This window comes from Salvelinus alpinus, chromosome 10, assembly GCF_045679555.1.
Source record: "Salvelinus alpinus chromosome 10, SLU_Salpinus.1, whole genome shotgun sequence".
NCBI lineage: Eukaryota > Metazoa > Chordata > Actinopteri > Salmoniformes > Salmonidae > Salvelinus > Salvelinus alpinus.
Window position 1 is genome coordinate 67,615,913 of NC_092095.1, and position 57,193 is coordinate 67,673,105.

General features: G+C 43.2%; 3 protein-coding genes across 8 annotated transcripts in view; 2 read left to right on the forward strand and 1 right to left on the reverse strand.

The window, feature by feature from the left end:
- Positions 1-1,328: 1,328 nt before the first annotated feature.
- Positions 1,329-26,924, forward strand: LOC139532717 (OX-2 membrane glycoprotein-like). 5 transcript variants are annotated; one of them, XM_071330654.1, is made up of 8 exons: positions 1,329-1,554; positions 6,084-6,160; positions 6,270-6,378; positions 6,587-6,910; positions 11,233-11,562; positions 14,512-14,787; positions 17,641-17,742; positions 25,467-26,924. In XM_071330654.1, the coding sequence occupies exons 3-8, from the start codon at positions 6,303-6,305 to the stop codon at positions 25,469-25,471; spliced, it is 1,113 nt and encodes a 370-aa protein (XP_071186755.1). In that variant the 5' UTR covers positions 1,329-1,554; positions 6,084-6,160; positions 6,270-6,302; the 3' UTR covers positions 25,472-26,924. The 5 variants fall into 5 exon arrangements, with proteins under 5 accessions (XP_071186755.1, XP_071186757.1, XP_071186758.1 ...); XM_071330656.1 differs by having other exon boundaries at positions 6,297-6,378; XM_071330657.1 differs by lacking the exon at positions 1,329-1,554 and adding an exon at positions 1,845-2,009.
- A 5,154-nt stretch (positions 26,925-32,078) lies between these two features.
- On the reverse strand, positions 32,079-46,570 carry LOC139532718 (B- and T-lymphocyte attenuator-like). Its single transcript, XM_071330660.1, has 6 exons — positions 46,276-46,570; positions 42,661-42,978; positions 42,486-42,533; positions 41,896-42,024; positions 38,954-39,003; positions 32,079-38,737 (listed from the first exon to the last, which is right to left on the reverse strand). Exons 1-6 carry the CDS (start codon positions 46,355-46,357, stop codon positions 38,342-38,344), a joined length of 1,023 nt encoding a protein of 340 aa, XP_071186761.1. The 5' UTR covers positions 46,358-46,570; the 3' UTR covers positions 32,079-38,341.
- Positions 46,571-49,294: 2,724 nt separating this feature from the next.
- The window catches only part of LOC139532719 (splicing factor U2AF 35 kDa subunit-like), a 10,355-nt gene continuing 2,456 nt past the window's right edge, over positions 49,295-57,193 (forward strand). Inside the window, exons 1-4 of one of the 2 annotated variants that reach the window (XM_071330661.1) lie at positions 49,295-49,443; positions 50,053-50,140; positions 54,277-54,343; positions 55,631-55,680. In XM_071330661.1, coding sequence (XP_071186762.1) covers positions 49,400-49,443; positions 50,053-50,140; positions 54,277-54,343; positions 55,631-55,680 — 249 coding nt within the window. In that variant the 5' untranslated portion in view covers positions 49,295-49,399. Of the gene's footprint in view, positions 49,444-50,052; positions 50,141-53,134; positions 53,197-54,276; positions 54,344-55,630; positions 55,681-57,193 lie in introns of those variants that run through there. The other variant, XM_071330662.1, reaches the window with a different exon arrangement.

The following is a 57,193-nucleotide window of genomic DNA, read 5'->3' on the forward strand; positions in this document are numbered from 1 at the left end:
ATATCTGGTGAGAACACAGCAGGTTGTCACAGCAACCCTGGGAGAAAATGCAGTCTTAAACTGTGAACGCATGAAACCCAAAGACGTGCTGCAAGTCACCTGGGGAAAAAATGACACAGGGGCAAAATGTGAACATTGGCTCCTATAGCAAACGATTTGGACCAGTAGTCAACCCACCTTTTGAGGGGAAAGTGGAGTTTGAAGATGAGGGTCTGCAGAACTGCACTATCGTCATCAGAGGAGTGTCAAGAGGAGATGAGTCCTGCTACAAGTGTCTGTTTAACACCTTTCCAGATGGACCTATCAGTGGAACGACCTGCCTCAAAGTAAATGGTAAAAATCATGGATGGACCTTACTTTAACATTGTTTTTGTAAGTTTGACAATCAGTCTTTAGCCCAAACCCCACAGCCAATGAGAGAGAACAGGAAGATCCAACAACACTCAACCCTGAACATGATGACCCTGAAATCCAGAGGTCTAATCTAACACACATTCAAATGAGTTGCATTCCTGCATTGTTGTTCTGATGTTACTCATGTCACTTATATACTTCATAAAACAAATATGTGAATTACCCTTATTTATACAGAACAATATGTTAATTACCATACATACGGAACAAGATGTCAATTACCCTCTTTACACACAACAATATGTTAATTACCCTCTTTATACACAACAACATGTTAATTACCCTCTTTATACACAACAATATGTTAATGACCCTCTTTATACAGAACAATATGTTAATTACCCTCTTTATACAGAACAATATGAAAACGTTTCTAAAGGATTACCGAGCGACTATCATACTGTCACACACACATCTGTGTAGCTCGGAGACAGTTAAGTTGTCTATGACAGATACTGATTAGCTGACTGAATGGTTAATGACACACATATAGTCCTGCGGGTTATTGTGTAAATATGTTCATATGTAGCCTATGTAAATATATTAGCATTTTTGTCATGAAGAAACGCTAGATGTGTATGTTTCATTCTTAATTTTTTTAAATAAATCTAAGTGTTGTAATATTATAGCCTACACAATGTCATCATAATGTGCTCTGTGGTGTGTTTTGTGTGCGTTCTAGTTTTATTATTTCTTCACTTTATAAATCAAATGCTGCAACAATGTTGTAATGTATGGAATTGTCATAAATCTGCTGCTGGCAAAGCTTAAACGAATTGTCTGATTCTTCTGCCACTCGAGACCAGCCAATGTTGCAAACAATTGCCACTAGGGGTCGCCTGAATATAATTTAGGGAGAGAGGTGGTAGAGAAACGGTTTTGTATAGTTTTGCAGCGCCCATGCAACATCGCCAACAGCGTACCCAAGACAGGCCATAGACAGTCCGCTATATAGGTCCGCTTGACTTGACAGTCTGTTCTCTGACGCCACTCATGTAGAGGCGGAACGCGTCACACCCGATCTGTTCAGATATGACTTTTGAAGCATGGTTTGATAGTCAAAGTGTAGACTATTGTGTTATTGCAGAGGACGGAATTAAATATATCTCATTACCACTAACTCCATGCACTGCTCAACGGGTAAGTCGTATTAATTTGTTATAGGGCTCAGTTAAAATAAAACATTGTGTTCTGTTTAATATGCATATAAATACGTTCATAATAACGTTGTCTTTAGAAAATAATGCAATATAGGTGGGAGAAGTCTGTAGGGTTAGCCTATACATTACGTCAGTGGTGTAAAGTAGCCTACTTAAGTAAAAACACTTTAAAGTATTACTTAAGCCGTTTATTGTAGTTATATGTACTTAATATTTTTTTTACTTTTACTGCTCAGGCAGGACAGAATTATGATCCAGTTCACGCACCTATCAATATAACGCGTTGTCTTCCCTACTGCCTCGGATCTGGCGGACTCACTAAACACAAATACTGCGTTTGTCGATGTCTGAGTGTTGATGTGCCCATGACTGTCCGTAAAAAAACAATAACAAGAAAATCGTGCCTTCTGGATTGCTTAATATAAGGATTTTGATGTAAGCATTTACTTTTACTCAAGTATGACACTACTATACACTCAAGTAGTATTTTACATGGCGACTTATTTTTACTTGAGTCATTTTCTATTAAAACATCTTTACGTTTACTCAAGTATGATCATTTAGTACTTTCCCACCACAGCATTACGTTAATAATATTGTTATAACAATTGTTTATATCATGTTTATATATTTTTGTATCCCAGTGCAGTTTTTAATCAAGGATTATCACAAATATAGCATCATATTGAAGTTGGATAAAATTGTAATTTTATTTTGTGCAATTGACTTTTTTTGACTAGGACCTCATTCAACTCATGTGGATCAACTTTTAGCCTACATATTGCTAGTAGGCTTATCTCAACCTTTTATTGAATTAATATCGTCAATGAATCACCTTATATGCTCAATAGACCCCCCCCCCCTTTCCCCTCCAAAATAATGTCCTATTATAATCAAATTGCCTAATCATGGTATTGCATGGTAGTGAATCCGTCAACAGAACAATTACAGAAACCCCATAGGTTGGTACATCAACAAGCCTGAACAGGCTCTGTACTCCTCAAATGCCTACATTGAATCAAGTCTGGTGATCTAATCACATAGAATGTCTGGACTCCCCAGTCTTTGATTTGGACATTAGGGAGTCCACACACCTTGTTACTGACAACTAAACAAACAGCTGATGATGTTAACGCTCTGCGCACACTGTTTGGCCCTTGAGGACCAGTGTACTCTAACATGTTCCATTCTTGTATAGGCCTACTGCCTGTGAAAGGCCAGGTTTTCCTTTACTCCGTGGCAATGAGGTTGACTTTTAAGTTTGTTGGCTGTGCCGTGCACCCTTTGATATGGATTCAGTCAAACATGGCCCAGTAATAATCTATGCTGTGATATTCAGTGAAATCTAAGTCAGTTTGATACAGGAATGGAGTTTCTGTGTCATGTTTTTCAAAGAGATGCACGAGGGGCATGGATTCGAGGGTCTGTTATGGGACTGTTTCATCTTGAAATACTGGTTGCTATGTTGACATTCACTCCATATACTATGTTTTATTAACGATAAGATGTCAGAACTACTTTTTTAATGTGTATAGTGGAAAAAGAGAGGAGCCGTTTTAAACTTTGCCCAACGGGCAGACGGCATGTTTGAACCCAGGCGGTTTACGTCGTAAAAGACCCAATGAACTGCCTATAAAAGACTGGTGGGTTAGCTCTGATCTAGCCGTGTGGCTTATATCAGTTTCTTTTTCATTGTCTAAGTGGAGGTTGCCTCTGTAGCTGATCTGAGGTCAGTTTGGCTATGTATCTCCACAAGAGAAGGGATAATCATTGTGGTTGTGTAAACGGATCCCAAATCAGCTCTTAGGGACACCCTCTGCCTGGAGGGCTGTTTCTCCTTGCTTTGTCACAACCTCCCACTGGCTCTATTAAACAAGTGGATTTCCCGGCAACGCAGACACAGGAGCTTAACCACAAGTGTTTTTTATAGCCGCTGAACCACGCTGGGCTTGGCTGGCAGACCTCTAAGCCCATGCTCAGACAGACAGTGCTTTACAGTAGGCCTGAATCCTATAGGCTGCTGTACGTGTACATCCACCGTGCTCTATCATGGCTACTACTGGCTGTTATGGTGGTTCCTCTGTTTCTTTTGTCACGGACTCATCTTGCGTCGTTCACTGATTTTTGCTTCTGGTTTGATTGCACAAATGTGTTTTTTTGAGACCAGGGACTGGTGCATTGCAGACATCAAAGCAGCACAGCTGGCCTTCTGTTTGCCAGGTGATTATAGTCCCAGTGGGTAGGAGTGCAGCACAGCTGGCCTTCTGTTTGCCAGGTGATTATAGTCCCAGTGGGTAGGAGTGCAGCACAGCTGGCCTTCTGTTTGCCAGGTGATTATAGTCTCAGTGGGTAGGAGTGCAGCACAGCTGGCCTTCTGTTTGCCAGGTGATTATAGTCCCAGTGGGTAGGAGTGCAGCACAGCTGGCCTTCTGTTTGCCAGGTGATTATAGTCCCAGTGGGTAGGAGTGCAGCACAGCTGGCCTTCTGTTTGCCAGGTGATTACAGTCTCAGTGGGTAGGAGTGCAGCACAGCTGGCCTTCTGTTTGCCAGGTGATTATAGTCTCAGTGAGTAAGAGTGCAGCACAGGGGTTAAGACCTATAATCTGACAGAACTGATGAATATGCTGCTGCTGTTGTTGTTGATCTGTTGAGTCAATCCCCATGGCGATAGCCCCTCAGACTAACAACACTGTTTGTGTCACTTAGCGTAACCAACCTGGTGCGGTGCAATGCTACTGAAAATAAGCTCCAATTGATTAGAGCTACCGTGCCATTATCCAGTTTAGTTTTCATCCACTAAGTCGAGTGTTATAATGCTACAGTACATCAAAGGTTAGAATGCAACGTTATACAGTGGCAAGAAAAAGTATGTGAACCCTTTGGAATTACCTGGATAAGATCCGATCTTCATCTAAGTCACAACAACAGACAAACACAGTGTGCTAAAACTAATAACACTAAAATTATTGCATTTTTCTTGTCTATATTGAATACATAATTTAAATATTCACAGTGTAGGTTGGAAAAAGTATGTGAACCCCTAGGCTAATGACTTCTCCAAAAGATAATTGGAGTCCGGAGTCAGTTTACCTGAAGTCCAATCAATGAGACAAGATTGGAGATGTTGGTTAGAGCTGCCTTGCCCTTTAAAAACACTCACAAAATGTGAGTTTGCTATTCACAAGAAGCAATGCCTGATGGGAACCATGTCTCGAACAAGAGAGATCTCAGAAGACCTAATTGTTGACTTGCATAAAGATGGAAAGTGTTACAAAAGTATCTCTAAAGCCTTGATGTTCATCAGACAAATTGTCTGTAAATGGAGAAAGTTCAGCACTGTTGCTACTCTCCCCAGGAGTGGCCGTCCTGCAAAGATGACTGCAACAGTACAGCGCAGAATGCTCAATGAGGTTAAGAAGAATCCTAGAGTGTCAGCTAAAGACTGACAGAAATGTCTGGAACATGCTAACATCTCTGTTGACGAGTCTTCGATATGTAAAACACTAAACAAGAATGGTGTTCATGGGAGGACACCACGGAAGAAGCCACTGCTGTCCAAAAAAAAACATTGCTGCACACCTGAAGTTTGCAAAGTGCACCTGGATGTTCCACAGCGCTTCTGACAAGATATTATGTGGGCAGATTAAAATAAAGCTGAGTTGTTTGGAAGGAACACACAACACTATGTGTGGAAAAAAAGGCACAGCACATCAACATCAAAACCTCATCCCAACTGTAAAGTATGGTGGAGGGAGCATCGTGGTTTGGGGCTGCTTTGCTGCCTCAGGGCCTGGACAGCTTACTATCATCGAGGGAAAAATGAATTCCCAAGTTTATCAAGACATTTTGCAGGAGAATGTAAGTCTATCCGCCAATTGAAGCTCAACAGAAGTTGGGTGATGCAACGGGACAACGACCCAAAACACAGAAGTAAATCAACAACAGAATGGCTTCAACAGAAGAAAATACACCTTCTGGAGTGGCCCAGTCAGAGTCCTGACCTCAACCCGATTTGAGATTCTGTGGCATGACCTCAAAAGAGCGGTTCACACCAGACATCCCAAGAATATTGCTTAACTGAAACAGTTTTGTAAAGAGGAATGGTCCAAAATTCCTCCTGATCGTTGTGCAGGTCTGATCCACAACTACAGAAAACGTTTGGTTCAAGTTATTCCTGCCAAAGGAGGGCCAACCAGTTATTAAATCCAAGGGTTTACATACATTTCCTACCCTGCACTGTGAATGTTTACACGGTGTGTTCAATAAAGACATGAAAACGTATAATTGTGTGTGTGTGTTATTAGTTTAAGCAGAACGTGTTTGTCTATTGTTGTGACCCAGATGAAGATCAGATCACATTTAATGATCAGTACAGGTAATTCCAAAGGGTTCACAAACTTTTTTTTCTTGCCACTGTAGGTTATAATGCTCTGTTATAATTGGTTATAATGCTGAATAGAGGGTTACAATGTTGAGAGAGTTGTGTCCTCCTCTGGTTCCTGGATCCAGCTACAGGAGTCCGTCTGCCAGTAAGATGAGGTTGCTACAACACTGACCGACAACACGTCTCACACACTGGATCACAGGTAGGGGAAGTCAAAATCAGATTCCACTTTATATGCTGAAGTTCATTGTGACTGTTGGCTGTGGATGTTCCATGGTGCTATTTTTAACAGTAGTCATGTTCTCTATCAGTAACCTGTATGCAACACACTCCTGCAGACCAAGATGCGTGGATCTGCCCTGTCTCGGTGGCTGATGCTGTGTCTGCAGCTATTGGTGATGGTGGTTTTCAGGACACAAGGTAGCCAACACTCAACATATTTCACTACGTTACAGTAGGTTTAGGTGCCATGTTGAATCCAAAGTAGTGGATATTTCCAATAGAAAATGCTACTCTTCCCTTGCAGTGAGAAAGCATGTTTGACTTGGTATGTGGTCGACCACCTTAAAATAGTGAATTGTATTGAGTTTCAGTGCTTCTCGTTGATTGACTTCCTGTCATGTGTCAGGTGAGGTCATCGCCCCCTCCAGCATGACCGCTGTGGCGGGCCTCCCCTTCACGCTGGGCTGTAACGTCACCATAGCAACTGGCGACACGGTCAAGCAGGTCCGCTGGCTGAACAAACACAAGCAGGTTCTCTTGGCGTACGAGCCGGGCGAGTCGGTTAGAACCACCTCCCGCCAAGACAACGTGGAGCTAACTTCATCGCACAACAACGTCAGCGCCATCACCATCAAGAGTGCGGGGCCTAACGACGAGGGCTGCTACCACTGCATCTTTGACATCTACCCCAGCGGAGCACAGGAGGGAAAGACCTGCCTCAGTATCGAAGGTGAGTTTGGCCTCAGTCTAAACAAGGTGGTTTGGTAAACCACGCTCATGTGATGAGTAGCCTTGACTGAGACCTAAAGACTTGCATTAGTGCCCAGAGGTAATGCATAGGCTTTAGCTCAGCATGCTAACACTGTCTTGGGGGAGCACGATTTGAACCCGGGTCAGTCACACTAGCAAGGACTTCCAGATATACTGTAGATTCCAGGACTATGGCATGCAATAGCTTCCTTAATTTCTCCTCCTCAAATACTCTCTCTCCAGCACCAGGTGGCCTTCCTCATAGGGTTGGCACATTCCCAATTGTTGAATTTTTCTAAATTGTAAAACAAAGCCTCCTGTGAATTTGTTTATTTTTACAAGGCTTGTAGTTCCCATGTTTTTCAGCACAGTTGATTTGTCTGCTGATTGTGTAAGGTCATGAAAAGTCAGCAAGCTCACTTGGCCCTCCCGTCCCGGAATAAATCAGTTGTGGATAATCAGAAACAGGAAGTGGGTTGAGGTCAGCCATACTCAACAGACCAGGGCCCCGATACTTTCTCTAACTATAACGACCACAACAAGAGGACACCTCTAACCCTCTGTCGTATTACTGCCCCAAAAGATACACTATATATACAGCAGTATGTGGACACCCCTTCAAATTGGTTGATTCAACGATTTCAGCCACACCCATTGCTGACAGGTGTATAAAATCGAGTACACAGCCATAAAATCTCCATAGACAAACATTGGCAGTAGAATGGCCTTCCTGAAGAGCTCAGTGACTTTCAACGTGGCACCGTTATAGGATGCCACCTTTCCAACAAGCCATTTGGTCAAATTTCTGCCTTGCTAGAGCTGCCCCAGTCAACTGTAAGTGCTGTTATTGTGAAGTGGAAATGTCTAGGAGCCACAACGGCTCAGCCACGAAGTGGTAGGCCACACAAGCTCACAGAACGGGAGTGCTGAACGCATAGCGCATAATAATCATCTTTCCCCGCTTGTAACACCCACTACCAAGTTCTAAACTGCTCTGGAAGCATCATCAGCACAATAACTGTTTGTCGGGAGCTTCATGAAATGGGTTTCCATGGCCGAGTAGCCGCACACAAGCCTAAGATCACCCTGCTCAATGCCAAGCGTCGGCTGGAGTGGTGTAAAGCTCGCGCCATGGGACTATGGAGTAGTGGAAACGCGTTCTCTGGATTTATGAATCATGCTTCACCATCTGGCAGTCCGACGGACAAATCTGGGCTTGGCGGATGCCAGGAGAACGCTACCTGCCCGAATGCATAGTGCCAACTCAAAAATTTGGGTCTGGGGCTGTTTTTCAGGGTTCGGGCTAGGCCCCTTAGTTCCTGTGAAGGGAAATATTTTTGTATATATATATCAATATCTTTAAAAAGATATATTTCCCTTTATTATTTTCCCCTGACCCTACTACCTCTTCCCTAATTGGAATAAACTAATGGACAACAACACTTAGGCCTCTTCTTCCAGCGTATACATACCACAGTATATACATTTTACAGACACAATGTATTTTACAGTAATAATCTTTTGTTTGTTTTTAATCCCATCCTTCAACTTCCCCCAACCCCTCTCATATACATTGGCAAGAAAAAATATGTGAACACTTTGGAATCACCTGGAATCTGAATGAATTGGTCATATAATATAAAATTTGATCTGATCTTCATGTAAGTCACAACAATAGACACAGTCTGCTTAAACTAATAACACACAAACAATTATACGTTTTCATGTCTTAATTGATCACACCGTGTAAACATTCACAGTGTAGGGTGGGGAAAGTATGTGAACCCTTGGAGTTGATAACTGGTTGACCCTCCTTTGGCAGAAATAACCTCAACCAAACGTTTTCTGTAGTTGCGGATCAGACCTGCACAATGGTCTGAAGGAATTGTGGACCATTCCTCTTTACAAAACTGTTTCAGTTCAGCAATATTCTTGGGATGTCTGGTGTGAACCGCTCTTTTGAGGTCATGCCACAGCATTTCAATTGGTTTGAAGTCAGGACTGGGCCTGGGTTGAAGTCAGGACTGGGCCTGGGTTGAAGTCAGGACTGGGCCTGGGTTGAGGTCAGGACTGGGCCTGGGTTGAAGTCAGGACTGGGCCTGGGTTGAAGTCAGGACTGGGCCTGGTTTGAAGTCAGGACTGGGCCTGGGTTGAGGTCAGGACTGGGTCTGGGTTGAAGTCAGGACTGGGCCTGGGTTGAAGTCAGGACTGGGCCTGGGTTGAAGTCAGGACTGGGCCTGGGTTGAGGTCAGGACTGGGCCTGGGTTGAAGTCAGGACTGGGCCTGGGTTGAAGTCAGGACTGGGCCTGGGTTGAGGTCAGGACTGGGCCTGGGTTGAGGTCAGGACTGGGCCTGGGTTGAAGTCAGGACTGGGCCTGGGTTGAAGTCAGGACTGGGCCTGGTTTGAGGTCAGGACTGGGCCTGGTTTGAGGTCAGGACTGGGCCTGGGTTGAAGTCAGGACTGGGCCTGGGTTGAAGTCAGGACTGGGCCTGGGTTGAGGTCAGGACTGGGCCTGGGTTGAGGTCAGGACTGGGCCTGGGTTGAAGTCAGGACTGGGCCTGGGTTGAAGTCAGGACTGGGCCTGGGTTGAAGTCAGGACTGGGCCACTCCAGAAGGCGTTTTTCTTTTTTTTCTGTTGAAACAATTCTATTGATTTATTTCTGTGTTTTGGGTCGTTGTCCTGTTGCATCACCCAACTTCTGTTGAGCTTCAATTAGCGGACAGATAGCCTTACATTCTCCAGCAAAATGGCTTGATAAATTTGGGAATTCATTTTCCCAGACAGCCCCAAACCATGATGCTCCCTTCACTATACATTACAGTTGGGATGAGGTTTTGATTTTGGTGTGCTGTGCCTTTTTTTTCTCCACACATAGTCTTGTGTGTTCCTTCCAAACAACTCAACTTTAGTTTAATCTTTCCACCGAATATTTAGCCAGTAGGCTGTGGAACATCCAGGTGCACTTTTGCAAACTTCAGATGTGCTGCAATGTTTTTTTTGGACAGCAGTGGCTTCTTCCGTGGTGTCCTCCCATGAACACCATTCTTGTTTAGTGTTTTACATATCGAAGACTCGTCAACAGAGATGTTAGCATGTTCCAGACATTTCTGTCAGTCTTTAGCTGACACTCTAGGATTCTACTTAACCTCATTGAGCATTCTGCTCTGTGCTCTTGCAGTCATCTTTGCAGGACGGCCACTCCTAGGGAGAGTAGCAACAAAGATACTTTAGAGATACTTTTGTAACCCTTTCCAGCTTTATTCAAGTCAACAATTCTTAATCTTAGGTCTTCTGAGATCTCCTTTGTTCGAGGCATGGTTCACATCAGGCAATGCTTCTTGTACATTTTTGTGAGTGTTTTTATAGGGCAAGGCAGCTCTAACCAACATCTCCAATCTTGTCTCATTGATTGGACTCCAGGTTAGCTGACTCCTGACTAGCCTAGGGGTTCACATACTTTCCCCCAATGTTTAAATTATGTATTCAACATAGACAAGAAAAATGCAATAATTTGTGTGTTATTAGTTTAAGCAGACTGTGTCTGTCTATTGTTGTCTTAGATGAAGATCAGATCAAGTTTTATGACCAATTTATTCAGAAATCCAGGTAATTTCCAAACGGTTTACATGCTTTCTCTTGCCACTGTATCTCTGAAGACCATCCAGTGAAGGGAAATCTTAACGCTACAACATACGACATTCTAGACAATTTTGTGCTTCCGACTTTGTGGCAAAAGTTTGGGGAAGGCCCTTTCCTGTTTCAGTATGACAATGCCCCCGTGCACAAAGCGAGGTCCATACAGAAATGGTTTATTGAGATTGGTATGGAAGAACTTGAGTTGCCTGTACAGAGCCCTGACCTCAACCCCATTGAACACCTTTGGGATGAATTGGAACGCCTACTGCGAACCAGGCCTAATCGCCCAACATCAGTGCCCAACCTCACTAATGCTCTTGTGGCTGAATGGAAGCAAGTTCCCACAGCAATGTTCCAACATCTAGTAGAAAGTCTTCCCAGAAGAGTGGAGGCTGTTATAACAGCAGAGGGGGGACCAACTTCATATTAATGCCCATGATTTTTGAATGAGATGTTCGACGAGCAAGGGTCAACATACTTTTGGTCATGTAGTGTGCATAAGGTTTTAAATGGAGCCAAATGATTTCTATATTTAAATGCCTTGCTGAAATGTAAGCCTCCAAACACTTTGTCTTATCTCTCTAACCCACCACTATGAATGTGCTCCTCCCATTCCAATGCTCACCTATTGATACCTTCCTCTGTCTCGCTGTGTCTGACCCAGTCAAAGTGGGCAACGAGGGTAATAAAACAGCCATCAGCGGGAAGCTGGCCACCATGTCCTGCTGGTACGGCCTCCCAGACAGAGTACGCCAGGTCCTGTGGAGAAAGACTGCAGAGCAGGGCGACACGACCACGTTGGCCTCCTTTGCCAAGCGAGGCCAACCCAGCATTGAGGAACCTTATCGGGGACGCATGACCCTGAACCCCTCCCTGGGAGACACCCAGCTATCCATCAGGCCGGTGAAGACGGAGGACGAGGGCTGCTACACCTGCGAGTTCCACACCTACCCAGAAGGCACCAGGAGCGCCACGGCCTGCCTCTTTGTATATGGTGTGTATGGATGGGGGTTATTAGGGGTCATTTGGAAGGTTGTATTGTTGAAATGAACTTATATCTCAGGGAGTATATCCACTGAGGCTATTGCTGTAAGGAAAGTTTGAATTGATAAGGGTTTATTGCTGGAATTTCCTGCTCCCAATCTTCACTGATAAAGATGTGGCTCAAAACCAGTAGCAGCCATCTACTGCCCAGCTATTCTAGTATACTTTATATTTAGTTTGTTGGAAAACATAGCCATGTGCCCCAAGGTAGTCAGTTGTTGTGCTCATTGAAGGCCAAACAGGCCCATTGAGACTGGATGAGAGGATGTGTGTTTATGTCTATACACTCCAGGTCATTAAAGTGCCATGTGTAATCACACTGTAATCACACTGTAATCACACTGTAAAAATGTGATGATTTCCCGGATGATGTTGTCATAATAGACATTCTAATAGTAGATAGGAAGGAAGTCGTATTATAAGATGATACACACAGACAGGGAGAAGTGTGTGTGTGTGTGTTTCCTAGATATAGCACAGGAAAGGGAAGAGCTTTATGTAGCCGGTGGGAGGAGCCAGAGTGGGTCACAATGCTACTGTTTAGACCTGCTGTGGAGACACTTTATTGTACAATTATTAAACCCAGGGCCCTTTAGGAGTGGAAGGCTACGTTTTAGTGCAGGGCTGCCCAACCCTGTTCCTGGAGAGAAACCTACAGGAGGGTAAATACTCCAACCCTGGAGGATGGTATCTCTCCAGGAACAGGGTTGGAGTATAAACCTACAGGAGGGTATCTCTCCAGGAACAGGGTTGGAGTATGAACCTACAGGAGGGTATCTCTCCAGGAACAGGGTTGGAGTATGAACCTACAGGAGGGTATCTCTCCAGGAACAGGGTTGGAGTATAAACCTTCAGGAGGGTTTCTCTCCAGGAACAGGGTTGGAGTATAAACCTACAGGAGGGTTTCTCTCCAGGAACATGGTTGGAGTATAAACCTACAGGAGGGTTTCTCTCCAGGAACAGGGTTGGAGTATAAACCTACAGGAGGGTATCTCTCCAGGAACAGGGTTAGAGTATGAACCTACAGGAGGGTTTCTTTCCAGGAACAAGGTTGGAGTATAAACCTACAGGAGGGTATCTCTCCAGGAACAGGGTTGGGCTGTTTTAGTGCATTCTGCCCACTGAAATATAAGAACCACAAATGTTATGCCCTTGGTTGCATACTGAGATAGATACGAGTATTTCACACTGGAGACTCAACATTGCCTATTGTAATTTCACAGTTATGGAATGGAAGTTATAGAATTTGACTTTGATAGAATGCCTCTTAGATGCTGTGTGGCTGGCTATGGACTGATTACAGAAGTCCTCTTAGATGCGGTGTGGCTGGCTATGGACTGATTACAGAAGTCCTCTTAGATGCTGTGTGGCTGGCAATGGACTGATTACAGAACTCCTCTTAGATGCGGTGTGGCTGGCTATGGACTGATTACAGAACTCCTCTTAGATGCGGTGTGGCTGCGTATGGACTGATTACAGAAGTCCTCTTAGATGCGGTGTGGCTGGCTATGGACTGATTACAGAAGTCCTCTTAGATGCTGTGTGGCAGGCTATGGACTGATTACAGAATGTGAGTGTTGGGACTTGGGAGTGATAAAGTTGTTAGAGGGAGGGGTGACGATTCTGGAGACAGGAAAGAGGTGATTTAAATGGGCTGAGACCCAAGGGATGACTGGGTCACTGTTTTCCCTAGACACAGGCCCTCTGTGTGTGTGTGTGTGTGTGTGTGTGTGTGTGTGTGTGTGTGTGTGTGTGTGTGTGTGTGTGTGTGTGTGTGTGTGTGTGTGTGTGTGTGTGTGTGTGTGTGTGTGTGTGTGTGTGTGTGTGTGTGTGTGTGTGTGTGTGTGTGTGTGTGTGTGTGTGTGTGTGTGTGTGTGTGTGTGTGTGTGTGTGTGTGTGTGTGTGTGTGTGTGTGTGTGTGTGCGCGCGCCTGTGTGTGTGTGGTGCTCTGATCAGTATGTCTCTGTGTGAGTCCCTCTGCTCCAATCTCATCCAAACAGCCCTGCTTTTGTCCACTGTAAAAACAGCAGTAAACCCAGGCACCGATGCCCATCTGTCGTTCCGTCCTGTTTCCATGTTGTGCAGTCTGATATAGTGAGGTCTCATTGTGTCAGATGGAGACTGGAGGGTTGGAGGCCATGTCCTGTTTCCATGTTGCCCAGTCTGATATAGTTAAGTCTCATTGTGTCAGATGGAGACTGGAGGGTTGGAGACCATGTCCTGTTTCCATGTTGCCCAGTCTGATAGAGTGAGGTCTCATTGTGTCAGATGGAGACTGGAGGGTTGGAGGCCATGTCCTGTTTCTGAGTCTGTTATGCCATGATGAAGACAGAGGAACTAACACAATGCCAACACCAGACAGCACAATAAAACAACAAATATCAGACATGATAACATCAGTCTGACTGCACCAGTCAGTCTGCACCAGACAAGATAACACCAGACAAGATAACACCAGACAAGATAACACCAGACAAGATAACACCAGACAAGATAACACCAGACAGGATAACACCAGACAGACCACACCAGACAGACCACACCAGACAATATAACATCAGTCAGACTACACCAGACAAGATAACACCAGATAGACCACACCAGACGAGATTACACCAGACAAGATAACACCAGACAGGATAACACCAGACAGACCACACCAGACAGACCACACCAGACAATATAACATCAGTCAGACTACACCAGACAAGATAACACCAGATAGACCACACCAGACGAGATTACACCAGACAAGATAACACCAGCCAGACCACACCACTGGAGAACCACTGTTGGGGGTCCTGGAGGACTGGAGTTGTGAACCACTGCCTTACACTGTATATACTGTCATTCACCATAAACATGATCTCTCATCCATTGTGTGTGATGTCTCCCTCAGTGCTGCCCAACCCAGAGATCACCCACGTGACCTCCAGCGGGGTCATCGAGGCCAACTGCACGGCCGCAGCCCGTCCTGCAGCCCAGATGGTATGGAATGTGGAGGGGGACAACCGGACACTAGGGCCGTCCGTGTCCTCGTCTTACGACCAGGGGGACGGCACCACCCTGGTCACCAGCACCCTCCTCCTCCAGGAGGGCCTGCCCCACGACCTGTCCGTCAAATGCATGGTGCACCACCGAGGCCTGGACTCGCCCATGTCCGTCAACCTCAATGGTGAGCAGCTCAGAGAATCACATTGGCTTAATATAGATGTATATATTAGCAGTAAATCATTAATATATGTCTTATAGATCTAATAATGGTATATTAATGATCTTTTTTTAATAAAATGTCACCCAGATTTTTTCTGCTTATGAAGACAAGTCTGCTTAACAGCCCTCGCAATCTGACAGTGCTGGGTTCAAATAGTATTTTTCTTTCTTCTTTCAAATGCCATACATGGAGTGCGATGGGCAGGGTTTTCACTTTTAGGACTATTGTTTTGGGTCCATTCCGCCAGGCGAGGTCAATCAAGCCCAGGACTTGGGACCGCTATTTGAACCCAGGTCTGCATTGTGGTTCAACATGTGTAGAGTTGTGTGTTGAAATCCTGTATTGTAACACTGTCCTGATCTAGTTTTGTGATTGTATCCATTTGGGGGAGTGATTCCTAGGAAAGCTTCAGTTGCTATTCTAGTTATGTACAATTATGGCTCGTTTGATAGACCATTAAGTGCTACAGTTTCCAGGAAGTGGAAAACCAAAATAAGCATCACGCCTTTTCCACAGTATGTCTATCTCTCTTGTTGTGAAGCTCATATCATGAGTTATGGTCAAAATGAGGCATAGTTTAATGTCCTTGAAGTCAATATTGTGGTCCTGTCTGGCTCAGTTGGTCATGACGCTAGCAACGCTAGCAACACCTTACAGTGAAATGCTTACTTACAAGCCCTTAACCAACAATGCAGTTTTAAGAAAATACCAAAAAAATAAAAAGAGAAGAACAACAAATAATTCAAGAGCATAAGTAAATAACAATAGCGGGGTTATATACAGGGGGTACCGGTACAGAGTCAATGTGCGGGGGCACGCACCCCTGAGGGGCCCCCGTGTTGAGGATCAGCGTGGCGGATGTGTTGTTACCTGCCCTTACCACCTGCGGTTGGCCCGTCAGGAAGTCCAGGATCCAGTTGCAGAGGGAAGTTTTTAGTCAACGAGTCCTTAGCTTAGTGATGAGCTTTGAGGGCACTATGGTGTTGAACGCTGAGCTGTAGTCAATGAATAGCATTCTCACATAGGTGTTCCTTTTGTCCAGGTATGAAAGGGCAGTGTGGAGTGTAATAGAGATTGCATCATCTGTGGATCTGTTGGTGCAGTATGCAAATTGGAGTGGGTATAGGGGTTCTGGGATAATGGTGTTGATGTGAGCCGTGACCAGCCTTTCAAAGCATTTCATGGCTACAGACGTGAGTGCTACGGGTTGGTAGTCGTTTAGGCAGGTTACCTTAGTGTTCTTGGGCAATGGGACTATGGTGGTCTGCTTGAAACATGTTGGTATTACAGACTCGGACAGGGAGAGGTTGAAAATGTCAGTGAAGACACCTGCCAGTTGGTCAGCACATGCTCGCAGTACATGTCCTGGTAGTCCATCTGGGCCTGTGGCCTTGTGAATGTTGACCTGTTTAAAGGTTTTACTCACATCGGCTGCGGAGAGCGTGATCACACAGTCGTCCGGAACAGCTGATGCTCTCATGCATATTTCAGTGTTACTTGCCTCGAAGTGAGCATAGAAGTTATTTAGCTCGTCTGGTAGGCTCGTGCCACTGGGAAGCTCTGTGCTTTCCTTTGTAGTCTGTAATAGTTAGCTAGCCCTGCCACATCTGACGAGCGTCGGAGCCGGTGTAGTACGATTCGATCTATGTCATGTATTGACGCTTTGCCTGTTTGATGGTTCGTCGGAGGGCATAGCTTCTGGGCTTCTGGGTTAGAGTCCCGCTCCTTGAAAGCGTCAGCTCTACCCTTTAGCCCAGTGCGAATGTTGCCTGTAATCCATGGCTTCTGGTTGGGCTATGTACGTACAGTCACTGTGGGGACAACGTCCTCGATGCACTTATTGATAAAGCCAGTGACTGATGTGGTGTACTCCTCAATGCCATTGGAAGAATCGCAGAACATATTTCAGTCTGTGCTAGCAAAACAGTCCTGTAGTTTAGCTTCATCTGACCACTTTTTTTATAGACAGAGTCACTGGTGCTTTCTGCTTTAATTTTTGATTGTAAGCAGGAATCAGGAGGATAGAAATATGGTCAGATTTGCCAAATTAAGGGCAAGGGGGAGCTTTGTACGCATCTCTGTGTGTGGAGTAAAGGTGGTCTAGAATCTCTAGGTAGATAGTGTGGGCTACAGCTTATCATGAGATACCTCAGGTGAGCAAAACCTCGGGACTTCCTTAGATATTGTGCACCAGCTGTTGTTTGCAAATAAGCATAGGCCCCCGCCAAGTGTCTTACCAGAGGCTGCTGTTCTGTCCTGCCGATAGTGTATAACCCGCCAGCTGTATGTTCTTAATCTCGTCGTTCAGCCACGACTCTGTGAAAGATAATATATTACAGTTTTTAATGTCCCGTTGGTAGGATATACGTGCTTTCAGTTCGTCCCACTTATTTTCCAGAGATTGAACGTTAGCTAGCAGGACAGAAGGCAAAGGCAGATTAGCCACTCGTCTCCTGATCCTCACAAGACACCCTGATCCTTTTCCGCAAAATCTCAGTTTCCTTCTCCAGCCAATGATGGGGATCTGGGCCTGGTTGGGTGTCTGTAGTATATCCCTCCCGTCCGACTCAAGAAAAACTCTTTGTTTAATCTGAGGTGAGTAATCGCAGTTCTGATGTCCAGAAGCTCTTTTAGGTCATAAGAGACGGTAGCAGCAACATTATGTACTAAACAAGTTACGAACAACGCGAAAAAACTAACAAAATCGCATGGTTGGTTCAGCCGATAAGACGGCAGCCATCCCCTCCGGCGCCATCCACATCTCATGGGTTGTCATATGTCTGTTGGTAAACATGCTGTGTGTGTGTGTTGCAGTTGGTCCGGCCCTCACTACTATCATCTCAGTGTCCTGTGTGGCAGCCCTGCTCCTGTGCTGTCTGTGTGTGTGCCTCTGCAAGTGCTTCCTGTGCCGAGACGGTGAGTAGCCAATCAGCTTCTGATCCTCCTTGAGTCCATTTCCTGGTCGAAGAGGTGACACTCCATGGGCTTATTTAGTGGGACGCAGCATTCTCATGTAACCTGAACATATAGAGTGGACACGATTCTCTCATTCAGAATAGAGGACCCTGTCCATTCAATATACATTGTAATTATATCTGCAATGTTTCAAATGTTGTGTCCTACTCAATACACTCCCTAGGTGTTTTGTAAACAGTCACAAAAAGGACTTTACTGCTATTTGTGTGTAGTCTCCAACACCATGGATGTGTTGTTGCCATGGTGAGGCTAATGATAGCAGTGTCCTTCAGAATCCTGGGAACAAGCCTCTTCAGAGCTGACACAGTGTGACCGGGTTATGTTTGCCAAGTTATGAGTGCTTCTCATAACCCTGGTCATCTGTCTCCTGCTGTGGTTGTTTCATGTGTTCTTGATGAAGAGGAGACTTTTTGTTGGCATCGGAATGTGACGTCCCTGAGATCTACGATCTCTAAAAGCCAACTGTCAATCTCAGAGTGAAAAGTGAACATCTTGCTCCGTGAGTTTGCACGGTTGGACCATGTCATATAAACACAATGTAGAAGGCAGCTCAAATGTTTCATTGATTGCGACTCCCTCTTGATTGCGACTTCCACTGGTTAGCAGGGGAGGGGCGGTTTTGGGTTAATCACTTTAACTGTATGGCGAACAAACTGAACCTTAATTTAACAAATTTCCCCTCTGGGATGAATAAAGTATTTATGATATGGGGTCAAGGCCTCGTCATCATATCTCTGTGACTTCAGTGGACTCTCAGGATCTCCACTAGGGCTTAGTAGAGAGTAGTAATAACAGTTGATAAAACGAATTGTTTTATCTCTTTGGTAATAAGTATCTCAAACTTCTGCGAATATCAGTGTTGTTAAAGAACACTCAGTAACAGCTGGCACAAAGCTTGATACAAAAACACAACAGTATGACCTTCAAAAAGTACACTGATGGAAAGTTACCATCCCCCTAAATCACAAAACCAACGTCACAAAGGTAAGGAAACATGACTCAAAAAGATAACTCTTTGAGAGTGATGGCATCTTTTAACATGGAGGTGGGAGGTCCACAGGAAAGTGAAAGGGGGCACGCCAGTCCTCTGTCATCATCGCTCCCTTGACCCTTGACCTCTAACACCTTTTCCCATGACCTCTTCAGGGTGGGGTGAAATGGCAATAATAATAGGACTTCCCAGTTCCCAGGTAGATGCAGGAAACAGAACAGATCACTCTACCGACAACAGTTGCCGTCAAAGTTAGCTTTTTGGTCGGCCAAAGGAGAGAGATTTCAGGAAAGGTCCATTTTTTTGTTGTTCTATTTCCGACTGTGAAATCCTGTGGGGACAGTTTCTGACAGCACTAGTTTCCATTGGTAGTTACCTGGCATTAAAAAGGAAATTGTATGAGTACTTTCAGGTAGTTCCTTCAAGGAATTCAACACAACAGTATTACTCAGTTTCCTACTGAGAAATCCCCCTGCCGTTTCAACATGTTTACGTCTCAACATGTTGAAACTGAAGAGGCTCATTACGCTCACTAATGATAAGATTTAGCCAATGAGAGGGAAGTGGTTCTGGGGTTACTGTGGTCTATGATAAGCAGTGGTTCTGGGGTTACTGTGGTCTATGATAAGCAGTGGTGGGAGGGGTTACTGTGGTCTATGATAAGCAGTGGTTCTGGGGTTACTGTGGTCTATGATAAGCAGTGGTTCTGGGGTTACTGTGGTCTATGATAAGCAGTGGTGGGAGGGGTTACTGTGGTCTATGATAAGCAGTGGTGGGAGGGGTTACTGTGGTCTATGATAAGCAGTGGTGGGAGGGGTTACTGTGGTCTATGATAAGCAGTGGTGGGAGGGGTTACTGTGGTCTATGATAAGCAGTGGTGGGAGGGGTTACTGTGGTCTATGATAAACAGTGGTGGGAGGGGTTACTGTGGTCTATGATAAGCAGTGGTGGGAGGGGTTACTGTGGTCTATGATAAGCAGTGGTGGGAGGGGTTACTGTGGTCTATGATAAGCAGTGGTGGGAGGGGTGAGCGGTATGTTAACTTATTCTGAAAGAGGTGTAGTCTGCAAAACACTGCTGCTGAGTCTGGCACTGAGGTGTCAAGATAATCCAGGTAGGGTTGTGGAGGAATTATAATGACAGTCCATGAGTGTTGGCTCTGTTGGCTCATGGCTATATCTTAGAAGTGGTGTAGAATTTTGCAATAGGGACAATTTGATTTCTCAATTCTTACAGATAGGCCAAGACATTTTAGAAGGTGATCGGATTCGTCGGATCTCTTTGGCACTCTTATAAAGTTTAAGGGTCATTGAACGAACCGTCCATGGTTTGCGTACTGTGTAGGTTTAGTAATTATTTTCGTTTCCATAGCTGATGAAAGTGTCCAAATTGACTCATAAGTTCTGACCCACTGGTCGGTCAGAGCTTTCATCACGATGTTGCTCTTCCTCATTGCTGTGTTGTTACGTGATAAGAAAGGCTGGAACTGATGAGGAAGACCTTTGCCATGTGGGTAGATGTGTTGAGGAGACAGATTCACTGGTACTCATCTACTCCAAACTAGTCAACACTCTTTCCTGTTGAGTTACTTTTCTCAGACTGCCAGCAAAGGCTCCAAAATCAACATCCTGGAGGGCAGACATAGACATGTCCTTGTTGGTTCACCCCCTGAATCATGATGTGGATTCAAGACCACAGATGTGTCCCAAATGGCACCCTATTCCCTATGGGTCCTGGTCTAAAGTAGTACCCTATGGGTCCTGGTCTACAGTAGTGCCCTATGGGCCCTGGTCTAAAGTAGTACCCTATGGGTCCTGGTCTACAGTAGTGCCCTATGGGTCCTGGTCTACAGTAGTGCCCTATGGGTCCTGGTCTAAATTAGTACCCTATGGGTCCTGGTCTACAGTAGTGCCCTATGGGTCCTGGTCTACAGTAGTGCCCTATGGGTCCTGGTCTACAGTAGTGCCCTATGGGCCCTGGTCTAAAGTAGTGCACTATGTCCTATGGGTCCTGGTCTAAAGTAGTGCACTATGGGTCCTGGTCTAAAGTAGTACCCTATGGGTCCTGGTCTACAGTAGTGCCCTATGGGTCCTGGTCTACAGTAGTGCCCTATGGGTCCCGGTCTAAAGTAGTGCCCTATGGGCCCTGGTCTAAAGTAGTGCACTATGTCCTATGGGTCCTGGTCTAAAGTAGTGCACTATGAGTCCTGGTCTAAAGTAGTGCACTATGGGTCCTGGTCTAAATTAGTGCCCTATGGGTCCTGGTCTAAAGTAGTAACCTATGGGTCCTGGTCTAAAGTAGTGCACTATGCCCTATGGGTCCTGGTCTAAAGTAGTGCCCTATGGGTCCTGGTCTAAAGTAGTGCACTATGGGTCCTGGTCTAAAGTAGTGCATTATGTCCTATGGGTCCTGGTCTAAAGTAGTGCACTATGGGTCCTGGTCTAAAGTAGTGCACTATGGGTCCTGGTCTAAAGTAGTGCACTATGTCCTATGAGTCCTGGTCTAAAGTAGTGCACTATGTCCTATGGGTCCTGGTCTAAAGTAGTGCACTATGTCCTATGGGTCCTGGTCTAAAGTAGTGTACTATGTCCTATGGGTCCTGGTCTAAAGTAGTGCCCTATGGGTCCTGGTCTAAAGTAGTGCACTATGTCCTATGGGTCCTGGTCTAAAGTAGTGCACTATGTCCTATGGGTCCTGGTCTAAAGTAGTGCCCTATGGGTCCTGGTCTAAAGTAGTGCACTATGTCCTATGGGTCCTGGTCTAAAGTAGTGCCCTATGGGTCCTGGTCTAAAGTAGTGCACTATGTCCTATGGGTCCTGGTCTAAAGTAGTGCCCTATGGGTCCTGGTCTAAAGTAGTGCACTATGTCCTATGGGTCCTGGTCTAAAGTAGTGTACTATGTCCTATGGGTCCTGGTCTAAAGTAGTGCACTACCTGCAATTACCTGTGGAGGTAATAATTTACTTTGCATAGCTGTTTCTCATAAAGTCATTATGAGAAATATTCCGATTGGTAAATAGAATATGTGTGAGTAAATGTAACTTGCTATGATATAATGTGTGTACAGAACTTAGAGGTGACACACTGTCACCCCTGCCAAAAAACACCACAGAGGTCATTTATTTGTACTAATTTAGTTTGTTTTAAGTGTTGTCTATGGTTCGTGCTCCTCTCCTCTCCCCCCAGAATAACAAGTGATTGTGCTGGCTGTCCAGTGCTAGTTTCTCAGTAGAAAGGACTTTCTCTAATCCGCTACTTGGAGCCAGATTCACACAAGGGGCCAGGAGGAGGGAAGAGGGGGCAGAAAGAACCCAAAATCTGACAAACTGCCCAGTGGATAACAACGCCTCTCTTTTTCTCAGACTGTTCCTGCCGCATGCTAGCCCGGCCCTCACTCATGGCTGTGCCCTCAATGACATTGTGCAGAGTGCCGTGATTAATCACCTGATGGGGTCAGAAGACAGTTCTGATTATGACGTTGCTGTGAGGTTGTTGTATCAGGAGAGGCACCTGCATCTCTGATTTCAGATGTATCTCCCACTGTGTTGTATTATAGGTCAAACAACTGTATGTCAGCGGCTGAAATTACACCAACACTTGCGATGGAATGAGAGATGGCTTCTCTAATTGATCTAATATAATCTCATAATTGACAATTACCTTTGTCCATTTTGAAAATAGGTTATTTGTGTGTCTAACTTTCTCACTCATCATTATTCCCGATTCGTTCAGGATTACCTTTAATCATGGTAGCATCCACATTATTGTAGAAGTGTTAAGAAACATTCTATTCTTATTTACAATAAAAGTGACTCAATCCATTATTTACCATTAATTTCTATTGGGCACCAAATCATCTGAAACAACCAAAACAAACAGCAAGTGCATCCACACAAGTTTGTAGAGTCACAGAGTTTGATGTCATCATTGTGTGCTGGGAATATGGGACCAAATACTAAACTTTTGACTACTTTAATACACATACAAGTGAATTTGTCCCAATACTTTTGGTCCCCTAAAATGGGTGGACTATGTACAAAAAGTGCTGTAATTTCTAAACGGTTCAAAAGAAATATATTTAAAAAATACCCTCAAATGAAAGCGGACAGTCTGCACTTTAACCTCATAGTCATTGTATCATTTCAAATCCCAAACAACAAAACATTTGTCACTGTCCCAATACTTTTGGAGCTCAGAGATGTGGCTAGTCTGGATGGTGGAGCAGATTATTGCCATGTGTGGGGGGAGACTGGGAGCAGCATGGAACCACAAGTGGGTTTCTGTGGTTCTACTATGGTTCTACTAAATCAATGGGCCATAGTGGTGTCTGTCTGCTTCAATTACAGCTGGGAAATAGAACCCAACCCTGAACTGAAGGTATTTCAGTCAAATTCTCCAGTTCTATTTATGTCTACACAGAGTTAGCGTTTGTATGATAACATAGTCGTGGCACGCAGGAGACCCGGTCGTCAGACATACTGTTAAAAAGCTTCATGTGTATCTTGTGGGATATGAGCCTCAGCCAGTCATGCAGAAAGTAAAGTCCAGATAACAACTTCTGTTATTCGATGAAAGGGGAGGTTTGCATGGGGCACTTTTAATCTGCAACACCGGGGAGTAACCATATCCTGTCCGGCACACAAACATGCTCAACCGACCTTACCTCGCCATGAGTGCAGCACTGTCAGCAAAACTCTGATTGGTTGTGGGGAAGACAGTTTCAGAAACAGTCTAAGAGAAGAAGGGAAATAACCGTTTTAGTTTTATCACCTTCATGTTATCTTGACATGGTCATCTATCACCAATCTGGCAACCTGGTTAGAGATCATCTGATTGGATGGTTAGGAGACACCTGCTGGTGGTTGCCAGTACATGTTCATTTACTTTTCAAGGCAAAGAAAGTTTAAAAAAAGTTGATGCCTATTTTACTGGTAAACCACCACTGACTATCCCACACTCACAAACGTACACTACTGTGGAATTTCAGCCATGCTTTACTTCTAAGTGTGCATGTGGTCTTTCAGGGCTGGCTGTGTGTTTGGGGGTTTCCTCTGTTCCTGGAAACGGGTGGAATGCGTGTACTGTAGACACCCTCTATAACACAGTAGGTTGGTGGCACCTTAATTGGGGAGGACGGGCTCGTGGTAATGACTGGAGTGGAATGGTATCAAATACATCAAACACGTGGTTGCCAGGTGTTTGATGCAATCCCAGCCTCCACTGTTTGATGCCATTCCATTCTCCACTGCTCTATAATGTGTCTGGACGAGTGTCACGCTTGGCCAGGATGTTATGATATTTTTGGCAGGGAACATTTAAACATTTAATCACTTTCAGGAAGAATAATAAGACAAGTTTTGGTCCTGCTCCTTAAGCAAACCAGCGGAAGTCTCTACTCCGATGTAGGCCTTTATTCTTTCAAAGACAAAAGTGTTGATATCTCGCCCTGCGCCAACTTCTCGCCCTACGGCAGACTGTGATCTGTCTCCACATGATGCTGCCTGCCTGTTTCTGTGAGGAGGACATTAGAGGGTCAGGAAGAGGGAGTGACTGACGGGACTGTTTTTTGGAGTTGAAACTGTGGAGTAGATGATGGTAGAACTAGCACAATAACACCTCGTTTTTGGATATGATGATGAATTAAATATCTCTCTCTCTACCCCCCCTCTTACACACTCTCTCTCTCTCTCTCTCTCTCTCTCCGTGTCTCTCTGTGCCTCTCTTTGCCTCTCTTTGCCTCTGTGTCTCTCTGTGTCTCTGTGTGTGTGTGTCTCTCCCGCCTCTCTCTGCCCACCCTCTCTCTCTCAATTCAATTCAAGGGGCTTTATTGGCATGGGAAACATATGTTAACATTGCCAATGCAAGTGAGATAAATAATATACAAAAGTGAAATAAACAATAAAGATGAACAGAAAGAAGTTCCAAAAGAATAAAGACATTACAAATGTCATATTATGTCTATATACAGTGTTGTAACGATGTGCAAATGGTTAGTACAAAAGGGAAGTGCAAAAGGTGAAATAAATAAACATAAATATGGGTTGTATTTACAATGGTGTTTGTTCTTCACTGGTTGACTTTTCTTGTGGCAACAGGTCACAAATCTTGCTGCTGTGATGTCACACTGTGGTATTTCACCCAGTAGATATGGGACTTTATCAAAATCGTGTTTGTTTTCGAATTCTTTGTGGATCTGTGTAATCTGAGGGAAATATGTGTCTCTAATATGGTCATACATTGGGCAGGAGGTTAGGAAGTGCAGCTCAGTTTCCACCTCATTTTGTGGACAGTGTGCACATAGCCTGTCTTCTCTTGAGAGCCAGGTCTGCCTATGGCGGCCTTTCTCAATAGCAAGGCTATGCTCACTGAGTCTGTACATAGTCAAAGCTTTCCTTAAGTTTGAGTCAGTCACAGTGGTCAGGTATTCTGCCACTGTGTACTCTCTGTTTAGGGCCAAATGGCATTCTAGTTTGCTCAGTTTTTTTGTTAATTCTTTCCAATGTGTCAAGTAATTATCTTTTTGTTTTCTCATGATTTGGTTTGGTCTAATTGTCTCTCTCTCTCTCTCTCTCTCTCGCTGTGTCTCTGCCCCCTCCTCTCTCTCTCTCTCTCTGTGTCTCTCCCCCCTCTCTCTGGCCCCCCTCCTCCCACCCTCTCTCTGTCCCACCATCCAGATTGAGATTTGACCTGGAATGGTGGAAGAAGGACTGTTTTGATGAAAAGCCAGAGTTCTGGTCATCCAGCTAGGCCTATCAGCTCCTCAGCACCATACGCTCCATGTCTGTTAGAAGGAACAACTCACTACAGTACTACACATCACCATACGCTCCATGTCTGTTAGAAGGAACAACTCACTACAGTACTACACATCACCAACAGCTGTTTCTCCAGGCCCCACTGGGTGAACTGGACATAAACCTTCATCCCACCAGTGACAACAACATCAACAACACTAAAGCCATGTTTCTATTAACAGTAGATATAAAGACACTTATCAAAATGTGGCTTTGATGTTTAGTCTGTCGAGAATGGTCCCAGATCAGTTTGTAATGACTTGCCAACTCCTATAGTCATTGTTACGCCAATGGCTCAACAGATCTGGGATCAGGCTATAATCGGTCCATTCGATGAAGAAAAAAAAGTCTAGGACAAAGGCCGTTATTACAAAGTGCTTTAAAAGTAGGAGGTTTTTAAATGATACGTTCGCTAAAACGTTCTAATTACACACTGTAATGTATTTTAACAGTTACAGTGTGTTTAAGGACCAGGCTGCTTTTTTGTGTAGGAGTTCTCCTGTTATTTGTTTGTGTGATTTTGCTGCTGTATTGGGGGGGGGGGGGGTTGTTGTATGTGTGTGTGTGTGTGACATATATCTTTATTTTATGACTCAAAAACACACAAGTTGACTTCATGGGAGTCCCAGTATTAAAATGCAATTGCAATTTGCCATGTATATTACAGTTAGCTATATGACATAATTTAGAATATAAATAATATATATATTTCTCATGCTCAATATTTAACTGACATATTTACAACAGGGTATGACAACATGTCTGTGTGCCTTTCCTATTGAAGCATATTCCTACCATCTGCCCATTTGAGTTGAAGGTGTAATTAAAGCAGGAAAATGGCTTCCATACTTTTCAGCCTGTTTAAACCTCACAACAGATGTATGAATACAAATGAATTACTACTCTTTATTAGCAATAAACTCTTCAGCATCTTCCTAAAGTCAGTATTACAAACCCTATAGTTTAACGTCACACCAAATCAGCCTACCCAAAATAGTCGAGACAACGATGGAAGTTGACGTAATTGTGTCAATGAAATATGCTTATGACATTGGATGTCAGGTTGGGTATATCAGAATAGCTTTTTAGGCGACTGTCCCTTACGACACTGTGAATATTCCTGTTGGAATGTCAAACAGCACTAATAGTGAGCTTAGCTGTGTGTTTCTAAATGATGCCTGAGGATTACTGGTGAATAGATCTACAGCGGCTTCAGAAAGTATTCCCCCTTTGTCGTTCTCCACATGTTGTTGTGTTACAGTCTGAATTTAAAATGGATTACATTGAGATTTTGTGTCACTGGCTTATTACAAAGTAATTAAAAATGAAAAGCTGAAATGTCTCGAGTCAATTTAGTATTCAACCTCTTTGTTATGGCAAGTCAAAATAAGTTCAAGAGTAAAAATGTGCTTAACAAGTCACATAATAAGTTGCATGGACTCATGATTTTTGAATGACTACCTCATCTCTGTTCCCCACACATACAATTATCTGTAAGGTCCCTCAGTTGAGCAGTGAATTTCAAACACAGATTCAACAACAAAGACCAGGGAGAATTTCCAATGCCTCACGAATAAGAGCACCAATTAGACGATGGGTATAAAAAAAAAAGAGCTGAGGATCAATTTTTCAACCTACTGTATGTTGTGATAATTGCATTGTTTGCTCTGTAACCTGTTAGTTCATATGCCTTGACACTGTGATATATAGACCTAAAGCCTAGACAATAAGAAGACGCGGTGGCAGAATAAATTCTACCACACCTTTTGTTTAATTACAAAACCGGAGAGAAACATCTGTCTGGTGATGTCCAGAAAGCATATAACAAACAGTTACATGACCTACAGCATGGTAGAACAAGTACATTTCCCAGATATTTTCAGACATTACTAAACTATTGATTTAGAACCACAGAGAGTTACCGCAAGTCGCAAAAGAAAACAAGCGCTGCCTCCACTAATCCAGCACTATTTCAACATCTAATCACCTATGCTGTGATCCTGCGACTACCGTTTCTCAGTAAAGTATTCTGTTTATCCTTAACCACTGATTCCTGGTCTGGTCTCTTCTCTGCACCTGGGTCCAACCTCAACACGTCACAAAGACTATGTTCACTTTGTCATTATGGGGTATTATGTGTAGATGGATGAGAAAGTGTTTCGCGGAGCAGGTGAACCCAAGTGCAGACTCCGACAAGGAGACTGGGATAAGGTATTTAAGGTATTTATTGAAAAGCGGGGGGGGGGGGGGGGGTGCAGGCCAGGGGAAGCTCGGGCAGGTAGCAGGGATCCAGGAACTGAGGCTGAGGCAAGGGGAGTAGGGGCAGGGTAAGCAGGTCCAGAGCAGAATCCAAGGAAGCAGTAGTGCAGGGGTCCAGGGCAGAGAAGCAGGACTGACGAGACGAGGGACTGGAGACAGTGACCAGAGTCAGAGCGGACAGAACTGTAGCAGAGATAAAAGCAGAGCCAGGCTAGGGAAAACCAGGCACAGGAGGATAACAAGATCTATGCAGGAACAAACCGCTTAAACCGCAGACTGACTGAGCAGAGACTACGAACTAGCAGCGTGGAAGTGGCAGGGCTGAGTATTTGTAAAGGCCTTGATTATGGAACATGTTGCAGCTGGTGGGGATCTGCTCCGCCTCCAGCACATCTGTCTCCACCCACACAATCACACACACACACACACACACACACACACACACACACACACACACACACACACACACACACACACACACACACACACACACACACACACACACACACACACACACACACACACACACACACACACACACACAGAGGGAGAGAGAGAGCACTGGGGAAGTGGCGGCAGGTTGGGGAGACACAGGATGAGAAGTAGATGGCATGGCAGAAGCAGATGTAACAGAGAGAAAAAATCTATTTAATACCTTTTTGAATTCAGGCTGTAACACAACAAAATGTGGAGTAAGTCAAGGGGTGTGAATCCTTCCTGAAGGCGCTGTATGTACAGTATGTAATGCACTATTACAGGACCTACATGGACAAGTAAACCATCCAGAGATGCTCTTTATTTCACTCTGTTCATCTTCATTATCAAATGAATTGTTGCAGAATTACTCTGTTGCCTTTTGAAACTATGCTTTTTAAAGTATGTATTATGTGTTTATGATAATTAGTGGACCTCACCATTGGAACCGCTCCTCCTTGTACCAGGATCTGAAAGTCTTGCTTGACTTCAGAGATGTTTGTGTGTCCCTTGCATCCTCCAAACGATACAAGCGTGGCACCAGCCAGGCTTATTTCATTAGGTGCCAGATTTATCAGACCTATGCTTTCTGAAGATGTTTCTACTTTGAAGGGCTTTGTGAGCCACAACATACTTGTTGAGTGTGGGTGTGTTTACGGGTGTGTGTATCTGTATGAATTAGTGTGTGTTGTTCTTGAAGATTATTCACCAGGGTTTCACCACAAGAGTCCCTTTGGAAACAGATGGTCAGAATAGATTGTGGGAGGTAAGCTAACAACAAGCCCATTCAGTCTGCCCCTCTTGTGCCCAGTTTGGACTCAATGCTGTTTCTCTTGGACCGTCTGAATGGCGCTGCTTTTTAAACAGATCTACTCTTAAATGTTCTGTGACTAACTTCCTTTCCAGACTATTGTGGCACTGAAAGTTCTGAAATAGCCTCAAAACAAACACACACCCAGTCTCACATGAGAAACAAGATTCTCTGGTCTGATGAAACCAACTTTAAACTCTTTGGCCTGAATGCCAAGTGTCACGTCTGGAGGAATCCCTAAGGTGAAACATGGTGTTGGCAGCACCATGCTGCGGGAATGTTTTTCAACGGCAGGGACTGGGAGACTAGTCAGGATCGAGGCAAAGATGAATGGAGCAATGTACAGAGAGATCCTTGATGACACCTGCTCCAGAGCGCTCAGGACCTCAAACTGGGGTGAAGGTTCATCTTCCAACAGGACAACGACCCTAAGTACACAGCCAAGAAAACGCAGGAGTGGCTTCGGAACAAGTCTCTGAATGTCCTTGAGTGGCCCAGCCAGAGCCCGGATTTGAACCTGATAGAACATCTCTGGAGAGACCTGAAAATAGCTGTGCAGCAACGCTCCACATCCATCCTGACATAGCTTGAGAGGATCTGTAGAGAAGAATGGGAGAAACTCCCCAAATACAGGTGTGCCAAGCTTGTAGCGTCATACCCAAGAAGACTTGATGCTCTAATCGCTGCCAAAAGTGCTTCAACAAAGTACTGAGTAAAGGGTCTGAATACTTATGTTAATGTGATATTTCAGTTTTTTATTTGTAATACATTTGCAAAAAATTCTAAATATCTATTTTTGCTTTGTCATTATGGGTTATTGTGTGTAGATGGATGAGAAAAAACAAATATTTAATCAATTTTAGGACTAAGCTGTAACGTAACAAAAAGTGGAAAAAGTAAAGGGGTCTGAATACTTTCCGAAGGAACTGTAACCCCCCCCAGAGTCCACACATGGTAATACTAGATATGTATGTTAGTTCTGTTGACTGCATGGTGAAACTGGAGCACTTCACAATGACAGGAAAGGGAACACAATCCATTCCATACAAACAAACGTTTGTTATTGAGAATGTTCTGAATATTATTCAAGATCTAAAAGCAAATAATTAATCTAGGAGTGTAAATCAAAGGCTTATCTGGAGGAAACCCTCTGTTACCTATGAATGAACCTCTTGACTCTGGATCTTGGCATCACTGATTGTTCTTTGTCCCCCTGACTCCACAACTCTGTCAGACCAAAGACATTTATCATTTTGTCCAACTCTGTCAGACCAAAGACATTTATCATTATGTCCAACTCTGTCAGACCAAAGACATTTATCATTATATTGAATGTGTTTTTTCTTCATTTGAGTTGACGTAACATGACATAAATTCGTAAAGTCTTCATAAGCACTACAAAGGGTCATGTGACAGGTCTGACTGTACATCTGGTTCTTTATCAAATGTGGCATAACCTTTTTTCTACCCGTTTATATAGCATCACATTGGCTTATGGATGACTTATGAAGCATCTATAAGTCTTCATTATGCCTTAAAGGTTAAGCCTGGTTTTATGTGGGACCTACATATTTTAGTGGTCATACCCTGCCTCTTAACCTGAGACCGAGCAGCAGGTCATGGTCTCATGTTGTAACTAGATGAATACATTTGGATTGAACCCGTTCATAACAATATTATCAGTCCGAAACAAGATAACAGCAGTGGGAGGTTTAGCTAATTGTGTGCTATATGCTATGCATCCACTTGAGGGCACTCTAGATCATCTTCTGTAAATTAACCCTTTAGTTACCCCCTACAGCCGTTAACTCTGTAGTGGTGGTTCTAATATAAGCAACTTTAAGGTGGTCCACCTGTTTTGTATTTATATAGTTTTCGGATCTCTAATCTTGGTCCTCTGATGTCAGTTAAGCACATTTTTCAGACACATACTCGTTTACCTGTAGAAGTATGTGAAATATCCAACTTCCTCCCGAGAGCAGAACAGGGAATTGAGACATGAGAATAACAGGGGGAAGTTGTCCCCCCTGACACCCCTACCCCTGTTATGGTGCTTGTATAGTACGAACACACACACACACAAACACGCACACACACCCCAGCTAGACTTTATTGATTTCCTTATGATGAGGGTGATTAAAAATAAATGTTAATGGCAAGTTTTCTGCTCAAAATCTTTTCAGGTGTTGTTTTTCTCACTTCTACACATCCTCCCCTCCTCAGTGTCAGGGGTCAGGGGTCAGCCACACAGTCTACTGTCGGTGTAGGTCTACACATCCTCCCCTCCTCAGTGTCAGGCGTCAGGGGTCAGCCACACAGTCTACTGTCGGTGTAGGTCTACATATCCTCCCCTCCTCAGTGTCAGGGCTCAGGGGTCAGCCACACAGTCTGGGTGTTGCTGTAGGTGTAGCACTTGATATGTGTAACACATATCAATCACATGTATTTATAAAGCCCTTTTTACATCAGCAGATGTCACAAAGTGCTTCTACAGAAACCCAGCCTAAAACCCCATCCACGTGTCTGTCTGTGTGTGGGGGAGGGAGGGTGCTATCACAGAGTCAGGCTTCAACAGTTCGTTCCACTCACAGACCACAGAGAGGTGGCGGGAACAACCTACGTCCACCTCACACCACGGGACTGAAGTGGCTGAGACCAGAGAATCACCACGTGGTCTACGTTTTGGATCACTGTTTTGAACTGAAATGGCTCATTTCCTGGATTCAGTGGGACGTTGAGACGTTGAGCATGGGGGAGCATGGTCTTGTAGGGGAACAGGTGCTTCCCTATCTGAGTGTCTTAAATGTCACTGATGTTTGTGTTGGGAAAAAACATATAGGCTTAATAAGCAGGTTAACTGTATATGCAGTTCAGACGCAGGTAAACAAAACATAATACATAGCTTCATCCTAAGTCATGTACAGTTTATCATTTAGGACAGTTCAACGTTCAGAAAATATCATACATTTATTGAATAATACATTAAAAAAAGCAACAACACATATTTTATAAAAAGTCTCCTTTTAAATAGCCAGTCAATGGCAATCATCATTGCAGTTCTGTTCCAGTACATTCAGTGAGAGAACAGCAAAGCAGTGTCTTATACAAGCAGCACCATGGAAGGATAGACACTTATTTCAAATGTATTTAACCTTTATTTAACCAGGTTACTCTCGTTGATATGAAACACATCTATTTTTCAAGAGAGACCTGGAGACAATGCAGATTCTCAGGTTAGAATAGCTATAAAAGAAAAAAGAACAGAAATGAAACAAGTCTTGTCAGAGTACGATGCCTTGTGGGGTTAACTGTGTTCACAATACAGACTTTATGGTGCACGAGATCACACACAACATTATCATGTATGTGTTCCATGCAGCTCAGTTGGTAGAACATGGCACAAAAAAAGTTTTTAAAATGTATGCACTCACTACTGTAAGTCGCTCTGGATAAGAGTGTCTACGAAAATGTGCATGAGGGTATTGAGAGGTAAAGTCCCATTACTGGCCTAAACATGCCAGTCAGCTAAGTGGTTCCTGTTTTTTAAATCATGGTGTCAGATGACCAGTGCACCTAGGGTACACCTCATCTACAATACTGTGCTGCAGGAGTGTCAAACTCATTCCATTGAGGGCCTAGTGTCTGTAGGTTTTTGGGTTTTCCTTTCAATTAAGCCATAGACAAGCAGGTGAGGGGAGTTCCTTACAAATTAGTGCCCTTAATTTATCAATCAACACTGTTAAAATGAAGTACTTTGTAATGCCAAAACTTGTGGCAACTGAGCTGCCACCAAATTGAAGGAGACAAAACCTTAACTTTGCTGGAGTATTACAACACATCATCCTGAGATATTTTGAAACACGACACGGTGTATTGTAACACCACTTAATCAAGTGCTGTGCAACACCTTGCCAGAGACTGAGAGCACTCACAGAAAAGGTTGTAAACACTATTTTGGTGTTTCGAGTCCTGTTTAGTGCAGAATTAGATCCCTTCTGTTTTGGCGCCGTTTCCTCTATTTAAAGCTTCTAAACTCCATTCGGATGTTTTGAATCCTGTCTAGTGCAGAATTAGATCCCTTTTTCTGAAGTGCCTTAATGTTTAACGTTGTTATGTATTTGATAATTTGACATTATATACCGTTTTGGGCAGGCATTGTCAAGCACAGTGTTCAACAAATCATTGATATGATTGCATTAAAAAAATGTTAAGATATTTTTGAGGTATTTAGACTTTTTATTGAGACAGTTATGAAATGACAGAGAGGATACAGATAGGTGGGAGAAACAGATTGAAGGGTTGGAGTGGAGAATTGAACCCCGTTCTTCGTGCTCGGCACAACTTGCATTCATTTTTATTAAGTATATGTATTTTGGGGGGGGGTCCAATTTCAATTCCCTCCCGAATAATTTCTTACAGTGTGGCTGTGTGGGTGAGTGGGTAAAATTCCAACAAAATGTACCCTCTGACTGCACCTCCTGATTCTATTCTGTCTAAATAAAGCATTGAAAAAAATAAAGGTCGAACTATTATCAATATTATAAAAAAATATTATCCATAGGTCCTTATCATCAATCAATATTTAGGATTATAAACCATTTGCATTTCTAAACTATTAATTGCATGAGAAAAACAGTTTTTGTGTTTTAATGCTGACTTTTACATGCACTGAAACCACAGAAAGGGTTTTCACAACACTCTCTTAAAAACACCAAGTCATGTTGATGAACCACTTTGGGTCTTTCAAAGTACTTAATTTCTGTTTTAAAACACATTCTCTGTATTTAAAACACTTTCATTAGGTTTACATTCAAACACCTTCCAAACACCAAATCTCAGCTTAGGTGCACTATTTTCCATGGTTTCGTTACACAATCATGCATGGTGTTCTGAGACTTTCTTTTTTTTTACAGTGAAGTAGAATGGAGGAACAAAAACCCGCAGACACTCGGCCCTCCGTGGAATGAGTTTGACACCTGTGCTGTAAAACAACACAGTCTCAATCCCACCATGTCAGGTGTACTTCACAACACTGTGGTCAGCCCTGTGTTTCCTGTTCAAGGCCCTGTGTCTTTGAGATGGTTAGGAGATCACAATCACATATAGTAAAGCACACACTCATGCAAGCACATAAACACTCACATCCCATCTACTAAATGTGGTTACTTGGAAGTCGGGGGAACGTACGTTTTTGGTTTCCTATTGCTTCTGCGAAGGAAGCCATACGTTTCCTGACTGGTAAAACAGAAAACTTTCTGGGAATGTTGATATTTAGCTTGCAGGGAGGTTCTGAGAACGTTTACCATGGTTCCCTGAACGTTTTGGAATTAGTCCACTGCGTCACCAAGATGGAGCTAGCGTTCACAAAGCCATTCATTTTAGTCTATTCAAACAGACCCCATTTCTAAGGAAACAAGCACCCATTAAGATCAACACACCTGAACACACAGATAGAGGACAGAGAGAGTTTTGTTGATGTTGAGAATGGAATGTATATGTTTTTAAATAACATTCTTAGAATTTTACTAATGTTTGCTTGTGCTTTTTATGGAACGTTTTCTTAAAGTTCTGAGAACATGACTTTAAAGTAAAGATTCACCCATTTTGAATGTTATAATGTTTTTGTGCATCTCTGAGTGATGTTCTATCGATTCCCTGGGTCATTTCATGTGTGTCTGAGTTATTGCCGTTCAAGCAGGCAGAAATTCTGCCAGTATGATGTAGCATTGTGTTAAAGTGTCTCTCACTACACTGGAAGTTAATAGGAATATGGCTTTTACATCTTTAAAACGTCTATCATACATGTCAGATTCTAATACTGGCCGATGTCATAACGTGGGAGGATGTCTTCTCTCCAATGAGCTGTTGACCATATTTTCATGATATTCCTACCTCAAGAAATGTGTAATTTAACAGAGGGTCTAACACATTTCTCCTATTTGTCTGCCTCTTCAGTCCAGGGTGCATTGCATGGTGCCGTTGCGAATGTCAGACTCCACTCTGTGAGGCACATCAATCTGCAGTTTAAACATGGTGAGATTGTAGACTCCTAAATTAATATTGCAGTTTGTTTAGGCAATTCTAAAGCTAACTACCTACTTCACATGCTGATATTGACTTTGGAATTATTGTGTGTAGCTACGTTTGCTAGCTAGCTACTAGCCAGCCAGCCCATAGAGAGAGCATTGCATTGTGTTTTTTTTTTGTCATCTTGAGCTGCAACAGATTTTCACAATGATTTTCACGTTGCTACCAACTTTATTATAACGACAAAATGAAAAATGTGTTCACAAAAAATATTGTTCTCACATATTAGTGTTATGCAACACTGTAAATTATAGGAATGAGTGGTTTTGGGTGGATTTTTCCTTTAAATAGAACCATGAGGAAACCTGCAGAAAACATTATGCTGAAGTATGGTTCTTAGAACGTTATGTGCTAGCTGGGTATCCTGCACCATTCCCAGAACATTGTGGGAAGGCTGTGTGCAAAATAATCATAGGACAAACATACTCTCACCAAGGTCTAAGAAATATATGGTTCTCAGAACATTATGTGCTAGCTGGGATAACACATGCACACACACATGCAGGAACAGTAGATCAGGCATGAACACACACACATATAGGAACACACACACACACACACACACTGAAAGCTTCTCACTGCATCACAGGATATGTAACCGTGTGCTGCAGCATGTGGGGTTTTGGTTTGTGTAGCACAGGAAACCTCCTAATCACATCCCAGCACAAGAGGTAAACTGCAAAACACCCTGCATAACGACAGTAACACCTCAACTAAACCCAAGGCCAGGGGATTGTCATCACTCACAGTGATTTCACTGAAACTGGTTGATTACAGTAAGGAATGGAGAATAGTAATATTGCAGTGAAAATTATATTATTTATTATATTATTATATTTATTATATTAATTATATATTACAGTAAATCAAATTTGATTATTTGTTTAAATAGGTAACACGCAATCACAGAAAAATGCATTAAAAAAAACTATAATGCACAGTTACATTCACAGTCAACTGATGTTCACTTGATTACAGTGCAGTGGAATATTTGATGTAGGCCTCAAGAATCAACCTCTGTCAGAAAGTTTTACCCAAAAGGCCAGAGCTAAAACTGACGTTATCATTGGTGGAAGTTCAAAGTTCAGATGCAGTCAGCTGATCGATTTCTGTAATACCAAGTATGGGTATCTGCAGCCCAATATGGCGACCGAAGTATGGGAGAGTGGGTGTATGGAAAGTGAATCAGCTAATTGGGCAGATTTGTTGCCACTGAATACCGTTTTACGTGGCTGATTGGGCTGCAAGACGAGTCGATAAGCTGGACCAGGTCACCGGGGTTGTATCGACATGCCTGCCGACTTGCTTCCTACTGGGTATCATGCAGTGGAGGCTCCTCAGTTGAGGAAGGGGAGGAACATCTTCCTCAGTGAATTTCATAAAAATTTATATAGTAAAACATTTTTAAGAAGTTAGCCTTTTTAGATAAAACTATACTAAATGTATTCACGTCACCAAATAATTGATTAAAACACACTGTAGGTCTACAGTAGCCTAAACAGCACCATGGTGTAGCTTTCATTCATAGGTTGTAGCAACCTCATGATGGGTATAGGGAAAAATGTTGTATCATGTAGTAGCCTAAACCTATCGATGTTACATTGAACTGGGCGAATGGAATATGAATGACAGTCATCCAATAAGCTGTAACAGAAATAAGGCCATTCTCATCCCTCATCGGGGCTCCCGAGTGGCGCAGCGGTCTAAGGCACTGCATCTCCGTGCTTGAGTCATCACTACAGACATCCTGGTTCAATTCCAGGCTGTATCACAACCTGAGGTGATTGGAAGTCCCATAGGGCTGTGCACGATTGGCCCAGTGTCGTCTGGGTTTGGCCGGTGTAGGCCGTCATTGTAAATAAGAATTTGTTCTTAACTGACTTGCCTCGTTAAATAATCTTAAACGGCACCACTGGTGTCATGTCGCAGGCGGCAGCTAACGTGGCAACATTTTCTCTCAAATAATTTTATGTCAAGGAGGATAGCAGGCTACAGAAGAAGTAACTAATATTGATAACCATCTAGATGTCACCTTGATACATACAGTACATACAGTCTACTACTCAATGGGGAGGGCACGCATGAAAAACAACAACACCGGGACACAGTACCATTCGCTCCCGCTTGACAGGCACTACTGTCCGGCAACGGCATGGGAAGTAGCTACCTAGTAGCCAATATCAGAGTGGCAGTCACAGTAATATATCAGGGTGACAGTCGCAGTAATATATCAGAGTGGCAGTCACACTAATATATCAGAGTGGCAGTCACACTAATATATCAGGGTGACAGTCACAGTAATATATCAGGGTGACAGTCACAGTAAGAACATGCGTACAACCCATAAAGCAACAGTACACCCATCATCAATACCTGACATTTTTTACAGTGGGTTAACTGCGTTGTTCAGGGGAAGAACGACAGACTTTTACCTTGTCAGCTCAGGGATTTGATCTAGCAACCTTTCGGTTACTGGCCCAACGTTCTAACCACAAGGCTACCTGCCGCCCCAATAAACAATCTTCAGTTTTAAACCGGAAAATGTACAATTATTTATGTAAATCTAACACTCAGACTCATCCTCTGGCTTAAAAACAGAAGTCCCAACTCTCGCAGTATAGGAGCTCAATGTGAGGTACACTCGTAGAAAAAAGGGTTCCAAAAGGGTTTTACGGCTGTCCCCGTAGGAGAACCCTTTTTGGTTCCAGGTAGAACTGTTTTGGATTCCATGTAGAACCCTCTGTGGAAAGGGTTCTTCATGGAACCCAGAAGGGTTCTACCTGGAACCAAAGGGGGTTCTTCAAAGGGTTCTCTTATGAGGTCAGCCAAATAACCCCTTTTTGGTTGTGGATAGCACCTAGTTGTGTGTCACAGTCTGGTTGAGTGGCAAGAAACGGAAGAGAAAAAATACAGCTCAATCAAAACCGTCTGACCTATAGCAGAGCGCTTTGACACACCCACTCCTTTCCACACGCCCACTACTTCCCTTTCGACACACCCACTCGCCCATACTCCGGTCGCCATATTGGGACGCAGCGACCCCCTTCCTGTAATCAGGGAGAAACAAAGACCAGTAGGACTGTGGCCCTCCGGGAAGAGGAGTTTTACTTCCTGGTTCCAGGGCTCAGGACACCCGTATGGCTGCGTACTCTGAGCCCTCCTCCTGAGGCTGTGCAGGGCACGGCGCGGCTCGAGGCTTTACCTGATGGTTGAGCGCTGCGTACATGATATCACTCTCTTCCTCTTTCTCCTTCCCGTTGCTATAGGTATCGTCCCTGTCCACTGAGACAGCTACCTGATTGGCTGCAGCTTGGACGGGTGCCGGATGAGTGCGACGTGGGCCCCTGGTAGGTGCGTTGTCATAGATACAGTCCGGCGGTGGGGTGGGCTGGGCTTGTGCCTGGGCTTGGGGCTGGGCTTGGAGCCGGTCCTGGGCTTGGTGGGATCGGATGCTTTGTCTGTGGTGAGGTTGTGGGTTGGGTCGTGGGAATGCTTGCTGGGTCATTGGTATAGCCATATACTGCAACAACAAGTAAGCAACTTTAATACTCTGTGTATTTGCAAACCCCACCGTTGATTATAGTGGGCCACACCTGGGACTGACAGACAAGGAGCACACCAAAAGACTCCACCATGTTACATACTGTAAACACATTAAAGACCATTCAGAATCTGTACTAATAGTACTAATACAGGACTAAATGAAAGGGAGATGTGTAGTGTATATCTGTTTGACCTGGTTCTCTGTTTGGTCCTCTTTCCTTAACTTCCTGGCCGGACAGGCACCTGCAATTTCAAGGGAATTATGAACAAAACATTGAAATTAGATGTCATGTCCTAGATATAAATGTCTGTATGAATGTACTATGGTCCTCATTAGTCTGTATTAATGTACTAGGGTCATCATTAGTCTGTATTAATGTGCTATGGTCATCATTAGTCTGTATTAATGTACTATGGTCATCATTAGTCTGTATTAATGTGCTATGGTCATCATTAGTCTGTATTAATGTGCTATGGTCATCATTAGTCTGTATTAATGTACTAGGGTCATCATTAGTCTGTATTAATGTGCTATGGTCATCATTAGTCTGTATTAATATACTATGGTCATCATCAGTCTGTATTAATGTGCTATGGTCATCATTAGTCTGTATTAATGTGCTATGGTCATCATTAGTCTGTATTAATGTGCTATGGTCATCATTAGTCTGTATTAATATGCTATGGTCATCATTAGTCTGTATTAATGTGCTATGGTCATCATTTTTTATTATAATTTTTTTTCACCTTTATTTAACCAGGTAAGCTAGTTGAGAACAAGTTCTCATTTACAACTGTGACCTTTGCCAAGATAAAGCAAAGCAGTGCGACACAAACAACAACACAGAGTTACACATGGAATAAACAAGCGTACAGTCAATAACACAATAGAAAAAAAGAAAGTCTATATACTGTGTGTGCAAATGGCTGAGGAGGTAAGGCAAAAAATAGGCCATAGTAGCGACGTAATTACAATTTAGCAAATTAACACTGGAGTGATAGATGAGCAGATGATGATGTGCAAGTAGAAATACTGGTGTGCAAAAGAGCAGAAAAGTAAATAAAAACAATATGGGGATGAGGTAGGTAGATTGGTAGATTGGTAGATTGGGTGGGCTATTTACAGATGGGCTATGTACAGCTGCAGCGATCGGTTAGCTGCTCAGATAGTTGATGTTAAAAGTTGGTGAGAGAAATACAAGTCTCCAGCTTTAGCGATTTTTGCAATTCGTTCCAGTCATTGGCAGCAGAGAACTGGAAGGAAAGGCGGCCAAAGAAGGTGTTGGCTTTGGGGATGACCAGTGAGATTGTCACTTTCTGACCATAGTTCTTGTGTGTTTTGCTTGTTTTAGTGTTGGTCAGGACGTGAGCTGGGTGGGCATTCTATGTTGTGTGTCTAGTTTGTCTGTTTCTATGTTTGGCCTAATATGGTTCTCAATCAGAGGCAGGTGTTTTGTGTTGTCTCTGATTGGGAATTATATATAGGTGGCTTGTTTTGTGTTGGAGTTTGTGGGTGGTTGTTTCCTGTCTCTGTGTTTTCTCTGCACCAGCTAGGACTGTATCGGTTTGCCACATTTTGTTATTTTGTAATTGTTAAGTGTTCACTGTTTATCATTATTAAATATGTTGAGCACCAACTACGCTGCATCTTGGTCCGATCCCTGTTACACCCTCTCTTCTCGTGAAGAGAGGGAAGGCTGCCGTTACAGAGATATACCTGCTGGAACGCGTGCTACGGGTGGGTGTTGTTATCGTTACCAGTGAGCTGAGATAAGGCGGAGATTTACCTAGCATAAACTTGTAGATGACCTGGAGCCAGTGTGTCTGGCGATGAATATGTAGCGAGGGCCAGCCGACTACAGCATACAGGTCGCAGTGGTGGGTGGTATAAGGGGCTTTGGTAGCAAAACGGATGGCACTGTGATAGACTGCATCCAGTTTGCTGAGCAGTTTGCTGGAAGCTATTTTGTAAATAACATCGCCAAAGTCAAGGATCGGTAGGATAGTCAGTTTTACGACGGTATGTTTGGTGGCGTGAGTGGAGGCTTTGTTGCGAAATAGGAAGCCAATTCTAGATTTGATTTTGGATTGGAGATGTTTAATATGAGTCTGGAAGGAGACTTTACAGTCTAGTCAGACACCTAGGCATTTGTAGTTGTCCACATATTCTAAGTCATAACCATCCAGAGTAGTGATGCTAGTCGGGCAGGAGGGTGCGGGCAGCGAACGGTTGAAAAGCATGCATTTGGTTTTACTAGCGTTTAAGAGCAGTTGGAGGCCACAGAAGGAGAGTTGTATGGCATTGAAGCTCGTTTGGAGGTTAGTTAACACAGTGTCCAAAGAAGGGCCAGATGTATACAGAATGGTGTCGTCTGCGTAGAGGTGAATCAGGGAATCACCAGCAGCAAGAGTGACATCATTGATATATACAGGGAAAAGAGTTGGCCCGAGAATTGAACCCTGTGGTACCCCCATAGAGATTGCCAGAGGTCTGGAAACAGGCCCTCCGATTTGACACACTGAACTCTGTCTGCAAAGTAGTTGATGAACCAGGCGAAGCAGTCATTTGAGAAATCAAGGCTGTTGAGTCTGCCGATAAAAATACGGTCGAAAGCCTTGGCCAGGTCGATGAAGACGGCTGCACAGTACTGTCTTTTATCGATGGCGGTTATGATATAGTTTAGTACCTTGAGCGTGGCTGAGGTGCACCTGTGACCAGCTCGGAAACCGGATTGCACAGCGGAGAACGTACAGTAGGATTCGCAATGGTCAGTGATCTGTTAATTAGCTTGGCTTTCAAAGGCTTTAGAAAGGCAGGGCAGGATGGATATAGGTCTATAACAGTTTGGTTCTAGAGTGTTACCCCCTTTGAAGAGGGGGATGACCGTGGCAGCTTTCCAATCTTTAGTGATCTCGGACGATACGAAAGAGAGGTTGAGCAGACTGGTAATAGGGGTTGCAACAATGGCGGCGGATAATTTTAGAAAGAGAGGGTCCAGATTGTCTAGTCCAGATTGTCTAGCCCAGCTGATTTGTACGGGTCCAGGTTTTGCAGCTCTTTCAGAGCATCTGCTATCTGGATTTGGGTGATCATTGGTCTGTATTAATATGCTAAGGAAATCGTGAGCATCTTACCTTTACAACCACGCATTGAGAGCATGGATATGGTTATCACCACGATGACAAACACCACAATCCCAGCCGAGGAGTAAACATAAGGCCACACCCACTCCAGGAAGCTGTCCCTCTGACTCACTGTAATGTCTATAAGACAAATAGGCCTAATTTCCACTATGAACAAGGAGGAAATGTTCCCCCACCACACATTTGAATTCATAAAAGCTATAGGTCAAAAAATATACAAATACAGGAAATTAGTTTTCAATGGCAAAATAATTCTGCCTAATTACACACACACACACACACACACACACACACACACACACACACACACACACACACACACACACACACACACACACACACACACACACACACACACACATTTCAAATCAAAATTACACCCCTGAAGAGGAGGTTTGACTCAACGTGGATACTAGGTTGCTAGTATAACTGGCTGTTAGGGTGTTACTGGATACCACAGTGTTTCAGAGCTAGGTGTGACATAGCATTGTGGTGTGCCTTGATGTACATTCATACTGCAGCACCTTTCTGTTCAGTGTGCAATGCATGCTGAGCTATGAAGAGTGAAAATCTCCTCTTACTTGTTGTGTCATTGTTCTGATATAAATCTGTGGTGTCTTCGATTCTCTCTGAAATACATAACAATTGACACCCATCACAGGGGGTTTGCTTCTATGAATACAATGGGGATGTTTGACTGAATGTTTGACTGATTAAACATTTCAAACTGAGAAAATGTATTAATAGGTTGCTTACCTGAGACAGTAACATTGATAGAATGACCCACAGCCGTGTGTAATTCACACCTGTATAGACCTGCATCATCTATGGATATGCTGGTGAAGACCAGAAATAAGATCCCTGTAGTGTTTGTCAAATTGGTCCACTGTGTTTGAATGAGAGCTGTTGTGTTGACAGTTTTGCATTTGTTTGATTCATCAAACTTACACCATGATGGTGGTGAGTTGGAACATAAATCAACAGAACAGGTCATCTTCAGTTGTTCCCCAGGTGAAGCCCTCCATACTGTGTTCCGTGCCACTCTAATCTCTGGGAAACAATCAGAATCTTCACCTGCAAAGAATTAAACTGAAGTAAGTCCTTGCCTGACCAATAGGTCCCCATAAGATCACCTATCACCTCTAGATCATTAGATCATTAGATCACACACCAAAATACTAATATTGCAATAATGGCTACAAGGATAGGCCTAAAACTTTTTTTTAGCTGGATCCTAGGTGGTGGAAAACATTTTTTTTACTAAGATGAGAGGTGATTAAAGATTGCAGACAGGTGAAGGAGATTTTCCCCTTCATCAGAATTTCCCCTTGGTATCAGTGAAAGTGACATGTTCATGACTAATAGAAGGGGGATACACACAGAAAGATTAAAAAAAGGGACAAAACACATTTCACATCCTGAAGAGTGGGAACTCAATTAGCATAAAACAGTGGGACTACAGGTTCTAGGGAACTGAGATTCAACCCCACCTGCGCTTATTCAGTGCTGCAGCCTGTCTCAGACTAAATAGGACCACCTCATCATACCATGGGGGAACTTATCACAAACCTAAAGACTTTCAGACTTCATAATCATCACTGAGGAACTGAGTATATCCAAAATGGTCTCAGTTTAACTCAGTATAACTGACCATCAATGACATTCTGAATGTCAATTAGTGGCAAGGAGTGTCAGACTTCCCAGTATCAATGAGAGGACAGTAGAGGTGACAAAACAATAGCATCATATACAACTTTACTGTAGGCCTACCACACAATGGCACACATCTCGATTATACCTTCCGACCACACAGGAAAGCCACAGTTGGGCTAAAATAAAGATGCACTATGCAGAAATCGTTCCGCCATTTCCTGGTTACTAAAATTCTAATAGATCGCCTAATTTCAGTTTATGTGACAAAAAAACAAGTATAGTGTAGAGAATCATTGTACCATCTAAACTAGAGGTCGACCGATTAATCGGCCATTCCGATTAATCGGTCGATCGGGCTGATTTCAAGTTTTCAAAACAATCGGAAATCGGTATTTTTGGGCGCCGATTTGCCGATTTTTTTTTTACACCTTTATTTCATCTTTATTTAACTAGGCAAGTCAGTTAAGAACACATTCTTATTTTCAATGACGGCCTAGGAGGCAGAAAGACAGATTTTTAACCTTGTCAGCTCGGGGGATCCAATCTTGCAACCTTACAGTTAACTAGTCCAATGCGCTAACACCTGATTACATTGCACTCCACGAGGAGCCTGCCTGTTAGCGAATGCAGTAAGCTAAGGTAAATTGCTAGCTAGCATGAAACTTATCTTATAAAAAACAATCAATCAATGACTGTCATTGCTCCAATGTGTACTTAACCATAAACATCAATGCCTTTCTTAAAATCAATACACAAGTATATATTTTTAAACCTGCATATTTAGCTAAAAGAAATCCAGGTTAGCAGGCAATATTAACCAGGTGAAATTGTGTCATTTCTCTTGCGTTCATTGCACGCAGAGTCAGGGTATATGCAACAGTTTGGGCTGCCTGGCTCTTTGCGAACTAATTTGCCAGAATTTTACGTAATTATGACATAACATTGAAGGTTGTGCAATGTAACAGGAATATTTAGACTCATGGATGCCACCCGTTAGATAAAATACGTAACGGAATAAACGTTTTGTTTTCGAGGTGATAGTTTCCAGATTAGTCAAAGGTATATGGTTTAGAGAGAAATAGTCGACGCGTTATAATTCCTGTAAAAACTTGCGGCTGAACTTGACAGGGGTTCCTTCGTTATTTTACCGTTCATGTCTTCCATAGAGAATGTCTTGATCTACTTCAAATAAGGTCTGTGTTTCCGACAGGGAACCATGCAGACAAGCTCTGCTTTCTGCACTACAACCCAAAACTTCTAAACTGGGAATATTGAAGACCCATGAAAGGTGGTGGTTCGTTTTAACATATGTTCTCATGTTATTTGAGACTAAATTGATTTTATTTATGTGTTATATTAAGTTAAAATAAAAGTGTTCATTGTTCATTCAGTATTGTTGCAATTGTCATTATTACAAAAATGTGTGTGTGTGTGTATGATATATATATATATATAAATACATATTTTTTCAAATAAAATAATCGGCCGATTAATCGGTATCGGCTTTTTTGTCCTCCAATAATCGGTATCGGTATCGGCGTTGAAAAATCATAATCGGTCGACTTCTAATCTAAACCGCTATGAAATATATTTTCCATAACCAAAAATATTGTATTTTCAGCTGTTTGAAGCTGGTGTACAAAACCGAAAGTACAAGACTCAGGGAGCATAGAAATAGCTCACATAGAACAGATCTACCGCCTATTAGACTTGCTTTCAATGAGAATGACAGATCTATAACTCATGTGAATTTTGTTGGGTCGCCCAAAAAGTGACATATCGCAGCTTTAAAAGAGACCATAGAGAGATCTGACAGATATAGTATGACTCATTGTGGTTAATAATAAGCTACTGAGGAAAAATAGGGCCTGTATTTTCATAATTATCAAGTTATAATAAGTTAATATAACAGTGGACAGCAGGTAGTCTAGCAGCTAAGAGCGTTGGGCCAGTAACCGAAAGGTTTCTGGTTCAAATCCCCGAGCCGACTAGGTAAGATAATTTGTCGATGTGTCCTTGAGCAAGGCACCTAACCCTAATTGCTCCTGTTAGTAGCTCTGGATAAGAATGTCTGCTAAATCACAAAAAAAAGTAGAATTTAAATTAACTCATGATTGTTGTTGTTGAGATCATACAAATTAAAATACATGACACTAGTATTGGTATAACTGAGATGTGCCAAAAAACTATTTCAGCTGGGTATCAGTAAGCTACAATATCTCTGTAATGTCAATTATAAAATATTGATGTTGTTGATGGATTCAAAATGCCAGTGTGAAATGTGGAGTATTTGCTATTCAGTGGAAACAAAATGGAAGCCAGAAGAGCGATTTGTTTCAACAAAAGCAACTGGAAAACAGGGAGGAGAACATTAACAACATAAATTATTCATCTTTAGGGAAGAAGATCAGGAGGAAATTAAGACGACTTTAAACAAATTTTCCTACCCCGCTAATCTCTTATTTTTAGTCCCTTTATCTTTTCTACAACAGGATATATTTTTTATGTCACCGAGCTCTCACACACAAATAAAAATGTGTTTTTTGCCAGGATGACAAAAACTGGAAGTCTTGAATGTGAGGAGGACATTTCAGATATTTACGAAAATGTTCACTCAAAGAGAGTTGTTCTTTAATTTACCAGCAACACTTCTCTTACTGTGTGTTGAAACTGAACCAACCACAATACGCTGCAGTTTAATCACATATAAAAACTTACCATGGGCATCCCAGGGGAAGAGAAGCACAACCAAGATGGTGAGAGGTAGGCAGGTCCAGGACCAGCAGTCACGGGGCCCCATGGTGACTTGTAGCCCACAGGCCTTCTATAATCAACAGGTTACACCAGAGGCGGTTTAGGAAGACAGCCACAGCATTGGTAGATGATCATCTCTCTGTGTGTTTGTGTGTGTGTGTGTGTGTGTGTGTGAGAGTGAGTGAAATACACTGTCTGTTCTCTCTCTCTCGCTTCCTCAATTTTAAATGTCTCTCACATCAGTCTTAACACACCCCAGCATCATAGTCTCTCCGTCACTGCACAAGTGTTTGTGGTAACATTTCTTCCGTTTTACTTCCTTTACCTACTCTCTCTTTCACTCTTTCTCTCTCTCCCCATGTGCTTCATCCTCTCTCATCTACTTAAAATTTACTGTGGTGATCACTATAGATTAGATTAGGTTTATTGGTCATATACACAAGGTTACAGATGTAATAGCAGGGTACAGTGACATTCTTCAGCTCTGAGCTCCAACAGTGCTGGTCAAAGAGAAGTGGATGAAACAATAATACAAATAATAATAATATATACAACTGTAACAATTATAAATGTCCATTGGGGGGTGGGGGCAGGATAAACTTCAGTTGGGGACACACAGGGGTAGCAGGTAGCTGACTAGTGGTGGCTACTCATCAGCCTGATGGTCTGGCGGTAGAAGTCTGACAGTTTTTGCCATGATGTACCTATACTGCCCACGTCTGAGTGATGGAAGCAGGGGGAACAGGCCGTGGCTCGGGTGGCTGCGGTCTTCTTATCACATACGACACCTGGTGTTGTAGGTGTCCTGGAGGGCAGGCAGTGTACACCCAATGGTGCGTTCGGCTGAGCGTACCACCTTCTGTAGAGCCTTGCAGGCTGTGATCTAGCCGACAGTATGCTCTCGATGGTGCTCCTGTAGAACACTGTGAGGGCCCTCGGGAACAGGCAGGATTTCTTCAGCCTCCTGTCAGTGTGGTTTGAAGAGTCGCTGTTGTGCCTTCTTCACCAGGGTGTCCGTGTGGGTTGAAAAGTCTCTGTTGTGCCTTCTTCACCAAGGTGTCCATGTGGGTTGAAGAGTCTCTGTTGGGCCTTCTTTACCAAGGTGTCCATGTGGGTTGAAGAGTCTCTGTTGGGCCTTCTTCACCAAGGTGTCAGTGTGGGTTGAAGAGTCTCTGTTGTGTCTTCTTTACCAAGGTGTCCGTGTGGGTTGAAGAGTCTCTGTCGTGCCTTCTTCACCAAGGTGTTCGTGTGGGTTGAAGAGTCTCTGTCGTGCCTTCTTTACCAAGGTGTTGGTGTGGTTTGAATAGTCTCTGTCGTGCCTTCTTCACCAAGGTGTCCGTGTGGGTTGAAGACTCTCTGTCGTGCCTTCTTTACCAAGGTGTACATGTGGGTTGAAGACTCTCTGACGTACCTTCTTTACCAAGGTGTCCATGTGGGTTGAATAGTCTCTGTCATGCCTTCTTCACCAAGGTGTCAGTGTGGGTTGAAGAGTCTCTGTTGTGTCTTCTTCACCAAGGTGTCCGTGTGGGTTGAAGAGTCTCTGTTGTGTCTTCTTCACCAAGGTGTCCGTGTGGGTTGAAGAGTCTCTGTCGTGCCTTCTTCACCAAGGTGTCCGTATGGGTTGAAGAGTCTCTGTCGTGTCTTCTTCACCAAGGAGTCAGGGTGGGTTGAAGAGTTGCTGTCGTGATTTCCCCAGGGTATCAGTGTGGGTTGAAGAGTCTCTGTCGTGATTTACCCAGGGTGTCCGTGTGGTTAGACCATTTCAATTCCTCTGAGATGTGTACCCGAGGAACCTGAATCTGTTTGACCCCCTCCACGGTGGCCCTGTTACTATAAATCAGCTATGATCATGAACAGATAGATACAGGATGTGTGACTGGTTATACAGTAAATGAAACAAATGTACATTACAGTAGACTAATGTTATACACATTATAGTAGGCTAAAATTATACACATTACAATAGGCTAAAATGATACACGTTACAGTAGGCTAAAATGATACACATTACAGTAGGCTAAAATGATACACATTACAATAGGCTAAAATTATACACATTACAGTACACTAAAGTGATACACATTACAGTAGGCTAAAGTGATACACATTACAGTAGGCTAAAATGATACACATTACAGTAGGCTAAAATGATACACATTACAGTAGGCTAAAATGATACACATTACAATAGGCTAAAATGATACACATTACAATAGGCTAAAATGATACACATTACAGTAGGCTAAAGTGATACACATTACAATAGGCTAAAATGATACACATTACAATAGGCTAAAATGATACACATTACAATAGGCTAAAATGATACACATTACAGTAGGCTAAAGTGATACACATTACAGTAGGCTAAAGTGATACACATTACAATAGGCTAAAGTTATACACATTACAATAGGCTAAAGTTATACACATTACAATAGGCTAAAATGATACACATTACAATAGGCTAAAGTTATACACATTACAGTAGGCTAAAGTGATACACATTATAGTAGGCTAAAGTTATACACATTACAGTAGGCTTAATATCTCATACAATATCTGTCAGATCTCTCTGTGTGAACATACACATCTCTAATATAACCCTGCTGTGGCTTTTCTGTGTGGTTGGCGGGTAATATTGAGTCATGTGCCAACATTGTGTGGTGGCTTTAGGATCTATACTGTTGTTGTTTTGTCAGCTCTACTATCCTCTCATTGACTGATACTAGGAAGTCTGAAACCCCTTGCTACTAATTTACATTATGAATGGACGTTAGACAATGAAGTCATCTTCTTCTTCTTCTTAAAACGTCTTCCTCTTCTTCATTCAGCATAGCATACATGCAGATATTTTCTATAGGGCCCTAAAACAGATGAAAGGGCTTCGGTTATCATAATCTTTGGCCCTATTCATGAAACCAAAATGGATGCAATTGCGCCCCCATGAGAGTATTAAGGGGAAAGAACAGACAAGATAAGAGCGTATGCAAACGACAATGACGAAGAGCACAACTTTTGCCTCTAGCAAAAAAGCGGCAAGTGTTGAATACATGACGTAGAGCACAGTTTAGTTGACAAACCGAAGATGGCGGAGTACCTGGCCTCCATTTTCGGAACAGAGAAAGACAAGTAGGTTATTTCGTCTTTTTGTGAAACTGCTGAAATAATAATGCTAGTAAAATGCCTCTTCTGTAGAACGTGCACGTTTTAACCCAACAAGCTACCAGTTTACTTACAAATACGACTGCTGCTGCACCCGTTGCTTTTCATTCAGCCTTGTGTGGCTAGCTAGCGTAGCTTCCTGACTATACTGTAGAAGGCTAGTTAACTTGCTTGAATGGAGGAGGCGGCGGCTTGGTTTGAAAATGTGGCATGTGCTGCGTCGCGTCAGTGTCCCTCCAAATCGGCCAGACTAAGCTAAATCAGTCTTTATTTTCTAGATTAATTTAGTATCAAATGTTTTACAAGTCAGTAGCTAAATAGTTTGCTAGTTAGTATAACCTCAAAGTTTGGCTTGCTAAGCTAATCTGCAGCTAACTAGCGTGCTACTGTAGCTAGCTAACTCTTTAGCATTGTCTCGAGACGACTCCAGTGGCTAGGTTGGCTACTGCACAAGCACACAACGAATTGTGTTTTTGTTTTCCATTGTAGCTAGCTAGATGCAGAAACAAAACTATACAAAGCAAACACTAACCTAGCCATTTATCAACATCTAATTTGTTTACTTTCTTGTTCAAGGGTCAATTGTTCATTCTACTTTAAAATTGGAGCGTGCAGACATGGGGACCGCTGCTCTAGGTTGCACAACAAGCCAACTTTCAGCCAGGTAAGCGTATCTTTATGTCTTGAATATGATTAGCTAGCTAGGGGTTTATGGCAAGCAATGGCCCGATGCTTGTGATATAGCCCACTAGAATGTATCAGTACTTCCTTAGGTTTCTTTGTTAGCTAGCTCGCGTTACTGATTATACTCACATTTGATTGTTTACTTGTTTGTGTGGAGATTGGACTTAACCTTGTGTAGGATCAAATAATAATTCATGAAGTACTGAAACACAGTGTTGACAATTAGCCCTAATTCCATTCACGTTTGCAATGTTGCTTCCATGTTCCAATGGGCCTAGGTACATACTGCAATAGCATCATGTGGAAGAACAGGTTGCTGAGCAGATGTAAAGTAGACCTAAATGTTTGCTGATCTGTTTCCACTAACCCTGTGCACGTTTGCATTTCAGATTCCACGATTGGCTTACCTACAGAAGTGTGTGTGTATATAACGTTGTGTTCTGTTGCCTTTCAGAGAACCTGCATTATGATTGATGAGGATAGGGTTGGCAGCATGTCAATGCTTCTCAGTCAATATTTATCATCAGAAGAGAAGCAACTGCTGTTGGTAGGGTGACCACATTTTTTAAATACCCAAATGCGGGACAACAGGATGATTTTGCGAGACGTTCGTGGGACAGTGTAACCTACATGAATACATGTTTTTTTGCAGCTGCACCAGGGTAATTGAAGCGCATGAAGCCTACTCTTTTTCCGGGCTCGCACAAAAGTTGGTGACGCACGAGAGACCACATGTGTGGCTGTTATGAAAATCAGGGAATATTTGGCAAAGGAACCATTTCTGGTTTGTCAGAGAATTTAATACAGTTAGGAAGGAAGACTTAAAATGGGATTGGGTGAAGTAGCAGCAATTACGTTGAATGAGCAACTAAGTATGGAGTGCCTTACAAGTGTGACAAAATTACCTTATCTGTCAGTCTAATATTTACTCTTGTAGCTATTCATTTTTGTAAGTAGTTTACTCACTCTCAGCTGCAAATCCCGAAAGGATTTGGCAAATGTGATTTTGGTTGACAATATGACATTGGCTTAAGTCTCGTCTTGCGCTGTGCAGAATATCAGAGATCCTCAACGATTGCAGAAGTGTTCAACGTTACCAGTACCACGGCCTTATAATATATCTTGTCAAAAGTGCAACATGACTACAAAAGAGACGGGTAAGAATGTCAATTCTCATCAAATGAATAGGAAATCTGACTAAAATACAGACATGTAACTTTTTTGTAAATTAGTGATGTTTTCATTTAAATGTGGGATTTTCCTGCACAATCCGGGATATGTGGTCACCCTAGCCACTGGTAGGCTAATGCTGATTATGGAATGCATGATGCAATGGCAGATGGCACAACCTTGATGAAATGAAGTAGTGTTATCCTGAATGGTATATTTTCCTCCAACCTGGGTCTTTTGACTATGCTCACATGGACATGCGGCCAACCTGCTCCCCTCATTTAGTGACGGATTGCCTGGCTCTTTGGTAGACATTTGATAGACACGATGGCAGCTCAATTCCCCTGTCCTTGTGCTTCATTAAACAGCTCAGCCACTTCATATCGGAAGACTCAATCTGAACCAACCCTAGGTCTCTCAGGATAGTTGTGCTTGGCCCTATGCCGAACCATGAGAAACAAAACAAAGCTTTCTATCAGTAGACTGATTGGATGATCCTCTACCAGAGCATGTGGGCGGAGTTGAGCCGGTCAGAAATCCCGCTCACGGAGTGGTGCTTGCGTGGCCATCCACGTCCTTTCCAATTGCTCCGCTAAAAAAAACGCTCCGAAAGACACAGAAGAAGAAGAAAGACAGCCGCTCCATTCGTTTAAATCACAATTTAGTAAAATAATCCTATCAAAATGGAAAGCTCCTTGAAAGAGATAATATGCCAGACCTATTGGGCCAAAATCAATTATGGCCTATTGTATAGATAATAGAACCAAAGTGAACAACTTAGTTTATAAATACTTTGCTACAATGACACTCTTAGCTAGCTACCCACCTCGTTCCTTTCTGTTAGCATGTGCACGTAGTAAGTTCCCCATCATGCTTTCGGGATTCCACAATGATTCTTTTTTTGGTGTAATTTTTTCTCCCTGATTTCGTGTTCGCTATTTTGTCTCGTCGCTGCAGCTCCCCAACGAGCTCGGGAGAGGCAAAGGTTGAGTCGTGCGTACTCCGAAAGATGACCCGCCAAGCCGCGCTTCCTAAATTAACACCCGCTCGCTTAACCTGGAAGCCAGACGCACCAATTTGTTGGAGGAAACCATGTTCAACTGATGACCGAAGTCAGCCTGCAGGCGCCTGGCCTGCCACGAGTCACAAGAGCACGATGAGCCAAGTAAAGCCCCCCGGCCAAACCCTCCCCTAACCCAGATGACGCTGGGCCAATTGTGCGCCGCCATCTGGGACTCCCAGACACGGCCGGTTGTGACACAGCCTGGGATCGAACCCCAGGCTGTAGTGACTCCGCAACACTGCGATGCATTGCCTCAGACCCGGGAAGCCACCAAAATGATTCTTTAGTTGTGGACACTACATCACCGCACTCGCTCTTGGTCCTCCTCGTCTTTGTAAGTCACCTTGATTATTATTATTTTATTTTTTATGGAAATATGTAGCATACTTGATGACAGTAGCTTAAGCAAGGGGCTATAGCAGCACACAGGTAGACTACAAACGCATGCTGGGCTGGGCATGCCCTGAGCTCGGGAAGTGAGCGCTATTGGAATCGGGTGAGAAGGCTGACGCTCCAGCCTTTGGAAACTCGCTGCACACTCAAGTCAAATTGGGCTCGCTCCGTTCACATTCTCTCCTCTACCCCAACTTCTCTGAAATGGATTCAAAAGCGAGATTCGACTCCTAAGTCAGTAAACACAATAGTGTATTTACGTCAATAATCAGGGACCTAGACTCATTTGGAGATTTACACAAATTGAATGATTTATCTCTTGTATTCTTGTCATCCCCGGCAGACCATCTTGATTCAAAACATCTACCGTAACCCCCAAAACAGTGCACAGACGGCCGACGCCTCTCGCTGTAAGTCCAAAGATCTGTTAGCCTCAGGGGTTCAGAAATCCCTCCTTTTCCCCCGTGCTGCTCCCCATATGTAGGTCACGTAGCAGCTGAGCTGTGAGGGACTGCCTCAGCACTGTTAGCAGGGAACCCAACATTACAGTACATCTCTCACACTTCGGCTACTGTAACTGCTCCTCCCAGTCCCCACCCTAAATGGCAAACCATTACTACCAGATAAATAAACAGTTTTGTATCGTCAAATATTTCTGTTTCCTCTGCCTCAGTCTTTGCCCTCTCATACACAATCTCTCAGCCACTCAAAACAAAAACATATTCTGTTCTGTTATAGGCTATGTTGACCAATTTAAATCCCAAACTACCTTGAGCACAAGTCCTATAGTTGGGTAGACCTAGTTGTAACCCTCTACTGTGTGAGCAGTACCCAGTGTTGAGCCCTGTCTTACCAGAGCTGACGCCTCTCCTCTCACACAGGTAGGTATGGCTGTGGACTCTCTCATGAGACTGTCTGGGCCACGGTTCTGTTCTCTTCTGATAACAAGGACCTCAGAACTAGACAAACACCTCCCTCCCTCCATAGCCCAGAGATGCTTCACATGTGCTTACTTAGATGGCTTTTGTACTGTGACCTATTCACAAACAGCTATTTCCTTTGGGAAAATGTGTTGGATTGAATGATCAACACATGAATACACCAGAGTGCTTGCTACTTCTCCAGTAAAACATGTCAGTAAGGTCTCTTTTTAACTGGCATTACTTTGATTCGTTCAGAGTTCCTTGTGATTGCAGCCTCCTGTGAAGCCCTGGCAGAGACGTCTGTGGTCAGGAGACACACCATTACCTTCTCTTTCAGCATTTCAGATCACACCATGCACTCTTTCGTTCAGAGCAGAGTTCTAGAGGGGACTAATGAAGCTAGTTATGGCTTCAAATGTGTCCATTGAGGAGGTATTTGCTGACCCTAGTGTGTTCTCTTCAGGGCCTGTTGTAAGGAGCATGATACTGTATCTAATTTAACTTTCTTCCCCCAAAACCCAATTTCTGCTTGACCTGTATCACAAAAATGTCTGTTTTGTATTTCAGACCATTGCCCTCTTGAACATTTACCGTAACCCTCAAAACACTGCCCAGTCTGCCGATGGTATACGCTGTAAGTTCCCCCTACATTTGCAGGTCCTGCGGCATGGACTACTCATTATATTATACTGTTATCTGGTGTACACCTACCTACACTACAACACCTCCATTATATTATACTGTAATCTGGTGTACACCTTCCTACCGACGCTACAACAACACTCCCATTTGCCAGGAAACGGTAGCTATTCCTTAGATATTTTTCCTGGGAAACATTTAGTTTGTTTTTAGTAGCCTGGACCTGAATTCAATGTGCATTCATAAGAATTTGTAAGATACTTATTTGCATAAAATGGACAGAAACCAGTCTCAAAATCAATCAATCAATAGTTTATTCTCGAGAGTACTGATCATAGTACAATTTACATCAGGTTATATAATAAAAATGACGTCATAGGATTTAAAATGTCCTTCCTCCTCTCGGATACCATGGTAATATAGTTCACCAGCCTTCTCACATTGTCTGCCACCTGTTAAACAATCTACCACCAGCCCAAGGTCTCTCCCCTCCCTGGGTAGAGACAGAATGTCCTGTAAGGATCACAGCATTCCAGCCTGTCTGACGATAACTCCATTCGTTTCTAACAAGGAACAGACAGTCCTTGTTCTAATTCTTGATTAAAATTACACACATTATATTCAGCACCATGATTAGAATAATGTTCATACATCCATACAGTAACATAGTAGTATTCTGTTTAATTATAGTTTTAAGCTAAATGTATACATAATTTAGTCATTATTCATCAAAATCCCATAAGTTGGCACTCATTTTCAGCACCAGCCAGCTCCACTGTCATGCTAGCTTCGTTGGCAATCATTTTCAGCACCAGCCAGCTCCACTGTCATGCTAGCTTCGTTGGCACTCATTTTCAGCACCAACCAGCTCCACTGCCAGTGTTCTCAAACACCGTCATTGAAGCTGGCTTGTGCTGAGACACCGTCATTAAGGTTGTTGTTCCAAAGTGGTGTCACCTTAATGTATACACAAACTTGGCTTAATTGATACAATTCTAACAGATTACTGGCCTGATTTACTAAGCTGTTGCACCATTGTAATGTTTATTTGGTGATTTCCAAGGGGGATAAAGTAACAGGAAGTTAAAATGGCTTATGGTGGCTATAGGACAAATGTGAAACGTACACAAAGTTAACTTGTATGTTAGTTTCATGGTTTAGCTTGGTATGTTGTCTATATATTCTCGTAAGTCGTTGGCTGTGAAGTTGCACTGATGCAGATGCTTAGTGACTCTGCCTCCGCCTAGCTGCTTTCTGACTGGTTATTTGTTCATGGTTTTAGGTGCCGTCAGCGACGTGGAGATGCAAGAGCACTACGACGAGTTCTTTGAGGTGAGTGACCTCGGCATGAGAGACTTGTGATGTTTCACCTTCTCTCTGCCGAACCTGCCCGTTGTGCACGATATCAACTTCCTCTCTCCCATTCACTTTTCACAACAGGATCAATACTGCTGTGCCAATATTGTCCCTGTTCACTGATGTGAAAGGGGCAGTATTTGTACAGTAGAGGATATGTAGTTGGGTAATGGAAAAGACCCTCAGTGAGTCTGTCAGCTGTGTAGAAACCATGGGTATGTTCCACATTGCAGCTGACTTTGAAGGCGAGACGTGATAACGGATCTAGTTATGAATGGATCTCTAAATAAAGTGTTGGTTTCATGAGCTGAAATAAAAAATCCCAGAAATGTTCCACAAGCACAAATTTCTTTACAATTTTGTGTACAATTTTGTGTACATTCCTGTTGGTGAGCATTTCTCCTTTGCCAAGATAATCCATCCACCTGACCGGTGTGGCATATCAACAAGCTGATTAAACGGCATGATCATTACACAGGTACACCTTGTGCTGGTGACAAAAGGCTACTCTAAAATTTGCTGTTTTGTCACTCGACACAATGCCACAGATGTCTCAAGTTGAGGGAGTGTGCAGTTGGCATGCTGACTGCAGAAATGTCCACCAGAGCTGTTGCCAGAGAATTGAATGTTAATATCTCTCATAAGCCACCACTAACGTCGTTTTAGAGAACTTGGCAGTACTTCCAATCGCAGACCACGTGCATGGCATCGTGTGGGCGAGCGGTTTGCTGATGTCAGCGTTGTGAACAGAGTTCCCTATGGTATGGGCAGGCATAAGCTATGGACAACAAACACAATTGCATTTTATCCCTGGCAATTTGAATACACAGCAATACGTGACAAGATCCTGAGGCCCATTGTCGTGCCATTCATCCACTGCCATCACCTCGTGTTTCGGCATAATGCACTGCCCCATGTCACAAGAAGCTGTACACAATTCCTGGAAGCTGACAGTGCCCTAGTTTTTCCATGGTCTGCATACTCACCATACATGTCACCTGTTCAGCATGTTTGGGATGCTCTGGATTGACGTGTACGACAGCGTGTTCCAGTTCCCGCCAATATCCAGCAACTTCGCACAGCCATTGAAAAGGAGTGGAACAACATTCCTCAGGCCATAATCAACAGCCTAATCAACAGCCTGATCAACTCTATGAGAAGGAGATGTGTCGTGCTGCATGGGGCAAATGGTGGTCACACCAGATACTGACTGGTTTTCTGATCCACACCCCTACTTTTTTTTAAGGTATCTGTGACCAACAGATGCATATCTGTATTCCCAGTCATGTGAAATCCATGGATTAGGGCTTAATTAATTGATTTCAATGACTGATTTCCTTATGTAAACTGTAACTTAGTATAATCTTTGAAATTGTTGCGTTATGTTTTTGTTCAGTGTAGTTATTAGTGGATCTTTAAAGTGGTCTCCATGGTGCTGCTTTACTTATCAATCAGTGATTGTTTTGTCACCCATGACCCTAACCCCATC

Coding starts and splice junctions, on each gene's coding strand:
- LOC139532717 (XM_071330654.1), top strand. CDS start 6,303: ATGCGTGGATCTGCCCTGTCTCGGTGGCTGATGCTGTGTCTGCAGCTA. Junction 6,911..11,232: donor GACCTGCCTCAGTATCGAAG/GTGAGTTTGGCC, acceptor TGTCTGACCCAG/TCAAAGTGGGCAACGAGGGT. Junction 11,563..14,511: donor GGCCTGCCTCTTTGTATATG/GTGTGTATGGAT, acceptor TGTCTCCCTCAG/TGCTGCCCAACCCAGAGATC.
- LOC139532718 (XM_071330660.1), bottom strand. CDS start 46,357: ATGGGGCCCCGTGACTGCTGGTCCTGGACCTGCCTACCTCTCACCATC. Junction 42,025..42,485: donor TCAGAACAATGACACAACAA/GTAAGAGGAGAT, acceptor TTTGTCTTATAG/ACATTACAGTGAGTCAGAGG. Junction 38,738..38,953: donor AGGACCAAACAGAGAACCAG/GTCAAACAGATA, acceptor TTGTTGTTGCAG/TATATGGCTATACCAATGAC.